We start from the raw sequence: 69,565 nt of genomic DNA, 5'->3' as shown, positions 1-69,565 counted from the left end.
CTGACACTGGTTTTATCCAGGTACAGACCCACCAGCTTTGGAGGGATACTTCCTCTGGCTGATGGGAGTAAGCAGACAGGCATCTGTTTTCAGATGCTGGCTAGTGGAAGATGATAGGCACGATCCCAGGCTTCCCTGCAGAGAAGTAACTTCCAAAGAGTGGAATGTGGAAGGTCCTCTGATATATCAGCTTGTTTTCTGCAATGCTTAATTGTCATTCCAAATGTAAAAGTCATCAACAGTGCTGTCCAGGAAGATTGGTTCACAGAACCCAATAATCTATCTGAGCTACTGTGGAGTAAGAATCTACTTCTTTCTTTATATGATCCTGGCTTTTTAAAGAAGCCTTACAGCAAACTGAAGTCATATCCACTTCCTGTCACCCCAGTTTTGGCAGAAGAGTGTAAAGGGCCTTTAAGCCTCAGTAGTCCCAGCGATTCGATAACTTGCCCAGTGATTGCTGGAAAGGGAAGGAAGGGAAGACCAGAGCCCAGTTGCTTGTCCTTGCTCTGGCTGGTCTGCTAATGTGAATGAAAAGTGACTGAAGGAACTAAAACAGTTAATGAAATAAAACAAACTTACTGATGACATCCAAAGGGGAACAAATCTGAAGTAAGGAAATCTGACAGCAAAACACTTACCACATGCAGCTGCAGTGCACAACTGATTTGAAGGGCTCCAGAATTACGACTGCAGTGTGCTGTGTTGATCAGCACATGACATCGAGGACACTAGCAATGTTTTTGCATGTGCACTTGCTTTCTGGTAATAATCATGTTTCACACAGTAAGGGCAAAGCCTCTGGTCTTTCGCAGTGCACTGATGTGGTTTGTGCTTGCTTTGGCACTGCACGTCTGCATTTCTTGTGTCACACTGAAGTACAGCAAAACACTCAGGAGTATCTGTCTAAGAACAAAGCCAGTCAGAACCAAATTTGGACACAGGCATACGCATCTTTTTGAGTCAGGTGGACACGTATGCAATTTAGCGATGCGGTCATTCCCTCTGCTTTGTCTGATGCCATGAAGCTGCCTGCTTAATCCAGCACTTTTACAAACAGTATTTTTCAGCTCCACTTGATACTGCTGTGCCGGATGCTACCTGGTAATTCACAGGGTAAAAATAATCCATGACCAAAACAGCTGACCACCATATTTGGCAAGACAGTCAACAGAAGGTGTTTTACCTGAGGGGATGTTAATAGCTGTATTCTGCATATAGAGGAACTGAGGTAGAGGAGGGGTGAAGATGACTAGTGCAGAGAAGACATCTCTGACAGAATGGTTGAACCGTCTCAGGCTACCCCATTAAGCAGTTATGCCTGTAGTTTCAGAAGTATCTTGGCCTGGCATGAAAATTAAGAAAACTGCTGTCTTGAATAAGAAAAACATTTCCCACCCTTAGTTCATTGCACCTCTATGTCCAGTTTGTACAGCACATTTTGGACTCCTTGGGAACCAAATCTTGGTGGTGGTGGTTATTGGTATGAAAGGGTGCTTTCTGTGATAAATGCCAAGGCTGCTTCTAGCAGGAAAAGCCTGATGTGCCATCCCATACACCACTGGCAAATCTCCTACTGACTTGGCCAGCAGGATCTGACCTAAGCCATCTTTACAAAGCACAGCATCTGGCAATGAGCTGAAGCTAGTTGATTACTTTTTTTTTTTTAGCCAGTTTCCCAGTACAGAGTGTAAAAAGGCCAACCCCATCAGAATCGGCAGAGGACAAGGGGATGGGTCTTGGCAAAGAACAAATGGGCAAAAGTGAAGATACTGACACGTGACCTACTTCTTGCAAGGAAAATTGATTCTGTACCTTCCCAGAGCACTCCCAGATGGAATGCCAGGGAGAGGAATAGCAGTGGTTCTGGCTATGAGTTGCAGTCAGGACTAGAATAAGTTGAGGAAGGACTGGCATGATTTGAAAAGCACATGTTTACTTTGTCAGAGGAATATAAACAGTAATGTTCTTCCATTGCATATCCAATGCAGACTTGCTGCAAAATTGGTTGGCTCATGAACAAACTGCCCCTATATAGCAGTTACATAGCCGTAACCTCTTACTTGTCAGTATGAAGTGCATACCCATGCAGACGCTTGGTTTAAACATTAGAGAAACCTTTTGCTAAGAGCTGATTGCCAGAAGGGACAGAATTTGTGACATACTTTCTCTGGACTTAAACTCTTAAACAATAAACACTCATGCAGTAAGCCTTTCTGTGGGAGTCTGCTCCAAAAGAAGGCATTTTGCAGGTCACTGTGAAATGGAGAGTCAGCAGGAGGATGAGCAGATGCCTGTTGGGATAAAAAGTCTGCCACGTTTTTCCTCTGAAATGTTCAAGTGTTCCAGTGTGCTTGCCACCTGGCTGTGTTTGAAGGTCATCTGTTTGCAGAAAGCTTATTCTGTGGAAATCGGGTACATGCCGTCTCCTCTGTGAGCTTCTCCATTTGCCAGCCTTTGTCAGGCCACCGTTTGCCAAGGTGAAATGTCTGCATCTGCAAAACTCAGTTGTTAATGTTGCAGAAGTAGGAGCCCTGAACCTCTCTTTGAGGTCAGCCACTGTGCTTCTGCTCTGCCCTAGAAATGGTAGGAAAGTAACGATTCAAAAATACTCTGTGGAGTTTCCTCACCAGAGGGAGACAACACAGGCTGACCTGTCAGTCTGTGCAGAAAATCCGAAGCCAGCTTTACCTTCAGCTTTTTGCTATAGTCCTTCCTTGGAAAGCGGAATAAGGCACAGTCTGAGAAGTGGTTAAGCATCTGTGGGCACCACTAAATTTTTCTCACAGTCCAATTTAAGAGTAAGTGGGGGTAGATGGGGTGGACCCATGTGTACTGAAACTCCAGGTGCTTATACAGCACCACACATCACATGCATTTATTCCTCATCCTACTGCCTGCTCTTCAGTGCTTCATTTTAGCTTCTGTTCTCACCTATTTACTCCTTTGTTGCTTTCAGTACTGAGACCCTGAGGATCCTGCTTTATTCTCACTGCTCTTTTGTGGTGGCAGCAGAAGGATACAGTCTTAGTCTCTTTACGAGCAGAATTTTAGCTGGCAGTAGTGTAGAGGTTTCCAGTACCAAGACTATCCAGCATCTGTCACAGCAAGCCCTTTAGCCTTTTGATGGCAGAGAACAAGGTCTTTGGTTAATTTATAGAATTTAAGGTATGGTTTTCAAGCTGTTGAGAACAGGGAGAGGCAGGCGCAGACTCAGTCTGGGAAGCAACATACCACAGGAGATAAATGGCTCCTGCTCCAGCCAGATAAAGGGAGCAAGTAACTGTGTTAGAACAAAAGATAAAAAGAGACATGGAAAAGATGAGTGTTACCAGGGCTGGTGACAGCACTGTTCTCTGACACCTTGCTGAAAGCAGCATTCCCACAGAGAAAACATTTTCCACCCCAGTGGGTAGCTGTCAGAGAATACAGCGGTTGTGTCCCACTGCCTTTCTGGAAGGAAAGCATCTCTTCCTTCATAATTTTTTTTTTTTTTACAAGGCAGGGACAGCTTCCCTGCTGGCATCAGTCCCTGCCACCTTATTGGTTTATGAAGCTTTGCCAGCATGGAGAGAGCTGTGTCTGCCATTGGAAGTTACTGGGCAATGAGGTATGGTACAGATTTGCTGTGCGCTAATTAATCAGCATGCTTTCTGCACAGTGAGGCTGAGGAATTGACTCCGTTCAGGGGCAAACTGCATGCTAAGAACCAGGCTAGCTGCTCACTGCTGCCCAGTGGAAGTGGTCTTCTTCCTTCCCTGATTGCTGCTCTGAGTGCTACCCAGTTCTTTCCTTCTTCTTCCTTTGGCTCCCGGGCTCTTCAGACTCTGTTCTGGGCTGACTCAGCTTACTATACCCCAAAAGAGAGCAAATCCATTTCTTTTTTACTTAGACTGGTTTTCTGCTGTGTTGAATGACTGAATTGGCTCATAAAGTATTCTGATAAACCCAGAGCTGGTGTGGCACAAACGGTGGGAGATGTAAACAGGGACTTGACTTTCCATCTCAGCCACAGTGTACCATTAGATCGGATCAACCGTATCATTTCTCTTAACCCCGTGAGTGTATATATAAGGAGTAGGTGTAGAATACACCATACACTGCCCATTTGTGACCTCCCTCACTCTGAATGAACTTTCTTTTAGATGGGAGTTCCTTCCTTTGAGAAGCGTGTGCTTTTCTGGTCAAATTGTAGAGAAGAATCTTTTTTGATTATTCATAGGTGTGTTCACATCCAATTTCTGTCTTTTTCACTGTCTCCTCTGTGTTGTCGTGTACTTCAAAGGGGATGGAGGAGAAAGACTGCTATATTGTGTCTGTTCTACAGAGGAATAAAATCCATCTATCCTCTTCTCACCTGTGTTGGCAACTGCCCAGAGTCTTAAGTCTCCTGAAAACATAGGAGTTTTATGTGAGTTTTATGTTGGTCCCTAAAGGCCAAGGGAATGTGCCCTTTAGAGGACTGCTCTTGACAAACCTGTAAGCAGAGGAGTTTGACTTTGTGGACTGTAATAGGGTCATCAGCAGAGATAAAGCTCAGACAGGAAATGCTGACTATGACTGTGACCTCGGAGAACTTTCAGTTGATCCAGAGTTTGTCAAGGCCTCAAGTCTTAACCTGCATGTCACCAGTTTTAGCCCTGTGAAGGCAAAGGAAAAAAAAAAAAAAAAAAGGCTGGTTTTACACTGGAATGGGAGAAACAAGTGGAACTGTATTGCCTTGTGTGTGTGATGCCAGTAAATGATGAGGAAATTATCAGTATGTATCTTTTCACTGAGGAAAGAGAGTTTACACTCTTACAGTATGGCTTTCCAAGTCTTGTAGCCCCATCTTTCCATTTCACGTATCTCACATGGCCTCCTTCCTCATGCCTGAGAGCATTGCTCTAACTTTCTCCTTTTTTCAAAGGCATTTTGTTGACCAAAAAGGATGGAATTTGCATATGGACCAGGAGCACTTGGAATCCTTGCATAAATATATCATGTCTCAATTGTTTTCATTACTGTCTCAACTTTGCTTTTCTAATTGGGAAGGAAGCCAAAACAGAAAGGTAAAAATAGAATGTGTGTTGGGAAAGGGAGATGTTGATCCTATGGGTTACTCAGAATGCACAGCTTTGCCCTATCCCTGCATGTTATCTGGTCCACAGGCCAAACATTTGTCTGATACAAATCTGCATAGTTCCAGAATGCTATGTTAATTTATGTGCTTTATTACAATACCAGTGAATAAGACAGTGAATTGCTCTTTAGTAAACATCTGATAGTATGATAAATACAGTTGTATTTTCAGAGAAGCCACCCTAGGTCCAGCCATGATATTTATCAGAGCAAGCAAAAACAGTCACACAGTTTTGCATGTCTAGCTTTCTTGTTGAGCCTGTCTCCTATTTGAGTCAAATCACATTATACCCAGGACGGTTTGGGTGGATACCAAAAAATAACCCAGTATTGGGGTAGTAATTTCAATTTAGTATCCTCTGACAAATAAGGGGGAAGAAATGAACAGTTCCACAGTTGTTTTCAGTACTCATCTATTTTTGCAAGGTTTTACCCAATTTCCTAGTCACTTTGACCTTAAAGAACTTAAAACATTAGACAATCCCTTGCCCTTCAAAGATCAATCCAACTGCTTAAGCTCATGCACTTTCGTGTTCATTGAGTTCAGTGAGTTTACTTATTCTCTGTTGATAAGCATATACATTTTTCATAGCAACTGAGGCACTCAAGTATGGAGGTGGTAAAAACAGGGGTTATCAGGAGAGTATTGAATTTGAAAATGGAAGAAGTCACTCCTTCCCTCCCTGGGGCTAGCTGGGAGGGAGTAGACACAGTGTCAGGAGAGATCGCCCCTACCAGGAACACTTTCTGTTGTTCTAGCTTCACTGCATTTTTATCTCAATGCTTGTCTCCTGGAACTGATGAATTCTAATGCAACTGGATTCACTTCTGGCACAACAAAGACCCAGTTTTGTCCTTAGAGGCTGTGGCGTGATCCTGGGCTTTTTATTCTACTTCTGGTTTGCTCGTCTTGGGTCACTCTTTATTCATGGAATGAGCTTTCTTGTTAGCCTCGAATATGGCTCTGCACCATCCTCAGTCCCAGCAACTCTGAAAACAAACTTGCCCAGTAGAAGATGGGATTAGTAGGAACAGCATGTTGATGTCAGGCAGTCATGGCATATTAGTGAGGAGTGAATAAATGATGCTGTTATTTCCTGGGGAATGACAATGCTCCAGTGATGTGATGTATTACAGCCCACAAAATTGGCAGTCTGGCTTCTGTCTCTCCTGGAAAACTCTACTGTCCTTAAGGTGCTGCTGTGTCTAACAATGAGGAAGGCCCAGGGCTCAATTGGCTTAGTTTAAGTTTGCAGGGTTTTCAAGTCTAACAAAGCTAGTGACCTCACTGTTTTCATAATTACTCTCTCATATAGGTAAACATGTTGTAAAATGCAAAGTCACACAGTAGTGTAAGTAATTAGTTGTCATTGTCTGCAGTGATTTGAGCCTTGTCAAAAAAATGGCAAAGGGCTCATTAGAAAAGCCTGGAATATCTGACTGTAATTGTGTATGCCTCGATAAATTCCGAGCAGTTGCTTGCTGTGGTAATAACTGATTGAAGTCAATTCTGCAATGGCAGCTTTATGCTCTTACTTACAAGGTCTTTCAGAAGCTACTCAGGGAGGGAAACCGAAACTTAGAAATAATCTTTTCTTTGGGCCCAATAGTCTGCTGCAAGTCCAGATCTGGAAATGGTTTATTTCAGTGTTTAAAGAAGGTCTGATGTGGGGATTGGTTTAAGCCCCTCTTAGATTCTCTTCCTGGATGAGACTGTGTCAGGTGATCCACTCAATGGTGTAAAGACTCTTCTGACCATGTTGTAAGATGGTAGAAACTAAGATTCACTTTGTCTTGCCATGATTTTTTTAAAGCTTGGTTGTGAATTTGAGGCTGGGGAAAGGTGTCTAGTTACCAGCTTCAGACACATGGGTCTTCTAGACACAAACCAGCTACAACATGAACAGTGTAGCCTCGAAGCCGGCAGGCTGTGGCTTTCCTACCTTAAAAAGTTGCACCATTTTATGTGTAGTGGCATATGGCACACTCTGGGGGTGCTATCTGAACTCAAAAAAAGCAACAGAAACCTATTACATTGTTATACTTCACTCCAAATCATAAAGCAGTTCTGAGAGGAGTGTATTGCAGGAGTAAAAACTAGAAAGACAAAACAGCCAATGAGGATGTTCTTCCATTTCAAACTTTCTCTGATTAAGGAGCATGCAAGATGTCACATTTCTGTTCCATGCTTCACTGAATAAGCAAGGAATAAATTCTTTGCTGTGAGTACCAGACGGGCTGATTGTTTCTTAAGTTCAGAGCACTGATTTTGAAAAATAAAGATCTAATATGGAAAAGCAGCAGCATGTGCTTTTGCCCTTTTGTGTCTTGCTGCAGGAACCAGTTGACACAGACCGGCACAGTGACCTGCTCTGGGGACTAATCTTTTGAAGACGGCATCGGGACTTCATGTGCCAGAGGCACTTGTGAAACAGGCTATGCCATTTGCAAACTAGACACTTTTCAGAAATTCAGAAGGTACCATGCAAGCAGATATTTATCAGGAATGCAGAACTTTCCACCAGCTGGTCAAGGAGGAAGTGGCCTCTTTAGTACTGGAAATAACTGAAAGTTCCGAGCATAAGGATACTGCAGTAGTTTGTAGGATGCTACCTCCCATGAACTGAGCTGGCCTGGAAAGAATGTTAAATGTGCCTGACAAGAAGCTCTGCTCAGTTATCCTGAACTTCAGGGTGAGACGAGCCTCCTAGCAACTGCTACTGTCATTTATCAGTGGGCCCTACTCAAGCCAGTGGAAAATGATGCCGCTGTGCCAAGTTGGAGAAGTGAAAGGCAGAGAAGCATCTTAGCTGCAGTGGTGGTGCCTGGAGTAGAATTCGCATGATCTTGCAGATCTGTGACAGCAGTGGACACCTTTTACTGGCCCTGTGCAGACCATGCTTATCATCTGAATGAATGACTCTTCATATTGTGTATCGTAACATTTTTGACACAAAGTTTGTCAGTGTTGAGGTCACAGACCAATGCTATTTGTCTTCATGGCCAGGAATCCCTTTCAGTTGGGCTCCTTGGAATTAAAGAGCTACTTAAAAGGCTTGCTCTCTCTGGCTATTGCTCAGCACAGATGCAGTTACACCTGTGTCCCTTGCCTTTGGGCAACAATGCTAAGCATGTAACTCACTGCAGGCCACCACTGTTCTCTCCTCAGTTGGCCTGGGCGTTAACTGTAGAATGTCGTGTGGAAGGAGTAATCTCAGAAGATCCCATAGAGCAGACATTGTCTGCAAGGTGGGGATTGAAGACTATGGCTTAACACTGACAACTGCTGAGGGTGCCACAGAACTAAAACTGGAAAGGACTGCAGCAAATGTTGTTTCTGGAGGTTAAAAGGAAGGAGCGGAGGAAGGCTCCGTGTGGAGCCTCTGCCTGTTCCAAGGGAGATAAGTAATGTGATGTCATTGCTCACACCAATGTAAATCTTGTGAGAGAAAACAGACCCATGCCCTGAAAAGGTCTGTGAGGAGCTGAAAGCCTCATTTTCAACTCTTCATCATCCTGCTCTGCTCACAATGAAAACAAAGACAGCAGTTGCTGAGTCTGAGCTTTTATTCTGTTCCCAGCCCTGTGCCTTGCAGGGGAGAACTGAAAGGAAATTCCCTTACATCCCACTGAGCTTCCCAGTTCCTGAAAACAGTAACAGGGAGATGGGTAGGAGGTGGAGGCTAACAAGAGGGGAAGGATGTCAGATTTTAAAAACCTTAAAACTTCAAAAACCTTTAAAGAGATAGCTGGATACTCTTCTCACACCAACATGAAATGGAAGTATCTTCCAGATGTTTACCCCAAGTGAATGTCTAGATGAAATCCCAAGTGTTAAAAATTTCCCTCAGTGATTTACAGAGATGTAGTGAGACCCTCATCCAATGTAGCTCATCCTTCTTCCACTGAATTCTGTGGAGCTTTACCACTGCATGCATATTTAAGTGACCCATTAAATCTCCAAAGAAAGCAGCCCAGTGTACGTGGCCATTATATTCTTGTCACCATTTGCGATTGAAATATGTGTTTCAGCATACTCCTTAAATGTATTCTGGCAAAATGATACTATAATTAAACGTGTAACACCACAGTGCTATTAAAATATCATGAAAAGCCGTTCACCATGCAGTGGAAGTAATCTGTGAACACCCAAGACTAAAAGAAAACAACTTTTTCACAAATCTGAAGCTTGAATGTACACATTAAAGGGATCCTCTGGATCATGCAGAATTTGCCAGTCAATATTGACTTAGATTTATTTTATGTCCCTTTTATGCCAGTGATTGAGTAGCCACCTGTTTTATCGTCTTTTATATATTCTAGCAGATAATCCAAGATGATATAAATCCAAATGCTTGGATATAAATGTGTTTGCTGTGTTTACAGGAGTGGGTTCAATTTTTTGGATGAAGTTTAATTTGGATGATCTTGTGGCCTGTTTCATGTGCCAAATTTTCACTCTCAGACTACAGGGAAAACAATTTAGAGCTTAGTACTGCAAATTAAACTATTTTAGTCTGGTATCGTTGTACTAGAGCACTGTGTTGATGTCAGAGATTTGAACCACTGGGGAAAAAAAAGAACTATGGCAACAGATCAGTGCAAATCTGCCAGATCTTTTTTACAGAAACACACACGTATATAAAACCATTGGCACTGAACTTTAATGTGAAATAAAGCTTGAAACATTTAATAGATTACGTAATACAGTGTTATTTCCTGTCCCCCAGACAAATGAGACAGACTTCTTTCTTTTCTTTCTCCTTTTTCCCATCTTTTTAGGAATCTTAATAGACTCGTGAAAGTGCTTCTATTCATTGCTTGGAAATGCAAATATGATGAATTTCCCTGAATAACACTGTAAAACGATCATGCAACTGTTGCATACCCTAGCTGTTCTACTTGGTGCAGATCAGTTTTCAAAAGGATTATTCGTACTCGCATGAGGATCAGTGAATCATATTGCTCTAATCCATAGCTCCTGAGCAGGACCACTGAAGGCACTGGATTTACACAGAAGACAAAACGGACAAACGGACAGCTTGTAGCCTGTTGTACGTTATCACTCCTGGTGGGACACGAGATGGAAAGAACTCAAACTTGTTTATCAAAGCCCATGGTGAGCATGTTGGACTGGCCTTTATTTAGAGACAAACTCAAAACTCCACTGTATGTAAATTGAGCATATTTTGTTTTGGACTGAAACTTTTTTTTTTCTTAGTTTGGTGCCTGGCCTACCATTTTTCAACGGGTCTCCAAGCAGAACCTTGCCTGAAGACGGCTAAACTGGGTATCTGAGATGGGCTGTGGAATGTGGTGTGTTCCATGGATGCTGGTTTGCTCACAGGGTAGATTAGATACTCTCAAAATGCCCTAAGGCCCTTACAAAAAACATGATATTGCTACAGAAGTTGTTCAAACTATTGCATTACTCTAGGCTGTAGTATTCAGACCATTGCTAACAATATTGACAGGGTTGGCTTAAGTCAGGTTTCCCTGGGTGTTTCCTCTTCCCTGCTGGGAGATTTTGCCGAATGAGATTTTGAGGATTTTATAGTCCTTGTCTAGGCCTCCCATATGCCAAATATCTTCAGTTGGGATATCCTTTCTCTGAAAATCCTGGATGTAACCACAGCACACTTTTAACATTATTTGTTCATCCTCCCCATGATGTCCAGCCAAGCTGCGTTACCAGCTATTTTAGCTGGAACTGTATGTTCTCCAAGGTTCTAAATCATGTTTGAAGACATGATAACCAGGATCTCTTTCCTGCTGGCAGAAGAGAGCTTATTTCATCATAGCAGACAAATGTCAAGAAGCCTTGTTTAGAGAAATGGAGGAAAGCAGACAGAGTTTGGTTTAACAAAACTTGTTGCTGCTGTTCCAGGACAGTTTTTCTTTCTTTCTAGTACACCAGACTGATTCTAGAAAGCTCTTAGGGAACTATTGAGACCCCATGAACACAAAACCACCCATTGATCTGGGTCTTTGGGCTGTGGCTCATACCTGAAAAGAGGTTCTTAATTGCTTGTACTTCAAAAGAAACCTTATTTCCTCATAGGATTTTACTGAAGAAAAAGAGTACCCAATACTGAGAGAGAGAGAGAAGGAGGGCTGAACATCAAATTCCTAGTGCAATTTGGGCATCAAAATCTCTTAGGTAAATTTAAGCTCTGAGAATCTGAGTGTTGTCTTTCCATCTTTAAATTGTATCATTTGGTTTGGGCTTCGCTTCTGCTGTTTAGTTACAATACTATCTGTTTGGAGAGGCTTTTGGAGACTAATATATTCCCATGCTGTGTCCAGCTGTGCAAGAGCTCAAAAGGAGGAGATTTCAAGTGGGAACAGAAAGGGGGTGTGTGGTTTTAGACTACCCAAGAATGACGCCAGTTCCTCATTTGTGGCAGGGCAGACAGAGTTAAAGTTGTACTTAAATTTGCTGTGAGATTAGGAAGTATCTGAACTGTTGTTATCCTAACCTGTACTGTAAATTGTTCTAAATGCACGAACGAGAGGCAGTTTTAAAAATACTAGGGGTTTATGTATGATTATTCTGTAGTTGCTGAGTCTGGAAACAGCAAATTATTTGTTTTTCTTGGCTCTGATAGACCATGCTGAGAGTGGGTTGAAAATCTTCCTTCAAAACATCTTTTGTCAGAACACTGAACTTTCAACCAGATTAACAATCTGTGAAAAAGTATAGGCTTTCCTTAGTAATTAAAAAATACTGTAAAAATGGAAATCTTTACCATGGAGAGAGGAATATTTTCTAAAGAATTGCAGTATTAGTAGGTGATAGCTGTCAACTTTAATATTCACACACACATACATATATAATATTGTTAGATAAGGTTATATATGTTAAGAAATTACCTATAAGCAAGTGGTAATTAACTTCTGTTATTATTGCTCTAGGGTTTTACACATATACTGACTTAAACCCTTCACAACCTGGAGGTGGGGTTAAAAGTCAAATGGAAGTTCTCCAACTTTTCCAGCTTATTTTAGATTTATAGCTTCAGCTATTTGCTGCTGCATGTTAAGAGAATGACTGTTGACAGCTGTTAAAATGATGACTCCTTTCTGCAAGGAAGCAGTCATTATCTTGTAAGACACTGATATTTTTCTATAGGAGTGTTTCAATGCTGTAAAATAGGTCCCACAAAGAGTTTGGGGTGGGAGAAGGGGAGGGCAAGGGAAACGGATGCATACAGTGGTACTGGGAAAAAGGAGGAGGTCAAGTGGTATTTAAAGTTACCAGCAGCTTAGGTAAATATCTAAGTATTACATACAAATACACACACATACAGATGTCCGCAGAGGAGTGTAAGTGTGTGCATACGAAAAACAGCAAATGCAAAAGCAGGAGGTTGCAGTGTGCATCTTTGTCCAGCTTAAATCCTGGAGGGTCCTGACCTGCAGGGATTATTTCTGTAGTGTTCTGCAAACCTCGGGAAGTCCAGACATGCTTGTAAATGTGTGTGTAAGGAATCAGTGTTGTACGTGCACTTCCCGAGAGAAAGAGGCAACGATTCAGTAATACGGCAAGTACCTTATTGTACCCAAAGAGTTGTAGCTACCTGACGTAAAGTGCTGAAGACCTGCAGAGTGACTGACGGTGTAAATTTACTTGAAACGTCACGCGGATCTCCTTCTCCTGGGAGGCCTTAACGCCCGAGGTGCTGCCCTGTGCCGCAGGAGGCACCGAGGCCCGAGCGCTGGTTCGGCACCGCCGTCCCGGCCCCGGCCCCGGCCCCGGCCCGCCCATGTTGCCGCGGCGGAAAACGCCCGCGCGCGGCGGCCGCGTGCACCCGTCTGTGCGCGAGGGGCCGCGCGGGGTCCCGCACCCGCCTGCGCGTCTGTCTCTGCCGCCCCGGAGAGGGGAGCCGCGCTCGCCGCGGCCCCGGGAAGGGCCGGACCCCGCCGCTCCGCCCGGCCCGAGCAGCCGCGAACGAGGCAGTGCCTCTGCCCCTCCCTCTTCCACCGCCGCCTCCTGGAATTACATCCCCCACGCCTTGGGGGAGCGTAAACCGAGCGGGGCCGCCCCGCTCCCGCCGAGCCTCTCCCCGGCTCCCCCCGGCACGGCCCAGCCCCGCCCCGTCGGGCGCGGCGCAGGCGCTGCGCGTCTCCCCCTCCGCATCGTGAGCGGGGGCCGGGCGTGGGGCCGGGTTTAGGGTCGCCCGGAGGCCGCGGGCGCCCGCCGAGGGGAGAAGCGGCGGCGAGGGGAGACCAGCCAGGCGGGCGCCAGCGGCCGCCGAGCCCCCCACCGCCGCGGCCGCCGAGCCCCCCACCGCCGCGGCCGCCGAGCCCCCCCCCGCCGTGGCCGCCGAGCCCCCCGCTGCCATGGCCGGCGAGGTGGAGGAGGGGAGCGGCCGCGAGGCGCAGAGCGTCTGCCAGGCGCTGGGGCGCTACGAGGAGGCGCTGCGGGGCGCGGTGCGGGAGCTGCAGGCCGACGTGCGGGTGTTCAAGCAGGGCGTGGGGCAGCAGGTGGAGGAGGTGCTGCGTCTCGCCAGCCCGCTGGCGCAGACCGTCACCGAGCTGCAGCAGGAGAACCGGCGGCTGCGGGCGCAGCTGGAGCGCTTGTCGCGGCAGGTGGAGGCCCTGGGCCGGTCGGCGGGGCTGTCGCGGGAGTGGGCGGCCGAGGCGGCGGGGAGCCCCCCGGCCGCGGGACCCGGCGCTGCGGGGCAGGGCGCGGCCGGCGGCGGGTTCTCCAGCCACGCCAGGCTGGCGGTCACCGGCCGGAGCCAGGTAAGCGCTGGCCGGGGGCGGAGGGGTGCGCGGGGGAGCGCCTGGGGTCGCGGGGCTTCTGTGCAGGGCCGGGTCAGCGGGCGTTTGGGAGGGACGCTGAGAAACGGCCCTGGCCCTCGGCACCGCCGCGAGGTGGCCCTGGTGACGGCGTTGCTGGCCGAGCCGGGACCGTGGTCAGAGCTGCAGCGAGCTTTCAGTTCAGGGTGGTTAAAAGCGAGAAGAGAAGCTGAGGCAGTCTCAGCCGTCAATATGCACATGTACGTGAACATCTGTGTATCCTTTCTGGACTCGATTCAGGGAGATGTGTGCGCCGGCAACGCGGTTTGCCAGTTGGCAAGCTCACAAAGGAGAACAGCTCGGCATATAGTAGGCAGTAACATGTTTTCCTAAGATAGTGACTTAGCATCCTATGGTGAGACAGTTTTGCTGCACAACCGCTGTCCTGCACTGCTGCAGCTTGTACCTGAGAAGTGGGCCTTGGACAAGCTGTCATGGTCTCCATGGCCTACACGAGCACAAACACACATATTCCTCCTAGTGCTAAAACTCTTTCTGCAGCATAGTGGAGCCTTGTAACTTGGTGCATGGGAACTGCAGTTAGCAGGAAGCTCATCTGGCACTGAGAAGTTTTGTGTAATGCTTTTTCTATGTGTTCGTCTCTGTGGACAGAGTTGAGAGCTCCTGTACAGTTCTTGACACCAGAAGGTGACAGCCAGACAGTACACTGTGATTCAGTCACATCAAACTGAGATACTAGAGACATGGTTTTTGCAGATGACAGCCTATTTCATCTAATCTTGATTAAGCCATGTTTTAAGGGGTCTTTAAGACTGCTTGAGCATGAAAAGCTGGTCTGTGGTCTATCCAAGCTTTAGGGATGGGAAAATATGATGAAAGCTTGGAAATGAAATTCACTCAAAGGTGAACTGTTGGGAGTAAGCAGAGAGCCTGTATTGCATTCCAGCCCTTTTCATTCCTACTGACTCAAGAATGGGGCCATAAGGGCTTCCCACAGCTGGGCAGGTGCAAAGGTAAAGCTGCTGCTTGAAGCATTGTTCCAACATAGTCATGACAACTGATGTCTTTTCCCCCACGTTACAAAGGTTAAACGCAACCTCCACATCCGTTCCTTTTTGTTCTGTGGAGCCATCCAGACTTGTTTGTATTGCAAGGAAGAGAAGTGAGCTGAGCAACATGGAAGGGATGAGGGGGTGTGGTCCCTCACATCATCGCACCTGCTCCGTCACCACTGCCTACACTGAACTGTGTAGTTCACGCTCTGTGAAAAGTTTTGCATCAAGGTTATGGCAATACCCAGCTTTAGGTATCGCTTTGTGTTAAAGCACAGAATGAACTTTTGTCTGGATTTAAACTTTCTTGCTTTGCTTTGAGGGTTCAGGGAAGATCATTTAAGTACTCATAGTTCTTCAGTGCCCTCCCAGCAGTTTTCCCCAGAAGGCTGGACAACTTCCCGAGTGAACATAGATGACCAAGAAGGAATTTCAGTGTTGAGAATCCTGGGAGATGCAGCTAGAGCTACATGCACCAAACACATGCAGCGAAAACATGATTTTGTGGGTAAGACCCTGATGTGCCTGTGCTCAGATGGCTACAGAGCAAGTCTTTGTCACTGTGCTGGTCTCCCATGTTCTCTGTAACGAATAAAGTGTTCCCTCAGTTGCTTGCAATTTCTGGTTTTATGACCAAAGCGCTTGAAACAGATATCATAAATGACACTGTGTATATTTTCCAGTAAACAAGTTCCTGTGGTAAAACTGGTGACACTTCTAGCCTTAGTAAATACTTCTGTAGGTATGAGATACGAGGAGTAAATAGTACTGACCTGGAAATAGTAGCAAATCAAGATGTGCTGTATTGCCCCTGAAAAGATTTATTGATTGAGTTCCTTTTTACTGTGCAGTCAAGGCAGCTTTTATCCCAGCAAAAGTCAGGATTCTGTTGCTTTCAACATTTCTAGCAAAATACTTGGGATAAGAGTTAAGACTACCTTCTGCAGATTGCAGGTTGGATACTGGAGATTCTGAGCATTTTCAGTGTCTGAACCATTATTTTCTAATATTGCTAGATTATTTTTTGAGGTAATTTGAAAAAAGTTAGCCAGGGGGTTCCAAGGACAATTCAGAAGTAAGGACACAAATCTCCTTTTAATTCTAATTTTCAGGCAACCTCTGCTATGCTGTCCTTGAATTTTGGTATACAACAGTCTAAATGCTGATTTAGGTGAAATCTTGAACAGCCATTAGCCACTGTGATTTGGAAATGAGTCCATCTCGTATGTTGATGCCAAACTTTGACTCCCTGACCAGGCCACAATCCGAGAGCTGTTTTTGCAGAGGTGGAAAATAGGGTATGTCTGAAGAATTAGTTTTAAAGGGGAATCCTGGAGCCAGAGCTGCACTACTGAGGAGGTTGGTGCTGTTTGTCATCCTCTGCAGTCACTGAGGTCTCCCTCCTACCTGCCTGTGATTGTTAGAAAGGAAGAGTTGTGACCTTTTTTGTTGATCAGATCTTACATTTTGGCAGGAGCTTTATCACTTATGATCTTTCTGCAGTGTTTGTGGTTGAGCATGATGCCTTTGTGGACAGGGAGGACTAAAAATACTGTAAGGGTATTCTCTTTTTAAACTGTCAGAAGAGTTTCTATACAGTGTGGACAGAGTGCTGGACAGACCTCTGCAGAGAACTTGCCTGCAGTGATCAAAGCAGCAGAGACACAAATAGCTGGCTGTGACCACCGGGGAAGATCTAAATAAATATTACCCACTGGTATCTGTGGTAACCTGATACCACCCAACAGTTAGTCAGCCTGGGAGTGACTGCATGAGACATAATGACCTGGAGTATACAGGCAGGGAGATTAAGTGATAACAGCAGTCACCTGGAATTACATATTACGATTCTAAACCATCTCAACTCCTGTATTTGATAAAAGGAAGTCTCATAGTTCCATTTCCTTCTTATTATTCCCTTACACTTCCTGCAAGTGTCCTTTTAGAATGATGGCATTCCAAGGTTGCCTTGATCCTTACCTAGATCATTTTTGTTGTTTGTTTTGTTTTAATTCACTGTGACATAACCATGAGCACCTGCTGAAGCTGCCAAGGTAGAATTATTCCTTGCTGTGCATTTCTATCTAGCCTTGCTCCAAAAAGGTTCTGTGAAAAGTGCTTCTATTATTTTTATTCAGAGATTACTCCATATGCAAAAACTTTCCTCATGGCATTCAAGGCCTTTTCTTCAAGCTGCAGGGCCAGTTACAGATAGAGAATATTTGTATTATCTGATGGACAGTGGCTTTCTAGTAAAAGAATTAAGGGGTAAATGTGGTGCAGTTCTTGCTGGCATCTAGCAGTCTTTTCTCACACATTTCATCATTCTCCATTTCTGATGTGTCAGTGATCTCTTTATATGCAAGGAACAGATTGTCAAGTCTTGCCTTGCAGAAGTCAGTGGTGTTTTGGTGTTCACCAAAGTGAAGCATCGATTTCATCCAGCATGTGTAACAAGAGAGGGAGGTACCTCTCACATTTAAATGGCATTTCTAGATCCAGTGATTTTTATCATGATCCTTTTGATAATTGGTGCTTTTATGAAAGACTTTGGGTGACTGAGATCTCTCATTTGAGAGAGAGGAATCTTGTCTGTCGTCATTCTTCTACAGTTTCACCTTGTTGCAGGCAAAAGCTTGAAGACGTAACAGATGTGCACTTTGGAGGCTCAGAGAGGAAATAAAATTGCATTTTCTTTCTTTCCAGTCTTGTGATCTGTTGCTTACTTTTTCTGAATGAGTGGGATTTTCACTCCTGGGTTACGATATTTGCCTGTTTTATAGCAGCATCCAGTTATGGATCTCCAAGGTCTAACTTCTTTGCAGTGAAGTAGGAATTCGAGCAGCCCTACAACTGTGGAAAGTATTATCACCCTACATTACATTGAGACTTCTGAGCTACAGAGAGATTAGTTATAAGAGCAAGCCTGAGTAAGACATGCAAAATATTAGCATCAACTTCCTTTTCTTCAACATCTTCACCAGTTATTCATCATGTTGTTGTTACATGAGTTGTACAAATGAGTACTTCTCATTATTAAGTGCAGATACAGGTACCTGTCCCTCTATTTATAAGCTATGTAGCCAGCATTGACAGAGGAAGTATTGTTACACACATGGGTTTGTCAGAAGCTTAGCATCTCCAAAGTGGATTTTAAAGTACTTCAGCCTGACACTGCTAAATGTATGGTAGAATCTGATCCCAGATTCTCCCTGTGTTTTATCAGCACATGGGCCTTCCCCGTCCTCCTACCTGATAGCAGTTTCTTCCCTGGCACTGCTAGCATGGTAATCCAGTTTGCATAAAATAAATCAATGCAGCACCTGTCACTGCATTAGGAAGCCAGTTCAGTGTGTAGGATACTATATGATCTTTGCAATGACCACCTCATTTGGCTGTTTTGCTTGTCCCCACCCCCCCCAGCTTAGGAAGTAGATTTATGTTTACAGTCTCCACAGACATTTGTCACATTCAGGTCATAATGGCTGACATGAATGGCTAAACAGCTCTAACTGTGTGCCACGGATAAGTTTTAGGGAGCTGCATTAGCTGTGCTTTACATTTCAGTTCTGGATATGGGCAGTAATTGTTGACTAGGATCTCAATTACACTAAATACAGCAATAAAAGTTCTGAACCCCTGGTTCTCCATGGTTTGTGTAATTAACATTTGGTGTACTTTTGACAAATTAATCCTGATAGCTAGTGATAACTGAATTTACTCATGCATAGTACCTTCTTGTTGACAGATTGAAAAGTTTCAAAATAATTTATTTTTCCAAATTAAAAGATCTGCATACAGTGACAGATCCAGTTTAGCAGCAGTAAGACAGACTGTGCGCGTATGGAAGCATGTGAGGATAGCAGATGGTATAGAAATGAAGAATATTTTTGATTATTAGTACACATGTTATTTTAAAGAAGTTGTGAAAATGTGTTGTGAAAAGGTTTGCAGTCTAGCTGTGCAAAAGAACTCATCACTCCTTTTGGACCTAAGATGAGTAACTATCTGAAGAGTGCAGCATTTTTGAATGTGAGCTCTTCTGAAAACCTGTCTGTAATGAAGCCTCTAAATAAGAGAGATACCACAAAAACCAGTGGAGCCTAGAGAGCTGCATTGTAGTGCTTTTACTTGTAAGAAAGTTTTAGATGCTGGGAAGGAGTCAGAAGTTTTGAACATTCCAACTTGCCCAGTCTGGTTGATTTTCCTTTCTTTTAAAATGAGGGGAAAATTAAAATGAAGCAAAAGTTCTACTTGTTTGGATTGATACTGAACTTTGTTATAGATTTGATTTGTAGACCTTGCAATGTATCTTAAGGCACGCTTAATCTAGTTGTGGAATGGACATTCTAAGTCCCAGCTATCTTGAGTGCACCTGAAGTCTTCATTTGGCAGCAGTGGAAATCTTTTAGTCTTCTTAATGGGGCTATAAGCAATATTGTCCTCATATAAGGTGGTGTGCATGGTTGGTTGGTTGTGTGGTTTTTGTTGTTGTTGGTTTTTCTTTTTTTAGAAGCAACCTCTTATTGCATCTTCATGGTAAACACTTGACTCATCATGTAACCTCTGTGCTGTTATCTAGTGGAGCATGTGAATGCATATATAACCCCAGGGAGATCATTAAGAAACTAGGCAAGAGAATTAAATGAAAGTTCCTGGCTGAGGACCCTTTAAAAGTCATCTTTTCTGAGAGTACGTTTTCCACGTTTTCAGGAAGTCTCCAGTCCTCTTCTGCACTCTGTGGTGTTATGCTTGAAAATCACATTCAGGTGATCCTAGCTCTTTTCCTCCCTGGCATATAGAAAGTTCACATGAGAGTATGACCCCAGGTTAGAAAATAGTATACAACCCAATATACTAAAATACACCACCCAAGCTGAGCCTTAAAGATATTTCACGGTATCTCATGTCTTGCCGCCATTCCTCTCTGTGTTTTATCATAATATATCTTTGTAAGACACTTGCTTCAAGGTCCTCATCTTGAAGTCAGGTTAATGGTGTTTTTCCACACTTTAATGGTTTCTCCAAATTATGCTGTAGTCTTGAAAAGCCTGGATACCGACTGTGATCTGAGAGTGTAGGTCCCAACCTTAATGTTCGTTCCTTAAAGAAGGATTTTTCCCAACTTTAGTAGTGCAGGTGTGTAGCTCAGATTCTGCTACGTACACCTGTGTTCCATTGAAATCAGTTGGAGGTTGACACTTAAATATCTAGGGGGATCAGTATCTAAGCCCACAACTGTATACTCTATGACCAAATTGTGTTTAGGCTGCCTTACTGTAATCTAATACTTGTTAACAAATTCTTAGCAAGATCTCAGACCATAGTTACTAGGAGTTGAGTGGGATTTTTACTTGAGGTAACGAAAGTTCTAGTATCTCAGATAATGGATATTAAACCAGTCTGTGCACTCTGCAGCATCTAACAAGATCAAACGCTTTCAATAAATCTCCTAAGGTGCATTAATGTTGTCTGGTGTTCTTAGTTTGGATGAGCATAAACAGATGCATGGTAAGCAGCAGACAAGTATCAAGAAAGTATTTTTGTTGATTTATCTTGATCATATGCTTTCTGTATTTTAAATAATATACTTTTTTCCACCCTATAAATAAATTATTCTAATAATCTGTGGTGAAGTTGTGGAATAAATAAGGCAATTCAAACCATCATTTTGCTCCATACTTCCTGTGTACAGAAAGCAGAGACAAACTAAGTTATTACATCTGTACAGTCTGCCTCTTTCCTTTTCTGTTTTGTTCTGTTGTTTTTATAATAAGTATGCTTAATATAAGTATATACTTAATATATTTTAAGTATAAAATCTTCTTCAGTATCTCTTCAGTCTTTCTGTTTCTAAAAAATCAAAAAATTGCTTGGATTGAGTTCATAAGAATTTTTTATTATGTTTATAATGGCACATTACAGATTTTTTTATTTTTTATTAAAATTTTTGGCCAATCTAGTAGTTGGGTATCTGTCTAGAATCAACTAAAACTTTTTCATGGACTTTGTGTTGGCAAATTTCACTCTACTGCTTGTATATACTGCTTCTTGGAAGCTACATTTTTTAGTTGAAGTAATAGTGTCTATGAAGCAGTTTCTTCTTTCTTTAGTTCCTGCAAGCCAAAAATCACATAGTTCCTCATGATTTTTTGCATGCCCTCTGCCACGAAACAACAACAAAAAAAAGAACCACCAAAAAAAATTCTTGGCTGATTTTTCTGGAGTTATATTGGCAAACACTATGGGAGAAATTGGTGCTTTTCCCAGAAGGAAAATATCCTTACAGAAGTTTCAGAGTATAATGCAGGTGTAAAGTTCTAGGATTATACTTATTTTATGTAATACTTTTACAGTACGTTATCAGAACGTCATTTTTTCTGCAGCATGCAGAAAAAAAATACAGAGTATTAAGCATTTTAAGCAACCTCAATCTCTATGTTACTGTGTGGAGTCTTCTGTTTATCACCTTCACAGTGGGTGGTGATATCTAACACACCTGGAAGAGCCCTCCTAGGTGCATGGGGTCTGTGAGGACAAGTATGTGAAGATTGGTACAAGTCCTGCATTGCCATTGCTCAGTTTCCAGGTTTGGCTCTTATGGTTAGATAGTTATTCCCTTCTTGTATTGTCATTAGCACAAGGAAGAACCTGTTCTTGGTAGGCGGTTCTGGATATTCTTCCACCTTTTTCTGCTATTTGAAATTTAGCTGTCATGTCTCTTGTCTGTTCTGACAGAGTGTAGACCTGGATGACCACCACAAACCTGAGTTTAGAAGAGTTTTTAGTTCTTCCATCATTGAAAATGGGCATCAGTCTTCATCAGGTAGGAACAGGGCATGAGATGAAGTAGTACTATTTGTAAAATACCTGATCCTGGCAGTCATAGAGCAGCTCTCACATGTTGGAAGCATTAGAATCTGCTATGTTTTCGGCATGGATAACGTACTGTGGCACTGATACCGTTTACTTACTAATTTAATTAGGAGTTCAACTTTTAAACTTTATTGTTAAGCATGCACTATGGTGTTTTATAAATTAAAAACTCTTACTGTCATGTTATCTTGGGGCACTAGTGATAATAAGGCCTGCTATTCTTGGTGATATTGTAGCCTTGCATCCCAAAACATTTTGCAGATTACCTGTCTGCTTCCATAATTCAGTGGAGGAAGGACTTCCTGTCTCCATTTTAGAAAAAACTGAGGCATGCAGCGTTTCATAAAACTGAAAAGAATGCTAACTCCTAACCATGGCAGGAGATTGGAGGCAGGGGCTGCACAGAGGAAGAGGAGGAGCTTACCAAATGCAGATGCTAGTGGATATAGTGCTCTGAAGAAGTTCTTGCTGAGATTTATGTAGAACAGGTGTGATCACTGCAAGGATCACTTACACTAGGGTTCTTTCTGCAGCGTCCTGTAAATGGCATAACGTCCCACAGGGAGAACTAGGTGGAATAATTCCAGTGACTTGTAAAATAAAGTCATTGCATGGAAATTGGTTTGTAACTTCGTTAGAAATCTGCAAATAAATTTACTTCCTCCCTCCTCTTCTTTTGTTCACTAGTTCAGGAAAAAGTCTCCCATGAACACTCTTCTGTTAACGTGTCAGACTCTTCCCCTGAAGCCCATGCCCCTGCAGTCACCTTACAGATGCCCCACCTTCCTGTTACTGCAGTAACCAGGATATCAGAGAAGTTTCCAGGAGAGACCACCTGTTCAACAGGAACAACTAATACATCTGCTGGCCTGCTGGGACAGAGCAAGAGCAAAAATGCAATGGCAGTGAAAACTTCCAACCAGTCAGGTAAAAAGAGACAAAAATAATTTGTTTGCTGAGGCAGTGTCCCATTTCTTTACTTAAAGAAACTGGTGCTGTGGGTATTGTCCTGTGACCTAGTGCTAATGATGAAACCTCACTTCTATGGCTATATATCCCATGGCGGGACACATATTTAGAATACTGCATGTCCTACGTGGAACTTTAGGCTGTAATGTCACATCTACTGAGAATTTTTGCTGGCTAATATAGTTGAGTTCATAGTGCAGCAGTTATAGCACAGTTACTGAATAAGTATCTCTTCAATGTGACCAGCCATTTTAATGAAATTTGCAGGAGTTTTTAATGCTTTAAGACCTGAGGCCCCTTGAGAAGTTAGGCAGATATTTGGCTAAGGAGTTCAACGTCGTTTGAAGGGAGGAATGACCCAACAGCAGACTGACACATATATACAAGTCAGAGTGATTGCAGAGTTCTATTTATATCTAAATTGAGTTTTAAAAAAATAAAATCTCATTTAGTCCATATTAAAGTTATTCATCTTTGAGCTGTATTTCATGTACATTTAGCGATAGTGACACTTACAGATCAGGCTATATATATATGGGTCAGAAGTTACAGAGAGAGACCAGATGGAATTGCCATCAAGAAATAGGGATAATTTGCAGAATATTCTTCACATTTTTATCTTATCAAAGCTAAGAATGTAGCAAAGCCTTCCTTGGTCTTTTCTGCTGTTTCAGTGAAGGCCTGGAATTCAAGTACAGTGAGAACAGTGGCTCATCTGCCACTGGAGGTGGGCGTTCCTATCAATGTACCCTTACACAACACAAATTGAGACAAAATGCTCCATGTCTGGGGGATTCAGAACTGAGCATGTGGTTCCCATTAGTAGGTACATGGCAATCTTAAAACTACTGACAAAACTGCGTGAAGATTTAGTTTCCCAGGCATCATTGAAACTTGTTCCACTGTATCAGATTCTCAGTCGATTCAAAGCAAGGGCTACTTATTTGCCCAGCAATATACGTGTGTATAGACAGTCTCTGCAGTGGAAACAGTAGGTGCCAGATAATTGTGGCAGAACAGACAGTTTGAGTGGTGAAGGTTTCAGCTGACTGAGTGAACTGACCAAGTGAAGACTGTGTCTGAATGCAAGGCAATGGCAATTGGAAAGTGGTGGGCTCACCCTGTGGATGTTGAAGCAAATTCCTTTGAACAGAATAGCAGTAAATAGTCTCCTTGATACATTAATGTGTCAAAGGACAAAATGCCTTAAGGATTTTTGATTTCAGTTGAAGTAGATGAGTTGAGCTCTATCCAAAAGTACTTCTGATTGATGTCATCAAGTTGTTACTAGCTACACAATGTACTGGCTACACAGTGGTCTCAAGTGTCAGTTTAGCAAAGATGTAGCTTTTCCAGAATTAGGGGTCACACTCCTCAACTTAAAACCTCTGAGATTTGCATAAATATCTGGCAATTGATTGTGGTCCCAAATTTGTCACATCTGTATGCTGGCATTTACCAGGGTGTTTTGTGTGAGAAGTCTATTTGATCTGTATCCCTTCTATAAGCAGTGGGGAAAGTTTAGCATTTTCAGAGAGTAATTTGGACAGTGACCAGGTTGGGTTGCTTCTAAGATGCCAGTCATTCTTCTTTGTGTATAGAAGGAGCCTTCAATAAATGAGTTGATGACTTGTGCAACAGCTTTTGGCTTTAGTGTGTTAAAACTTGGCAAGTTACTCCCATTATTCTGCGTTTACAGAGAGTAGCTGGGAGTGCAGAGCTGGGCTCTTAAAAGGCAAAGCACAAAAGGTGGGGAGAGGAAGATGCAGAGGTGGTTTTAAGCTGCTTTTGCAACCTTTGGAGTGTGTTCTACTTTACAAACTAAAATGTTTCCTGTTATAAACTAGGTAATTTAAATTACACTCCCAATTGCGGCAGACTTCTCAGAACTCTTTATGTCTGCCAGAATGACTGTTGCAAGATGAGCTGTAGCACCATTTCTTCCTTTCACTGAAATGTCTGTGACAGTGCACCCTCCTCTGAGGTCTGCACAAGGGCCTGAAATGATCTGACCTTCCCAGTGCAGTCTTATCAAAGACATCCTCTCACAGCCCTTTCTGCTATGTTTACACCATCCTTGCTGCAGTGCAACAATTTTGCAGTGGGATTGGACCCCTGGGGAAAATCGTTCCCCCAGCTTGTTAGTTCATACTGGAAGTTAGAGATCTACAGCTTTTCACTGTGGTGAGTACAAATCAGTGCATGGCTATCTATCAGGAAATGGCTTGAAAATGTATGAGGAAGGGAGATAAAAGAAGTTTCTGCCCTGATGCATCTTTTTTTCCTGCTTTCATACAGAGAATACCACTTCTGTCACTAAGTCTGTCTCAACTGTGAGCTATGGGATGAGTAGTGGAACCAAAACTAGCGAAAGGTATGCATTTTTCTTGACATTTTGTTAGGCCATTGTGGTCAGTACAGTCTCAAGGGACAGGTGTTCTACTGGCTTGGAGAACAGGAGAGTCCCAGTTGCTGTATTTTAAGCCCATTAAAGACTGTGAGCTTTCCTGAGAGCTAAGTGGAACAGAGATGGGAAGGGATAAAAATCTTTTGTGGGCATTTTAAAGCTGGCATAACTGCAGATTTCAGCATTGTTCAATGTTAGTAAGTAAAATTCTCAGTGCCAGTGGTGGGTTTTTGTTAGGAGGAGCAAGTTGTCAGACCCTTTGAAAACTCTTTTAAAAATACTCAGCTGTGTTGAAATTTGTATTTTGGGCTTATTTTTGGAAACCAACATGCAACTGCCATCAAATATCCTCAGGTTGGCTAGCCTGCAGTTTACTTTGTAGATAAATGCCTTGCTGAGGACTACTACACATCCTTCATTAACTTGGAGTCACAGTTGCTTAGTATAGGATTACATGGTATCACAATTACTACGGGCATATCCAGACGTCCTCAGCATGCAAAATGTCCATCAAGAAAAATGGGAGGGCAGCCAGTTTAAATCTCTTAAATTGGTCTTGCATCTGCCTTAGCAATTATCCCAGATTAGGCATTACGTTTCTTCTGAGTTAGTTCCAACATCAGCATGTCAGTATTTGAGTCATCATACACTGAGCACCCTAGAGAACTTGCTGTCAGATCTGACCTCCATCTGTACCAGAAATTACTGTGTGACACTGATGTCATTGCTCTTTGCCTCAGTTTCCTCATCTCTGTTATGGGGAACATTTCCAAATGCAATGTGTGGCTACATTAATGCTGATGAAGTGGTTTATGGCTCAGATAAAAGCAAATTAACATATAATGCTGTATTTCTTGATCAAATTACCAGCTTGTGGTCAGTGAAGCAACACTGACATGGGCTCAGGATCCTGGGTACTGTAAGTAAAAATTTCAAAAGTACTTCCTGAATTACTCTTCCAAGTTCCATATTTAAAAGGTGACTTACCCTCCAGGAACCCCAAAGTTGGAAATTAAATGGGTTTAGTGCTCCTGTGTGGCCATGACTTCGTTCCCCTTTCCCCCTTTTTATCGTTCCCCTTTCCCCCTTTTTTCTGTTCCCCTTTTCCCTGTCCCCCTCTTCTTTTCCCCTTTTCCCTGTCCCCCTCTTCTTTTCCCCTTTTCCCTGTCCCCCTCTTCTTTTCCCCTTTTCCCTGTCCCCCTCTTCTTTTCCCCTTTTCCCTGTCCCCCTCTTCTTTTTCCCTTTCCATTTCATTGTTGTTCTACTCAGTGCTATAAATCATTTATGACTTGTCCAGCTGTGTCTCATTCATAAAAGTACCTTAGATTCCTCTATACTCAAGTGCTGTTTTCTATCAATAAAACTTTGACTTCAATTGCTTTTGACTTATTGAGGTCCTCTTGAAACAGCTCTTTTGTGAGGTTTAGCATACTCAACAGTTGGACCTTTATGCTGACTCCTGACACTGCAAGGAGTTACGTTTTTCTTTAACCGCATACTTCTCATGTTATGTTTCTCTAGTGCCACTGACAGTTACTGTGATGTGACCCCCAGTTCTCACTCCTCACCTATCACTGTACATCGCCAAGTTGAAAGGAGGCGAGAACTGGTGAGGTCTCAGACGCTCCCACGGACCTCAGGAACACAGGCCAGGAAAGCACTTCTCGAGAAATATGAACACAGTGGTGGAAAGTATGTCACACTCCTTGTCGCCAGAATGGGTTTGTTAATGGGAAAGTAATTTGTCAGTTATTACCAGCACAGGACATCTGGGTGGGAGGAATCTTCAAGCTAAGGGACAGTATGAGGTCATGGACAGCTTTTCTGACTTCACAGACTGAGCCCTGGAAATTCACAGCTGCAGATTCCCTCTGACTCTAGAGTTGTTCAGCTGAAGCAGCAGGTGCCTTTTATCTGGAAAGAGTGCTGTGAAAGCTGCCTTCATCATCATAAGAGACTGGGAATCTAGCGACTTTCTGTTGCTATTCATTAAGGGCCAAAAGCATGTACTGTTCTTTATGATGGGGCTGTGATTTAAATAGAAGAGGTCTTGGAATCCTAGCTGTAGTGAAATGAAAATTAAGTTTTTCTTGAACAACCAACAAGTTGAAGTTTCAGCAGTGTGTTTCTCAAATATCACCTGAACAGGGGCTGACCTGGGCAAGGTTGCACAGATGTTGCTGAGAAGTTTTTCTAGAATGTAACTTAATCTGGTCTCTGTTAATTTTTCAGAGGAAAAGGAGAATCTAGAGTGAAGCTGAAGAGGTCGCAGAGTTTTGCGGTTGCCAGCGCTAGCAGCATTAAACAAATTCTGTTAGACTGGTGTCGCTCAAAAACCATAGGATACAAGGTGAAGACATGCAAGCACTTTCAGCTCTTTTTCAGATCAATTTGCCAAAAAAGCATACTCAAAAAGTGAACGTAAAACATGCTAGACTATGAGTTAGCTTCCTCAAGGTCATCAAGTTTTGTGTGGGTAACACAAACATCATTGTTTGCATGAGCAGCACTTCAAGACAGTCAGAAATTGCATGAGTGAGATTCTGTATGTCAAAGCAGTGCATTAGTGTTTGTCTGAAAGCCTACATTTTTGTGCTTCTGGGTATAGACTTCAGTATACGCTCACACTTTTTTGTCTTAGTTGCAGGCGTCATTTTGGCATTCTCATTATATTTGGGAAGATCTGAGTAACATTTTGCCAGTATGTGAAGACTATGGCCCTTTTGCTACACAGCAGACCAAAGTACTCTCTACACAAGTGAATTTGTAGTAAATGGTTGAGGTTGAATCACGTGGTGTTAGTAAGCAAATTTCTATGAGGTAACATCAGCATAGCTAAAAGAATTCAGCAGTTGAGATTTTAGTAGTTTTACCTGGCCTTAAACTGCAATTGCTACAGCAATTTCTAGGAGAAATATTTTTTTTCCTTTTTAAAAAATGTTTTTCAACATTATTGTAAAATGTTCATTATTATTGCTGAACTCTAAAGTATATATAAGCAGAACTAGTGAAAATTGCTTTTCAGAAAATATGGGGCTTGAATTTTATATGATGGGAAAGTAGCATGAGACAAGAACCTAAATATGCTTGTTTTCAGTGTGGCAGTTGAAAGTAACAGTAAGCATTTGTTCTCAGAATCAAGTTTTGTGGTAGGTGTAATTCTTCCTATATTTCTACCTGTCTGTGTGTAAACAGGCATTGAAATCGGCCTTACTGGGAAGCAAAGCAAGCAAGTATAGTCTTTATCTAGCATTACTGACAGTCACAAAACGAACTGTTCTTCACTTATAAATACTTCACGGGGATAAGCGGTGTCCATGGTTTCCACAGATACTGAGGTGGTGCATTGGGCCTCCTCCAGAGCCAACTGATGTTGACAAAAATTTTTCCCAGTATTTTCAGTGGGCTTTGGATCAGGGACCGTGAATGTATGTCTGCTTTGCATCTGGGCATTTCAGGCAAAAGGCTTTCATTGCTGAGAGTGCTGTTTTTTTCTCAGAATACAAATAATGTAACAGATAAAGAGGGGAAGAAAACCATAGAGCCTGTGCTCTGTTGCTTTGGTTAGTGGGAGAAAAGGACAGAAATCTGCAGTGAACAAAAGCACCTGCTCTTCCCTGTTCCCCCATGCTGCATTAACATGCATGTTTTTTTCATCATGACAGCACATTGATCTCCAGAACTTCTCCTCAAGTTGGAATGATGGGATGGCATTCTGTGCTCTTGTGCATTCTTTCTTTCCTGAAGCTTTTGATTATAGTAAGCTTGACCCAGCTAATCGCAAACGGAACTTTGAGCTGGCCTTCACCATGGCAGAGTGAGTATGACATTAGATCTCTGAAGTGCTTCCAGTTCAAGTCTAACATGGCTGGGCAGTAGTAAAGAGTTTAATCATTCTTCATGTGTCGTGCCACAAAAGATGATAAGCTCTGCATAGAGAATGCATAGAACAGGAGACTCAGCAGTTTAAAATCAGAGGTCACAGTCTTAGGCAATACTTGAATTCTGCTTTCTCACCTCTGTGATTCTCACCAGCCTTAGCACTGACACACTAAACTTGAGAAATCAGCCTCATGAGTTATGTTTGGATGGAAGAGGAAGAAACCTCTCTGTTCATTTTTTATTATTATTTTGTTCTCAAAGTAATGAACGGTTCTTAATGAATTTGCCAATATCAATCTTAAAAAAAAATAAATTGAGTTGATAGAGCACAAGGCATCCAGTATTTACTGACAGTCCATAGGAACTGAACATACAACTTGTAGTTTCTTAGCCAGTCCCACCTGCTTGATACCTGATTTGAATTTGAGGCATGTTAATATATCCATCTAGCCTCTCTGGAAAAATTGTGACCCCTGAACAGCAGGGAGCAAGTAGGTTAACTTTTGGAATTGGGTTTTGTGGGAGGGTTTACCTCTGTACGTTGCTTTGGTTGAACAAATAAATAAAGCAATAAATTACAGAACTGGATCTGCTGTTTGTCATTCCAGAGAAAAGCTCTGAAACGCTTAGCATAATGTTAGCTCTCCTTATTACACCCCTTACTCAAGGAATTCATTTGGGAATTTAAGGTCTTTATACACACACGTACATACGTATATATAAAAAATTTTGTTGCTTGTCAGTGAGTTGAAGGAGATTCTATGATACTTTTAGGTGGTTGTACTGGGTCTGTCTGAACTGGAATTGGTTTTCCCCTATAGCAGCCCTCACGGTGCTGTGGTTTATGCTGGGAGCTGGCAGGGTGTTGATAGCACCCTGGTGTTGTGGCTGCTGCTGAGCAGTGCTTACACAGCACCAAGGCTCTTTCTGACATTTCCCCCAGTGGGATGGGGTGGGCAAGATCTTGGGAGGGGACACAGCCAGGACAGCTGATCTGAACCGACCAAAGGGATATTCCATACCATATGACATCTGCTCAGTATAAAGCTGGGAGAAAGGAGGAAGGGGGTGGGGTCACCCTTGCTCCTCCAAGGCAACCACTACGTGTGTTGGAGCCCTGCTTCCGGAGAAGGCCCCACAGCGCCTGTCCATGGGAAGGAGAGAATAAATCTGTTTGCTTTTGCTTCCGCACGTGGACCTTTGCTTCGTTTTGCTTATATTAAAACTGCTTTTGTTTCACCCACAAGGGTTAGTTTATCTTCTTTCCCCTCTTTACCCTGTTGAGAAAACAAGGGGGAAGGGGGGGAGGGGCAGGGGGGAAGTGATAGAGCGACTTGGTGGATACCTGACATTTAGCCAGAGTCAAACCATCACAGTGGTTGATCTCTAAAGTAAAACTACAACTCTCAAAGGAAGGTCGCAGTGTTCTTCTATCTCAGTTTATGTATGATAGTAAAAGGGAGAACAAAAGACAGCATGCACACAACAGTAAGAAAAACGTCAGGTAAGAGGTATCTACAGAAATTACTACTTCAGAGCGGTGATTGTCTTTAAACTAACTGTTTTCTTCTGGTGCCAGAAAAGGCTCTTCTCTCAGTTACTGTTACTCACCTCAGTACCAGCTCTGCTGATCAGATTTCTTCCTGCCCTTGTGATTGTGATTTTTCATCTTACGCCTCAGCAGCTCTGTTCTTTCTGCTGGTCCAGATGTCAGGCTTCTGCTCTCCAACCTGACCATTCGATGTCATTGTCCAGGTCACTCACACCTTGAAGATATGGGCATGGTGGAGAATAAACAATCCACAGCCACATGGGCCTTCATCAGCACATCTCATCCCTTCTCATGTTTTCCCATTCTTTTGGAGCTTCCTATATAATAACCAGAAAAACTCATGATTTGCAAACTCACATGACCCTGCTTACTGGGCAGAGGAATGTGAGATTGGGCTATATGCTACAGATATGAGGGAAGTGAACAGCAGTCGGTGGAAAACAACCAACCATCCAAACAATTCTACAGGGCTTCGGATCATATCCCAGTATGGAGAAAGAGAGGGAAAGAACAGGAGTATTACATGGTCACAAAAATAACAGTCTCTAACCTGAGCCTGACCATTTCATTTTGAAATGAAAAGTTGCTGATAAACCTCAGGATTTCTTAAATGCCCGAGTGATTCTCAAATCAGAGCAGCAAATGAATCCTGGAATTAGTTACAGGCATTAGATTTAATGTGCTGTATCTGTTTTATTACTACTACAGGAAAATGGCTCATTGCGATCGTCTGATAGAAGTGGATGACATGATGATGATGGGTCACAAGCCAGATCCCATGTGTGTCTTCACCTATGTCCAGTCTCTATACAATCATCTACGACGCTTTGAATAAAACCATTGACACCTCTCCAGCCGGAAGGGCCAAATACAGCATGCTGATTGCAAGAGTGACATTTTGCAAATGGAACACAGTATTATTTCTTGCTTTTTTACTGTCCCTTTGCTTACATTCAACTGTGTGGCTGGCTGACTGAAGTGTTGCTGAGCAGCGCCCCGAAGTGTTGATCACGTCAGCATGTCGGTAATACAGCAAAATGTTTGGAAAGGACAAACATAGGCAAAGGCAAATGCTGTCATTCTGGTGCTAGTAGTAGGTTGGATTTTTTAATATTCTTTTTTTTATAGATCACAGGAAGCTAATTTGCTGCTCCTATCTCTATTAGGCTGGGGACACAGTTTTATACAGTGACAGGTAACTGCTATGAAGGTGTTCCCACGTCAAATGCAGGTAAAACTCGAGAAGATAGCACCTTCAGTTCAGTTCTCTGTTGAGCATAGCACAAAATAGCAGATGGACAAGGAAAATTCCGTTTAGCAAATAATAACCTAGAGTAATCCACCATAAAGGCAATATTGCTTCTCCAGCCCTACACCCTCCAGCATACATGCACGTGCACACACACACCAAACAGGCATTGTTCTTTTCTCTTAAAGCGTAAAGAGCATAGCCTCTTACCTGCTTACTAGGACAACAGATAACTACCATGTTACTCAACAGTGTTTGTCTGTAATGGTCATATCTAAAGTGATTTGCTAAAGCCTCTGCTGGCAGTCTTGGATTAATTTCTTGATCATGAAGAATAGCAACAGCTGGAGATGTTCCTGTGTGAGATTGTGTATTTGCATGATTTAGGATTACGGGAAGGGGAGGAGCTAGCAAGGTACAAAATCCTCTGAACAGTTGTAATATAAGCAAGACTGTGTGCTTTGATCTGGACTTGGGGACAGCACCTCCCCAGTGGGGACAGGAATGAAGTCTTTACGACTTGCTTAGTCCTCGCACTGACTCTGAGGTGGACAGGCAATATGCCAAAGAAGTACAAAAGATGTGGGAGTTCTGAAATGCCTTGGACTAGTTTCCATTTTCAGTTAAATTAGCGTTAAAACCACAATATAGTGGGATTATTCCAGTAAATTTCTCTTTGGTAAATCAACAGAGCTTTGTTTTCACAGTGAATGTTAAAAGCACTGAAAAAGCATACTTTAGAAAAAAACCCCACCTTTTGAAATTATTTCTTCCTTAAGAACAGGCCCATAGAAAGTCAAAAGTGAAAGCCATGACCTCTCTGTGCATGCTAGAGAAGGTTTTTTTAACCTGCATTTGTGCTTTTTGTAGATATTTGTAAAGATGACTTTTGTTCTGTATTCATGACCATTTATAATAAAATATGTCAAACGCTCTTCAGATTTATTGCTTTTCTTTAGAATGAAGTGACAGATAACAGTAAAATCAGTGAGAAGAACACAGAGATTTTGCTTAGAAGAGTTTTGATCTAGTCATAATGCTGTGCTCTGAATTTCAGTTTAAAAAAATATAGTTCGGTGGCGTTTGGAATAGGATTTTAGTTCAGCCTCCCTTTCAAGTGAAGATTATTTAAGAAGTCATGAGTAAAGCAACCACTTTGTTAGTAGTCTCAGAAAATAAAAAAACAAACCAACAACCCACAAAAAATATATGAAAGGTAAAGTATAAGGTAACTGCTGAAGCTCCAGATCAGGTTCTTTTTGAAGTGTAGCTAGGCTGTTACTATGACACTATGGAAACAGTTTGAAAGACTTTTAAATAAACAGTACAAGTATCTGAAGGATACTTGGTCAAACTAGCAACATCTTTGGTATTGGTGATCTCACAGCTTTAATGCAAGCGAGTAGAGGTTGGGTGTGCTGTTCGTATTTGTCATGTGACTGCCACTGTCTTCAGTTTTTGACTGTCTTGAATCACTATAATTCTGAGGAGTAAGTGTGCACTTGTTGCTTCACCAAATGCACTGTAAGTATAAACACACCGTACTTGTGTTTTGGAGAAGTGGTTAGAGTAAGCATGATGAGAAATGTGTCCACAACTGACACATGCAATACGCGTATTTGCATTCTTACTAGCAGAGCCAAGTTCCATCATAGCTACGAGAGGGGCAATACTGGCTTTGTACATCTCATTCCTTCACAGTCCCACATCATACATGATTTTCCTGTGTGACATAAGGGTAAGTGCTTGGCCAATTTATGTCTAGTAGCAAATAATTATATAATGGAAGTTGTAGAGAGTGAAATTGCTGATTCACCAGGGGGAATTTACAGTCTTTCTGTAATTTAGCTTGTTTTCACAACAACCCAAAAGCTATTTGTGCAGGTTCTCTAAAGTCTTCCCACTTCAGAGAGGTGATGGTAAAGATGCCTAGTACTTGCCCGCAAACTGATTGCAGGGGAGCGGAAGACTGTAAGCTGATTTTAACTGCTTGTGGTTCACATATAAGAAGATGAGGGAGATGGTGCTGTTACATAATTTTAGAAAAACCTACAGCTTTGTGCATTAAAAGAAGTAGTCTGATCTATATATGAATAACGACTATTAGGTTATATGATTAAACTGAAATGAATGTATGCCCCCTACTGGTTTTTTATAATTTCTCATTTAAAAAAAAATGCAGGTTGTGTGTGTATATGTGACAGTAAACGTATTTAGCATGAGTGATAAAGAGAACAATATATTAAATCGGCATAATACATGTTTTACACAGATGGACTGTTTCCTGGCTTTTCTAATGTTTCTGTGCTGTATCCAAAATTCAGTACTATTTAAGGTGGTTTATTGGCCGCTTGATCCTACTTCTAAAGGGCGTATTAATCTATTCTATGCAAGATTTTCAAAATAATTTCAGCAGAGACATCACCTACTTTTTAGAATTATGACTGCATATGTCACCGAAGAGCTGGGATAAAAACTTATCGACACCAATTTGATGCAGATAAGCAGACACTTCTTTATTGACGGCCGGGTGCGCAGGTGAGTGCTCTCACCAACAACACACACCAGTCACAAGAATCATACAGTTCATATATTATTCAACCATACATATTCATTAGGTATTCATACATAAACACAAGAATTCCTGGAAATCATTATCGTACTTACCTCCTACTTCTGATTCTGCGTACTAAAGCTTAGAAATCTCTAGAAATGAGTCTGGGGTGTGATTTGGGTCGGAGGTCCATGAGTCCGTGGTCGCGATCTCCCCCTGCCGGAATTACCCATTACCTAGTTTCACTGTCCTTGGCAGAGATCTGTAAGCTGTTACAGTTCATTCTCCCCAGTTCTCATTAATTTCAGGTTGTGGTACATCTAAGACCTTATCCAATGTATTCTAGGTATTAAATTACTTCTGTGTCTAGACATCTCTAACAACTTCAAACAGAATTATTTTCAATTATAAATCTAATTACCTAAGCAGTATCTAGGTGTACCTAGTAAATGATTACTGACCAATTCTTCGGCCTTGGTACAGGGCTATACAAAGGAATTCATAGTAGCATTGGTTTCTGGTTAGATGTGCAAAATGCAAGATAAATGTAAACATGTAACCCTACTAAATTCTGATTGGTGGCAAATCAGTGACACATATAGCTTCCCACAGTAGGGAAGTCACCCTTGAAAGTATAGGAACTGGATGGATGCCTTTCATCACTTCTCCCTTTGTGTGACATTTCCAATCAAGTGTTTAAACATATGCTCAAACCAGTGCAAACTCTTCAATACATGTAATTAGGTATAAAACTAACCCACATCGTTCAATTTGCATCATGAATTTAAACCCAGCCTGTCTTACAGAGATAGTTGTGTCCAAAATAGAAGTTGGCACTGCTTTATGTAAGGTGCATTTAAAATCCACTTTTGGTTATGCTAAAATAGCTCTATGTCTAGATAAAGCCTCAGTGAAGTTAACACAGAATCAAGAGTTTGGGTTGGAAGGGACCTTTAAAGGTCATCTAGTCCAACTCCCCCTGCAATGAGTAGGGACATCTTCAACTAGATCAGGTCCCTCAAGACCCCATCCAAGCTGACTGTGAATGTTTCCAGGGATGAGGCATCTGCCATCTCTCTAGGCAACCTGTGTCAGTGTTTTACCATCCTCAGTGTAAAAAATTTCCTTATACCTAATCTAAATCCATCCTCTTTCAGTTTAAATATATTACCCCTCATCCTATCCCTCCCTCCTTTCCTGCAGCCCCTTTCAGCCCTGGGAGGCTGCTCTAAGGTCTCCCCAGAGCCTTCTCTTCTCCAGCTGAACCCCCCCCCCCAACTCTCAGCCTTTCTTCATAGGATGTCATTCTGGACATTCAGACCTGTTATGATAGACTGCTTTGCAATTTTTGGAAAACTGGAAGAAGCAGTTAATGATGCTGTGGTAGCAGCTCAACCTAGAGAATGAGTCTACCTATGGTATTTTTCATGCACCTAATAAAGAACATGGCAACACATTTAATTTAGTTCTATTCTTATTAATGCTGGTTATTTAGACTCCTCCCCAGAAAACAGAAGATATTTTTCAGACTCTGAGGACTTTGGCCACTTCTTCATAATGAACCTGGTTCCCATGTCCAGGTACAACTCACCAGGGTGAGGAACTGTTCCTTTGGAAAGTCTCTTAGGAAGGCCTTAGCATGGGACATGTGTTGTGAGCAAAGGGGGGAAGATAACAGGGGCTGTATATGGGGGAGGGTTATATGTGGGAGATATGGAGGGGAGAGGGGCAGGGGGGGCTGATGCAGGCGTGGTGCTGCTGGCGGGACATGGCCGGGGTGTGCTCAGCGCGGCAGGGCCCTCAGGGGCGGTGGCAGCCCGGGTCTGCCTCGGGGTCATTCTCTCCCCTTCTAAATTGCTCAAGGTTTTCAGGAATTAAGACTTTTCACTTTAATTTCTTTCTAGCTTGTCCTGATTGCCGAGTTGATTCCACCTCTGTTATTTGACTAAACGACGCATGGTTGTCAGCTTCAGAAAGTCTACAATGATTTAACCCCCGAAAACCACCTGAGGTAAAAATAAAATTTTTCTATGTTGTATAATTCCTATTGAAGGATCAATTGTACATTTTGTATTAACAGTTTAAAAAGAAATTATTTTTTATGGAAAGCTAACAATGAAAAACAGATTTAGAGATGGTAGCTAATTACGCTGTGATGGTGTCGCTCACAAGTTGGGTCAGGAGAGCATCAGATACTAGGTTTTCAGAACAGAACTGCATGAAGTGCACAGGTCTCATAATAATGTCTTGGAGAGCTATCACTTGGGGACTCCTCAGCTTTCAAAGTGACTGAGTGTATTTTCAGAAACATAAGATGTTAATTGTTCTCAGCCACCATTCAGATATCACAGCATATTAGTTCATTTTGTCATCCCTCTTTAATTTGCTCATATTTCTAAAAGCTTTGGAATGTTACTAAGAGTACAGATAATAGACTTTTGTGGAAGATGAGTAATATGTAGCCTGATGCATATTCTGTGACTCACGCTGGCCAAAGCCTCTGTTGAAACTAGCTCTGAATTCAGATCTACTTAGGTCATTGGAAATCTTTCAGTTATGGGAATGGCTCCAGCTGCTGCTCCAGCTGTTCATGTGACAAAATTTACCTCTTTCAGCTAACTTATTTTAGCATGTTATGTTAAGAATCTGTTAAAAAAATATTCATTAGGGGAAAAAAAAAGGTATGTCTAGACAAAGAGGCATCAGAATGTACACATCAAGGGATAGCCCACAGAAGCATTGCTCTATGTACAAATAGTTGCAGACTTCATGTGTGCAGTACCATATCAATTGAGTTACAGGTCTGCCTCAGTAGTGGTCTGTGTAATTGATTCTGGTCAATGTTCAGTCTAGTCATAGTTTTGCTTTGCCTCGTGTATCAAGAACATGCAGAGTGTCTGTGTCCACAGCTTTCTACCCTCCTGCATCAGTTAACAGACATTGTTCATTTTCCTTGCTTGCCTTGCAACCCGTTCTCTGCTGCTTCTTGAATCTCTAGCTCCTCCTCTTAGGCTAATGGCCTCAGTCCTAATGTTAGCGCTTTCTTCTGAAGCCTGTATTTTTCTTTGGCTAACTGTGAAATACCTGCATTTTTCGGTAAGACAGTTTCCTCAGCAGAAACTCCTCCGGAGTACACACAGATTTCTGTTTATATCGTAGCTGTCATGACAGGCACTGTATTTACCAGTTTTAATGATCGTTCATGAATTTAGCTACTGTTTGAAATTAAAGATCCTTAGCAGCTTTCTAGCTGTCACTGCACTGTATTTGCAGTCAACAATTGCAGTTGCTTCCTATTTTCTGTCTTGGACCAGTTCAGTTTCTTTTGACCAGTGCTACTTACTTCCTTATCACTTTGTAATCCACTCAAACCTTGTTGGGAACTCTGAGAAACCCTGCTCTGGTCTAAACTATATCAGGGCTGTACAGAGGGGACAAAAGTGCCATCTGAGGTAATGCTCTTTTGTCACTTTCTTCTGACTGGTTCACAATCTCTTTTATCTCGAGGAAGAATATAGTTGCCACTGAGATGGAGCATACTGCTAAGGATAGTTTATGACTGACGTTTTGAATAGCTAGGTACTTAACATGCCTTTCATTTGCTTTCACAATATTTATGCATTTCTGCAATAAATTGATCAAAAATTACTGTCCAAAGCTGTGGGAACTATCTCAAGTAATGTACAAAGAATACGTTTCTATTTCCAGCCAGATCTTAACTGGGAATGGGTGAAAGGAAGTGCCACTGCCTTGTGTGTACAGTGGGTCTTCCACCTGGTGCAATAGCAGAAGGTTGCTAGAGGCAGTGTTGCTGTTCCCTTAGTAACCGCTTTGTTTACATTCCATGCTGTTCGGAGCCACCTCCTGGAATATTTAGTCGAACATTCTTAAAAAGAAACAATGTGCTGCTGCTGCTGTGGAGATTGAGGCTGGAAGACAGTTGGGAGCAAAACCCTCCCAGTGAAGGGGATCAGTGGACGTGGCACAGCCAAAGTTTGACCTTAGGAGCAGAATCAGCCAAGAGGTGTGTGAGGGAGAAGGGGGTTGCTTTAAGGGTACCTGTGCTGGAGTGTGGGCAAAGCTGTGTGTTGCTGAGGAGCAGCTGTGTGCATTTGTGGTGAGGAGTTGTCTCAGGAATACTGGATAAGCATGGTGCAAGAAAGGAAAACTTCGCATGTATTGCTGAGTTTATGCAGTATTTGCATAAACTGCTGCAACTTTGCATGTATTTTGGTCATTGGTTTCACTGTATGTTAAACCAGTGTCCCCAGTATGCTTTGTTCTTTGTTCTGCTTTAGCCCTTCCTGGGCTTTTCCATTTCCTCATATACCTGCTGTATTTCCTCCTTCAGCTTTTCAGGTCGTGGGGTTTTTTTTGAGTAATGACCACTGCATTTCTTTTTTACAACTTAAGAGTTCGTCTGCCTCTCCAGCTGTATTCGTAAAAGGTGTTTACTTCTCTAACCTGTGGGAGACTATTTATCTTTTATATTTGTTCACTTTTTCTCAGTTTTCTGTGATTGTCCATTTAGTAATTCTGTCCTTCCTCACAGGTCTCCTTTTATTTCTCCTCTCCCTCCTATTGCAGACAGCCCATCTTTTCCTCTCAGTTCCACTTTCAAGCCTCTTACCCTCTCTTCTCTTAGCTTCCATTCCCAAATTATTCTGTTTATTCATTCTCCCACTCCAAACTGTCTCCCCCACACCTTAGCAAAGTCTTGGGGAGTCTTGAGCAAGAAGTCTTTCCTTTTCATACCTGTGTCATTTTGCAGGTGAAAGGGGCAAGAATTTTTCTCACCCTCATGGACCTGTCTTCTCCCTTTCTTGCTCTTGCAGCCAAGTATAATGTTGTTCCTGTTCTCAGGTTCCACATGTCAAGAACCTGACCTGCGTTACATCCAGAAACTTTCCAAAAAACCAATGGCCAGACTGTTGCAAGCTCCACCCAAGTTTCATCCCTCAGAATGGGACATTGCAAACAAGATGCAGTGTGCCAGTACAAAGTCCCAGCAATCCAGGTCAGAGTGCGTGATGGCTGAGAGTCGGAGGCTGCTGGATGAAATAGAAAAGACAACTCAGAAAAACCAAAGTGATGTCAACAAGAAAATAGGTAATCCCATGGGTTCTGCAAGTATCAAGATGAGTTATTGAGCTATGTGTTTGAGATGGACTTTTAGAAAATTAGTTGATAATGAATAGGACTCAATGCCATGCTCGCTGATCTCATGGGAAAATTCAAAATATTTTAAAAAATATTTTGAGATAGATTATTTTATAACAAACAAATTACTTCTCCAAAACACACAGAAAGCTATTCCAGCCAAACCTCCTGACACAGGGTTGCAAAACTGTCTCCACACATCATCTTACAGTACTACCTGTGCTCCGTTATGGAAGAAGTCTGTTTTTAGCCATATCTAAGATCTGACCTGCAATACTCTGGCACATAAAATGGGCTTGTATTAATACCTGTTTGCAATTTTCGTTCTGCAGAACAGAGGCAGAAAGAAATAAAATTCTGGAAGCAAGAATTAGATAGCAAACTCGAACAAATTGTTCATGAGACAGATGTACTGTTGACTTTCAAGACCAGGCTGGAGAAATCGTTGGAGAGCTGCAAAGAACCACTGCTCATTGCCCAAAAGTGTCTCCTGAACAGGTGAGATGATTAAGAAAAAAAGCATTCAGAGACAGGAGAAAAAGCTACGTAATGAACCTTTAACAAGTAATAAAAAAGGCTGCAAACTAAGGGCCTGCCTCTTTGCAGTGGAGTAACAGTCTGATTTATAACACTGGGGAGCCAAGGCCATGCGGGAGAGCTGAGCACGCACACGACCAATGTCATCAAGCAATGCCCGTTTATTACAACTAAGAAAGCCCTTTTATAATGTTCTCCCGCACACGTGAGTAACACGCAGTACAAGTCCTCAAGACTGGACAGTTAACTTAGCCCACGATTTAAACCTTCTTATGATTGGATAAAAAGTGCCACATCAGCCTTGCCAGGCTTCCTGCCTTGTGCAACTGCCTCTTCCGTCCCAACCCCTGCCGGGGGTTGTTTGTCTCGTCGAATTTCTCCCCCCTCATTCAGGGTCACATCCTTATCGCATTCTTGCTTGGCTGAGGCTCTTATCACTCTTGTTCTCATGCAGGGTTGCTCACATGTCCATTCTCTTGCAGAAAGCCCTCTAGAATCCCAACAAGGCCATAAAGGAAAAACTTCCCGTGTGGCAAGGAAAAGCCTTCAGTTTGTAAAGCTGGGCTTCATCATCCTTTGTTAGGTGCTGACATTTGAACAATGTGTCTGATGTCTTTTCCTCTTTTTGTTTAGGCAGAGTCGAGCTGGGATTGACTTGGTGCATGACAAAGTGGAACAGGAACTGCTGAAGGAAGCTGAAGTCCTCCAGGGGGTTATTGCTTTGCTTGGGCGTACATTGGAACAAACCAATGAGCAAATCAGGTGCAGAGGCAAAGAGCACAAGTGAACACTGATGAGCTGAGAAGTAGGACAGCCACCATCCTGAGAAGTTGTAGAGCCAGGTTGAGTACAGGTCCAAAGTTACCCTCAGTGCTAAACAGTTACAGGAAAGCAGTCCTAGTTCATACCATTCAATCAATAATGGTGAGAAGTCCTGTTTATTAGAACTCATAGTAGTTGCACATGATCTCTGGTCTTCTCATGATGCATTCCCGTGCCTTTAATTCCAGTGGGAAATGTACCATCAGTTTTTATGGAGGTGGCTTCATGCTCTAGATTTTGGGACTTTGCAGCCAACAGTTCATACATGAAGAATTCCATAACATCATTTGTATTACCTAATGCATCCATGTTAGGGAGACCTGTGAGTGCCTACACTTTGCCTAAGAGTTTGGTTGTTTCTCCTCTAGACTAAACCGTTCAGCAAAATACAACCTGGAAATGGATCTGAAGGACAAGTTCACAGCTTTGGTGATCGATAATTACTGTGCTAGCCTCACAAACAACACTCCTGATATCAGATGTGCTGATAATGCAGTGAAAATAGAAGGAAAGTAAGTGTTTATTTAGTTCAATGAACATATAGTATAAGCATATATATAACATATATATAACATATAGTATAACATATATATATAGCTAGTATAAGCTGTTCCAGTAATAGCAAGAATAATGTAATTTTGTGTAAAATGGACTATATCTGCCCATCATCTGTCTGTTGGTAGATTGTTTTTATACTTCTGTGTATCACTTTAATATCAGTGTAATATGTCTGTAAAATAAGCCACAATAATCATGTTCCCAATGAACAGCAGTTTACTAAAAGTTTTTGGGGCTTACAGTTAGCTAAGAGAAAAATGTCACACATTACTTAAACCCAGAATAGATTTACTAAATTCCTCTCCTCTCTCAGAGTGTCCTAGTGTGAAGAACACTGGTCTGGGACACATGAGGTGTGGAGTCATTAGCATGTCAAATGTTCCCCTTCTGTGTGGGTTATTTAGTGTGAATGATTTAGATGGAGAAATAGCCACCAGAGAAAAACACGTTGAGAACAGGACACGTACCAAGAAAGCAGAGTGTGAGACAGTCTTCCAAGGACACTATTGGCTCTGTGGGAACTGACAAACTTGGAACATCAAGAGACTGACATCTTTTGCTTCTAGTGTGTTAGCATGCATCAGCAACAGGTTGCATGACTCAGACCACACCCAGAATGGTGTTGGCTGATATATGCAAATGACAATTACAGCTTTATATATCCGTGCAATGAAACAAGGAACCCTCTGAGGAACTTTACAGACACCTGCCTGCAAGTCACTGGTGCTGAAGTGTGACCCTCTAATTCTGGGGATGCGGTTGGGGGTTGTCTTCCCAACTGTTGCTCCAGCCAGGTACTATAAGTGACTGTCTTGTAGGTGGTGAACTGCGTGAGAGAATAAATGAATGTTTTATGTTAATAGTTATCTGCTATTAGGAGTAAGAGCTGAATTGTATTAGTAATAACAGCTTAATTAATAAAAGGTATTCCAAGAAATACTGGTTATTATCTGTGTTTCTCCCACAACAACTTAATCCTTTGTCAGGGAAGGAAAAATTATAACTAAGTTGCTCTGTGACATTAGCAAATTCATTTCCATCCTACCCTTGCCAACCTTGTTCTGAAATGTTTGCGACAGAGAGGCTCTTTATTTTGTATCTGTGTGATTTCCAGCACAACTGGCACTCACTGGCATGAGCAGTTAATAATACTGCTTTGTTCTCAGTGGAATCATTATAGATTTATGAAGTCATAGAGGGCCTGATGCTGTCAGTTGATGACCTTTTATTTTGATTCTCTTTCAGTTTCGTTAGCCCTGAAGACTGGATACATTTCTCAAACATAAATATTGAAAAGGCTGACAAGGAGAGAAACAATTCTATGGCACTGAGGGTGCTGATTGATGGCATCCTCTCGCAGGCAGCGAGTGACATGCACAAGCAATGTGAGATGGTGAATGTCGCTTTTAGAAAGAGGGTGAAGGAAGTCAAGGATGCCAAGCACAAGCTAGAGACACTTCTTGCAATGGTAAGTGGTAGGGGACAGTCAGCCAAAACGTGGAAACAGTGGGCTCGGGTTATTTACCAGTTTTCTCAATCCAATGGCTTGAGCTACTTCGCTTTAAGAATTTTACCTTTACAATATTGGCAACCAACCCTTGCCACATTTTGCCTCCTCACTGCCACCCCCCTCCCCCCCTCCCCATCCCAAGTCATCTTAGATTTTATGTTCTCAGCTCTGTGTGCACCACAACAGAGGTGAATTTCTGGAATCACTTGCTTGGTGTAAGTGTTGCTGTAGACATCAGTAAGTCAGGATTTCCCTTGTGATTTTTAGTTACATGGGGCTTCTATAGAATTTTCACAATTGTAATATAAGAGCCTAATAACTTATAAAATCATGGTCAATGTGCTTGAAATTTGATACATAAAAACTGAGTGTTAGTAGTAAAAATCAGTTGCTGAGAGTAAATCTCCAGTTTCACTCAGAGGAGTGTCACCTGCTTTCCAATGAAGGAATCAGAATCCTAGCTGACCTTTGTAAGATATCCTTTGATGAAATAACATCTTAACATAATGACTGTTGCTGTGATTGTTTTACTGTAACTGTTAAAGAGATGTTGATGATTGTAAGAGACAGTGTGCAGCACTTCATTCTGTTGGCTTTGTTAAGGTGCTGGATGAGACTGCCTCACAGGAGGTGAACATTGCAGCCTTAAAGAAAGCAATCGCTGATAAAGAAGGACCTGTTAAAGTGGCTCAAACCCGCTTGGAAGCAAGAAGCCATCGCCCCAATGTGGAATTGTGTTATGACACAGTGCAAGACAGGCTGATTAATGAAGTTCAGGAGATTACAAAAAATATTCAAAGGTAAGTGGAAATAATGAAAGAGGGGAAAATTTGTGGTATAGATTACTGAGTTAATTTAATGAGTCAGAGTGACATGGGTTCCACTTATTCTCCCTAAAAGGTTGGGAATTGCTTTTGCCTTAAGGGCAGGACACTTTAAGGGAAGCTGCATGGATATTGTCACTGTAAATCCCCTTTAATCTTTTTTTCTTTTTCCTCAGAATTCTTAACCTGTATGAAAAAAACCCCTATCCATGTGTTTTCAACTAATGTGTCTCTATTTTCCTTGTTAGATTAAAGGACACACTGGCACAGGCTGAGGCAGAGCTGAAAGGTCTGAGCTGCCGACAGCTTTCCTTGGAGGAGGAGATCCAGATTAAGGAGAATACGTTGTATATTGATGAAGTGCTCTGCCTGCAAATGAGAGAGTCTGTTTACATTAACAACTTCTGAAGCCATCATACTGGGAGGTTGTGTGTGCTCCAAAGAGCCTGCTCCTGCTGAAATTTGATTGACAAACCTCCAGATTTACTGGTTGGGCTCAATGCTGTCCTGGTTCTAGTTGTGCAGGGTAATTAATACAGACCTAGGACTTCCAGCTATCTGTTTCATATCTATCTATGCTCAAGAGCACTTGATACAGTCTCCCACTTGGCAATAAAATTCCAGAATAAGAAGAAATGTCCCTCTTCCATGTTATTTATCTCGTGTGCAACAAATTATATCTCTTGCTATTGGAAGGTCTAGAAGCTGTGGAAGCTAGAGCAGGAGTCTCCTTACAAGTCACTTGTTGGAAAGCTGGGCCAGTGGGAGGGGCTGACTCTCAGGACTAGGCATATTATGTTTTGTTCTTAATGTCTGCTGTTAAGAACTAGGCACAGATTGTGTATCAAACTGTGCTGGGTCTGTGTGTGGTGGGATTTTTGGTAGCAGGGGAGGGAGCTACAGAGGTGGCTCTTGTGAGAAGCTTCTGGAAGCTCCTCCAGCTCCAAGTTGGACCTGCCTCTGGGCAAGGCCGAGACAATTAGCAACGGTGGCTTGGCCTCTGCAATAACGTATTTAAGAAGGGGAACCTGAGAGGAGGATGAGTAGTGAGTGAGACATCTCTGCAGACACCAAGGTCAGTGGAAGAAAAGGGGTGGGCTGGGGCGGGGAGGCACACCAGAGCAGAGACTCCCTACAGCCTGTGGGGAGAGGGCAGGCTGTGCCCTGCGTCCAGGGAGGGCATCATGGGAGCAGATGCTGACCTGCAGCCCGTGGAGGACCCCACACTAGAGCAGGGGGCTGCACCCAGAGAAGGCTGGGACTGTGAGGGCAGCCTGTTGTTTGGAGGGCTGCAGCCCATGGCAGGGACCCATGCTGGAGCAGTTCAGGAAGAGCTGCAGCCTGTGGGAAGGACTCATGTCAGAGAAAGTTCAAGGAGGACTGTCTCCCACGAGAGGGACCCCATGCTGGAGCAAGGCAAGAGTGCAAGGAGTCCTCCCACTGAGGAGGAAGGAGCAGAAGAAACAAAGGGTGATGAACTGACGGCAACCCCCATCCCTGCCCCCCTGTGGGTGAGGAAGTAGAGAAATCAGGAGCAAAGCTGAGCCAAGGAGTAAGGGAGGGGTGGGGGAAGGGTTAGGGTGTCATTAGGGTTAGGGTTAGGGTTAAGGTTAAATTTAGGGTTAGGGCACAATTAGGGTTAGGGTTAGGGCGCCATTAGGGTTGGGGTTAGGGCGTCATTAAGATTAGGGTTAGGGTTAGGGCCTAGGGTTAGGGATAGGATTAGGTTTAGGATTAGGGCGTCATTAGAATTAGGGTGCAATTAGGGTTAGGGTTAGGGCACCATTAGGGATAGGGTTAAGGTTTGGGCACAATTAGCATTAAGGTTAGGGTTAGAATTAGGGTTAGGTTTAAGGTTAGGGTTAGGGCCTAGGTTTAGGGTTAGGTCCTAGAGTTAGGGTTAGGGTTAGGGCAATGTTTAGTGTTAGGGTGAAATTATTGTTAGGTTTAGGATTAGGGTTTGGGTTAGTGCCTAGTTTTAGGGTTAGGGTTAGGGTGCAATTAGGGTTAGGGTTAGGGTTAGGGCCTAGGGTTAGGGTTATTATTAGGGTTAGGTTTAGGATTAGGGTGCCATTAGTGTTAGGTTTAGGGTTAGGATTAGGTTTAGGGTTAGGGTTAGTGTGCAATTAGTGTCAGGTTTAGGGTTAGGATTAGGGATAGGACCTAGCGTTAGGGTGAAATTAGTGTTAGGGTTTAGATTAGGGTTAGGGTTAGGACCTAGGTTTAGGGTTAGGGTGCATTTAGGATTAGGCTTAGGGTTAGATTTAGGGTTAGGATCCAGTGTTAGGGTTAGTGTTAGGGTAAGGTTTAGGATTAGGTTAAAATTAGTGTTAGGATTAGGGTTAGGCCTAGGGCCTATGTTTACGGTTAGTTTTAGGGTTAGGGTTAGGTTTAGGGTGCAATTAGGGTTAGGGTTAGAGTTAGGGTTAGGGTTTGGGTTAGGGTAAGTTTTAGGGTTATAGTGAAATTAGTGTTAGGGTTAGGATTAGGGTTAGGCCTAGGGCCTATGTTTACGGATCAGGTTTAGTGTTAGGGTTAGGGTGCAATTAGGTTTAGGGTTAGATTTAGGGTAAGGTTTAGGGTTAGGGTGAAATTAGTGTTAGGGTTAGGATTAGGGTTAAGTTTAGGTCCTAAATTTACCGTTAGTTTTAGGTTTAGGGTTAATTTTAGCGTGCAATTATGGTTAGGGTTATGGTTAGGGTTAGGGTTAAGGTTAGGTTTAAGGTTAGGGTTAGGGTTAGGTTTAGGATTAGGGTTAGGCTTAGGGCCTATATTTACGGTTAGGTTTAGTGTTAGGGTTAGGGTGCAACTAGGGTTATGGTTAGGGTTAGTGTTAGGGTTAGGTTTAGGCTAAGGTTTAGGGTTAGGTTGAAATTAGTGTTAGGGTTAGGATTAGGGTTAGGTTTAGGGCCTATGTTTTTCGTTAGTTTTAGGGTTAGGGTTAGGTTTAGGGTGCAATTACAGGTAGGGTTAGGTTTAGGGTTAGGATTAGGTTAGGGGTTAGGGTTTGTGTGCATTTAGGGTTAGGTTTAGTCTTAGGGTAAGGGTTATGTCCTAGGGTTATAGTTAGTTTTAGGGTTAGGGATAAGGTTAGTGTGAAATTAGGGGTAGGGTTAGGTTTAGTGTTTAGTTTAGGGCTTAGGTTTAGTGTTAGGGTTAGGGCCTAGGGTTATGGTTAAGTTTAGGGTTAGGATTAGGTTTAGGGTTAAATTAGGGTTAGTTTTAGTGTTCCTTTTAGGGTTAGGTTTAGGACCTAGGGTTACGTTTAGGCTTAGGGTTAGGGTTAGTGTTAGGGCTCCATTAGGGTTAGGTTTAGGATTTGGTTTTATGGTTAAATTAGGGTTAGTGTTAGTGTTAAGTTTAGGATTAGGTTTAGGGCCTAGGGTTAAGTTTAGGGTTAGGGTTGGGGTTAGGTTTAGGTTGTAATTAGGTTTAGGGTTAGGGTTACGGTTAGGGTTAGGGTGCAATTAGGTTTAGGGCTTGGGTTAGGGTTAAGGTTAGGTTTAGGGTTAGTGTTAGAGTTAAGGTGCCGTTAGGGTTAGTGTGCAATTAGGATTAGTGTTAGGGTTAGGGCCTAGGGTTAGGATTAGTGTTAGGTTTAGGGTTATGATTAGGGTTAGGTTTAGGGCGCCATTAGGGTTAGGGTTAGGGTCAGGTTATGATTAGGATTAGGGTTAGGTTTACGGTTACGATTAGGGGTTAGGGATTAGGGTTAGGGTCATTAGGTTTACCATTACAGTTAGGGTTATTAGCTTTTGGGTTTTGGTCAGGGTTATGGTTAGGTTAGGGCCATTATGATTAGGGTTACGGCCATTAAGGTTAGGGTTAGCTTTAGGGTTAGGGGTTAGGGCCATTAGGGTTAGGCTTAGTGTAAAGGTTAAGTTTAGGGTTAAGACCATTAGCTTTAGGCTTAGGGCCATTAGCATTATGGTTAGTGTTGGTTTTCTAGAGGACTTCCTGCGAGAGAATGGACATGTGAGCAATCCTGCGTGAGAACAAGAGTGATAAGAGCCTCAGCTGAACAAGAATGCGATAAGGATGTGACCCTGAATGAGGGGGGAGAAACTCGACGAGACAAACAACCCCCGGCAGGGGTTGGGACGGAAGAGGAGGTTACACAAGGCAGGAAGCCTGGCATGGCTGATGTGGCACTTTTTATCCAATCATAAGAAGGTTTAAAGCGCGGGCTAAGTTAACTGTCCAGTCTTGAGGGCTTGTACTGAATGTTACTCACGTGTGTGGGAGAACATTATAAAAGGGCTTTGTTAGTTGTAATAAAGGGGCATTTCTTGATGACATCGGTCGTGTGCGTGCTCAGCTCTCCCGCAGAACCAGAACAAGTATGTGCAAAAGCTGAAGTTTGCCCCTTTCTCCGTCAAGTGCAGGTGAGCTGTCAGTTGCAAAAATAATCTGTAGAAGTTCTTGAGAGAAAGGAAAATGTCTCAGTGGCTTTGAGAAAAAATTGTTATACTGGTCTTGGGCCAGCAGGACGACTCTCCTGGTACAGACTGCTGGTTCAGGAGCAAAACTGACCTAAGCTTTTAGTAAAAGAAGTTAGAAAAGCAGTTGTGGAGGCGCGTTTGCTAGCCCCATTTACACAGTCGTTGTTAGAAAATCTGCTGTGTGGACAACTTGTGACACCATTTGATTGTCATCAATTAGCAGCTATGATACTAAAAATCAAAACCTAGATTGTTGGCTAAATTTGACTGCTGTACAGTACTCCCATAAAGTTATGTGTGGTAAAAATAACCTCTCTTTGGCTCTCAGCTGTATCCAGGCCCAAATACGGATGCAGTCAGTAGCTGCCTCAATTGTAAGAGAAGGTGAAGGAGGCACTCTCCCTACTGAAATTCGGAAAATAATTTGGGACAGTGCCACTGATTTTGAAAAGAAACTCCAATCCTGGTGGAACCTGGTGAACTTTACCTATGACCCTGTCGCGGATGAAAGTATTGACACGGTAATGATTTAGAAAAATAATCTAGATTTATTAATAACTAACAACTATTTGTCAATACAAAATAACTCAGAAACAAAAGCGACTTATTCAGGTTCTAAAATGACAATATTCACTCTAACTTACTTAATGTACCTTAATTTATACACATATGTACATGCGTACACACAAACCAGACATATACATACAGAAACAAAGGGGTTTGGGTTCGGTAAAATGAACACAAAAGGGACAAGCACACAGGAACAAGGGTAAGGGTACGTACCCACACACACACATCCCCACCAATAAACAGGTGAAATAGAAGCTAGCTCAAAGAAAATTTCCCTCTCGAGTTTAGAGCAAATACTCACAATGCCTTGGCATTCCTCAACGGGCGATAATTGAGACTCGAGCGGGGGGACTTTGCCCTGGCCTTCCACCTGGAGCAGACGACACCTTAAGGGTTTTGGTACCTGAGAGGCGTCCCAACTCAGGGGAGATGCTGGTCACAGGCCCGCTGGGATCCAGGAGAGCTCAAAGGGCCTCTCTGGTGGTCGCAGTTTAAAGGATCCAAGATAATTGACTTTTGTCAAATACTATCTGGTGCCTTCCGGCAGTTGCACAAGAATTTGAATAACATGCAACCCTGTTATTGTTCCATCTGATCACATCCCAGGCACAGGTGTGTCAGGTCATCAGGAGATGATGGGCCATTATAACCTTTTCCAAGCAATCGGGAGGGGCAGGAGCCAGACTCCTCAAGGTTACCAGTCCTTATCTCCACAGACTGGTGTGTGGCTTGGGGGAATGTGGATGGAATCACACCTGGCTCCAAGCAGCCCAACAAGGACGGGAGGGAGGGGTAAGAATTGCACCACTACAGACCCCATCACAAACACAGCTACAACTTTGTGCTTACTATATATAATGCCACCATACAGCAAATTTATCCTGTCGTTAAATTAGGGTTGAACCACAATGGAACTGTACTCCATCCTTTTGACCATAGAGTATGGGCCCGAAAGGTGAATGAAAAATGGCAAACTGTCAATCTGGCATCTTGCATTGTACGAGAACAACAAGGATTTATCTGTGAAGGCAATGCAATTGAGGCACAAGATATTTGTTTAGATATTGAACAAAACATTTGTCATTGAGATTCATCCTAATGAAAACCCTGAAACAGTACTCATATATATTGTCAAAGGCTGTGTATGTTTGAGGACTCTTTGTGATTTTTTTGTCTGTGGATAAGGTAATTGTAGGGACTAATTCAAATTTCTGTGTTTGTAATTTTAATAAGATTATTGGATGTGACTTTTCCTATTCGGCCCCGGTCATATCTCACCAACTTTTGCAATCTAATTACATGTTGATGCATGAATTGCTGCCTACACCCATTGGAATGAATCTCGCTTTAGTAAAGCAGTTACTCCAACACAAGGATTTGGTTGAGATTTTGGAAAAAATTACAGAAAACGGACAGAAAACCTTAATAACTGTTCAACACAATGTGGAAGAAATACATTGAGTTTTGGAAAGAGAGCAAAAGGATGCAGAACATAGATGGGACACACTTTTCGGATGGTCGTCTACTGCTACAGGCATCCTGAATAGGTTGTGTCACCCCATTGTGGTTCTCTTGATATTGGTTTTGGTCAGTTTGGCTTTATCAGCAGTATTGTACGTCATAACCTGGAGAGTGATGAAGCAGTTAACATGTTTGATGTCTGTCTTGAACACACACACACTATGTTTGATGTCCCATTCAATGTGTATAACCCCAAATCAATTGATGTTTTAAAACCTCATTAATTCTTCTTTTATATAAAGGGCTTTGATAGTAATTGTTACGTAAATCTAACTTTGTAAATAGTTGATCACTGTAGTTTCCTTTCTATTTTCTCTCTCTCTCTCTTTTCCTTTTCTTCTTCCTCTTCTTTACTAGGATACCACCAACGGTCGTGACATCCTGATGACCATGATGAGCCACGGGGCGGTGTAAGAGTCGGTCAGAAGATCAGCATTGTCTCAACATTGTCATCAGGGACATGGACAGCGAGGTACCTGACAACAGCCTGCTTGGCCTTGCCGATCCCTGGAGAGGAATGTGGTGCCAAGGCTCCTGAATGCAGAGCTGTGTGGCACAGCGAGTGCTGTGCTGTTCTCCTGAGCACTGGCCCGTGTGGTGCAGGCAGTGCCGGGCTGTTCTGCAGTGCCGGAGCCGTGCACTACAAAGAGTGCTGCGCTATTATTTGGTACCTGGGCCTAGCCAGAGCTGTTAGAGATAATCGCATAGCCACTGTCAAAAAAGATGGATCGCAACTGTTACCATAACATCGATGAAGAAATCCTAAACCTTAGACGAACTTTGATTCATTATAATACCAAAACACACCTACTGGTGGAAGGCTGCCCGCTTCTACCTGACTGGTGGGTGGTGGGTGACAGGCGGCTGCTCCCCCTGCTGCTGCACCAGCACCCGGTACGGGCGGGGGCCATGTGTGGCACGGGGGGTGCCATGTGCCGGGCGCTGTGGGTCACAGTTAGGTGCCCTGGGGTGGGTGCTGTGGGTCACTGTGAGTCCCTGGGGTGGGTGCTGTGGGTCTCCGTGGGTCACTGTTAGCCACTGTGGGTCCCTGGGGCGTGTGCTGTGGGTCGCTGTGGGTCTCCATGGGTCACTGTGGGAGGCTGAAAAGACGTGGGAGGCCAGAGGGCAGTAGAGCCCAGAAAAAAATGGAGGCCAAAAAAAGGGTGGGAGTATGAAACAGGGTGGGAGGCCGGGGGGGGGGGGGGGGTAGAGGCCAGAGAAAAGTGGAGGCTGCTAGAGTCAGGGAGGTTTGGGGAAATTTGAGGGCAGGAAAATATGGAGGCCAAAAGGTGTGGAAGGACCAAAATGGGGGGGGCAGGCCGCAGGAAAGTCAACCTTAGAATAAAGGAGAGTGTATTGTGTGGGAACCGTTTGGGGGCAGACTGTTTCAGGGGGACTAACTATTGCAGGGGGGGATCGTTTCAGGGGGAAGCGATACGGGATCATCGATTTCAGGGCGTATTTTGGAGGCAGTATTTTGGTGGGAGTATTTCAGAGGGATCTTTAAGGGAGGACTATTTCACGGGGGAGTATTTTAAGGGCGGAGCATCACAGGGGGATTATTTCCAGGGGGACTCTTTCAAGGGATCTATTACTGAGGGAGTGTTTCAGGGGAGAGCATTTGACGGGAGACTATTCCAGGAGAGAGGATTTGGGGAGGACCGTTTCTGGGGGAACATTTTGGGGGGGATTAAGGGTGGGGAGCACATTTTCCAGGGTGAGTATTTTGTGGGAGAGTTAGGGACACCCTCCGTCCTCCGGGGTCACCCCTGTCCGCACAGGACACCCCCCAGGTGCTGCTGGGCTGGTGACAGCATTTTGGGGGCAATCCCGCCTGTTTTGGGACTCAACCCAAGGAGACAACAAGGCGAGGTTGAGGGAAAAGTTTATTGTTGTCGTGAACTGGGAGCGCCAGCACCCTACTGGGTGTACGGGGGGGCCTGTACTGGGAATGCTGGGACGGACAGTGGGCGCGCTGCGGGTGCACTGGTGCTGTACTGGGAGGCCTGGGGCCTCTACTGGAACCCTGAGCCCCTACTGGGGTCATGTGCAGGCGGCTCCAGCCCAGGCTGGCCTTGTACTGGAAGCACTGGGCCTATACTGGGAACACTGAGGCTCCTACTGGGTATCTTACTTTAACTGTAGCTCAGGCTGGCATCATACTGGGAGCACTGGTGCTATAGTGGAAGCACTGGGGTCCATACTGGGATCTGACTCTCACAGCTGTGGCTCAGGCTAGCATTGTACTTGGGCACACTGGTGCTATACTGGGAGCACTGGGCCCACGCTGGGAGTGTGGCAGCCCATACTAGGATCGTGCTTGAAGAGCTGTGGCTCAGGCAGGCATCATACTGGGAGCACTGGTGCTATACTGGGAGCATTTGATCCTATACTGGGAATCACACTTGGAGAGCTGTTCATCCAGACCGGCAGCATACAGGGAGTGTTGGGGCCCATACTGGGAGCATTGGGCCCATACTGGCACGGTGCTTGAAGAGCTGCAGCTCAGGCATCGTACTGGGAGCGCCAGGCCCGTACTGGGCCATACTGGTGCGCTCAGAGGTGGGGGGGGGTCCCCGTCGCCCCCCCGCACCAGCAGCGCCGGCCCCAGCCCCTCCGTCAGCACCGTCAGGAACTCCAGGTCTGACCCACGTCAAAGGCCTGACCCACGGCGACCCACAGCACCTGCCCCAGGGGCACACAGTGACCCACAGCACCCACACAAGGAAAACACAGTGACCCGTGGAGACCAACAGAGACCCAGAGCACCTGCCCCAGGCACCCACAGTGACCCACAGCACCCACCCCAGGGACACACAGTGACTAATAGCGACCCATGGCGATCCACAGCACGCGCCCCAAGGACACAGAGTGACCCATGGCGACCCACAGTGACCAACAGCACCCGCCCCAGGGACCCACAGTGACTAACAGTGACCCACGGAGACCCACCCCAGGGACCCACAGCAACCCATCCCAGGGCACCTAACAGTGACCCACAGCGCCTGGCACATGGCACCCCCCGTGCCCCACATGACCCCAGCCAGCACCAGGTGCTGGTGCAGCAGCAGGGGCAGGAAGGTGAGCAGCCGCGCGTCACCCACCACCCACCAGTCAGGTAGAAGCGGGCAGCGTTCCACCAGTAGGTGTGTTTTGGTATTATAATGAATCAAAGTTCGTCTAAGGTTCAGGATTTCTTCATTGATGTTATGGCAACAGTTGCAATACATCTTTTTTGACAGTGGCTATGCGATTATCTCTAACAGCTCTGGCTAGGCCCAGGTACCAAATAATAGCGCAGCACTCTTCGTAGTGCACGGCTCCGGCACTGCAGAACAGCCCGGCACTGCATGCACCGCACGGGTCAGTGCTCAGGAGAACAGCACAGCACTCGCTGTGCCACACAGCTCTGCATTCAGGATTTTTCGGGAGACTCTTTTGGGGGTAGTATTTCAGGGGGCCTTGAAATGTGGTGGGAAGCCACAGGAAAGAAGAGGCCACGGGGCAAACATAGGCCAGAAAAAGTAGATGCCGAAAGGGGGTGCGAGTTCTGATGGGCATTAGAGTTTGAAAGGGGCTGGGAAGCCAGAAAGGAGTGAGAGGCCATGGGGGAATTAGGGATGGAGAAATCACTAGAAAACCAAGGAGGAGAACTGTCAGAGCATGGGGAAAGAAAATCAGAGTCAGGGAGCAAGAAGGAGAAAGAGTGATAGTGATAGGTGGAGACTAGAAAGAGAGAAAGAGAGAAATTAAACGTGGGGTGAAAGGAAGGTGGGCAGGAGGAAGAGCAGGAGATGGTCAAGAAGGGAGAGGGATTGAAGGGGTGAGAGAGCGAGAGAGGGAGAAAGGGAGAGGGATCGGGATGGGCTACAAGCTGAAAGGGAAAAGGCCCCAGAGCAGGAGAGAACGGCACAGGGAAATGCGCACTGGTTTATACCGGGAAAGAACACCACAGAGAGAGGTATGGCTCTCCACAGGCAAAATGTTTGGGAGAAGATGGAGGACTGAGAAGAAGAGAAACGGGACAGGCAGCGAGGCAGAGATGGACAAAGAAACAGTAGTAACTGAGAGATAAGAAGGACAGGTCCGAGGCAGAGAGGTGGAGAAAGGCAATCAAGTCAGCGATGGGAAGAGGCCAGAAGGCTCAGGAAAGAAAGGAGGCAGCACGGAGGCATCTAGAAGACAGGTGAGCAACAGGGAGCCAGAGAGCGGGTCACAACTGTGGAAGAAAGAGAGACACGGAGTAGGACGCTGGCCTGGAACCAACAAGAGCAACAGACAGAAGTACAGAGAGGTGGAGCCTGAGAAACGACAGGAAGAGTGAAGAAGAGAGAGAGAGATTAAGCCATCAGTAGATTCAAATTCTTCCAGCGATACAATTCTTCAAAGAGAACATCAAGGCACCACTAAAAAGAGTGCAGAAAAGCTGCAAGAGACCTAAAAGAGAGGCTGGAAGGGAAATACAGGCCAGAAAAATGGGGTATCCAAAAAGGGGTGGGAGGCTGAAAAGAGTTAAGAGGCCGGGGGGCAGTAGAGGCCAGAAAAAAGGAGGCCGAAAAGAGGTGGGAGGCTGACAGGCTGTGGGAGGCCGGTGGGTGAGTAGAGGCCAGAAAAAAGTGGAGGCTTCCAGAGGCAGGGAGGGAGGCAGGCAGTCAGGATGGAAGTGGGAGGAAGGAAGTCAGGCAGGATGAAACAGGGAGGGAGGTAGGCAGGCAGGCGTGGCTACAAGAGGGAGGGAGCCCGGCAGAAAGGCTTGGCTACAATAGGGCGGGAGCCCTGCTGGAAGGCATGGCTGCAAGAGGGAGGGAGCGCGGCAGGCAGGCTGCAAGAGGGAGGGAGCCTGGCAGGCATGGCTGCAAGAGGGAGGGAGGGAGCCCGGCAGGCAGGCGTGGCTGCAAGAGGGAGGGAGCGAGCCCGGCAGGAAAACTGGCTGCAAGAGGAAGGGAGGGAGCACCGCAGGAAGAAAAACTGCAAGAGGGAGGGAGCCTGGCTGGAAGGTGTGGCTTGAAGAGGGAGGGAGCCCAGCAGGCAGGCGTGGCTGCAAGAGGGAGGGAGTTTGGCAGGCATGGCTGCAAGAGGGTGGCATTCAGGAAGTCATCTAGAAGACACTTGAGCAACAGGGAGCCAGAGAGCAGGACACAACTGTGGAAGAAAGAGAGACAGGGAGTAGGATGCTGGCCTGGAACCAACAAGAGCAACAGACAGAAGTACAGAGAGGTGGAGCTTGAGAAACAACAGGTAGAGTGAAGAACAGAGAGAGAGATTAAGCCATCAGTAGATTCAAATTCTTCCATCGATTCAGTTCTTCAAAGAGAACATCAAGGCACCACTAAAGAGTGCAGAAAAGCTGCAAAGAACTTAAAAGAGAGGCTGGAAGGGAAATAAAGGCCAGAAAACTGTGGAATCCAAAAAGGGGTGGGAGGCCGAAAAGAGGTGGGAGGCTGGAGAGCAGTAGAGGCCAAAAAAAAGGAGGCCGAAAAGAGGTGGGAGGCTGACAGGTTATGGGAGGCCACGGGGAGGTAGAGGCCAGAAAAAAGTGGAGGTTGCAAGAAGGAGGGAAGTAGGCAGGCAGGCGTTGCTGCAAGAGGGAGGGAGGACGCCGGAGAGGCAGGCATGGCTGCAAGAGGGAGGGAGCCCAGCAGGCAGTGGTGGCTGCAAGAGGGACGGAGCCCGGTAGGCAGGCATGGCTGCAAGAGGGATGGAGCGAGACCGGCAGGAAAACAGGCTGCAAGAGGGAGGGTGGGAGCCCGGCAGGAAGGCGTGGCTGCAAGAGGGAGGGAGCCTGGCAGGAAGGCGTGGCTGCAAGATGGAGGGAGCCCGGCAGGCATGCGTGGCTGCAAGAGGGAGGGAGGGAGCCCGGCAGGCAGGCGTGGCTGCAAGAGGGAGGGAGGCAGCCCGGCAGGCAGGCGTGGCTGCAAGAGGGAGGAAGCCCGGCAGGCAGGCGTGGCTGCAAGAAGGAGGGAGCGAGCCCGGCAGGCAGGCGTGGCTGCAAGATGTAGGGAGCGAGCCCGGGAGGCAGGCGTGGCTGCAAGAGGGTGGGAGCCCGGCAGGCAGTGGTGGCTGCAAGAGGGAGGGAGCCAGGCAGGCAGGCTGCAAGAGGGAGGGACCGAGTCCGGCAGGCAGGCCTGGCTGCAAGAGGGATGGGGCCTGGCAGGCAGGCGTGGCTACAAGAGGGAGGGAGCCCGGCAGAAAGGCGTGGCTACAATAGGGAGGGAGGGAGCCCGGCAGGCAGGCGTGGCTGCAAGAGGGAGGGAGGCAGCCCGTTAGGCAGGCATGGCTGCAAGAGGGAGGGAAGCAGCCCGGCAGGCAGGCATGGCTGCAAGAGGGAGGGAGGCAGACCGGCAGGCAGGCGTGGCGGCAAGAAGGATGGAGGAACCCCGGCATGCAGGTATTGGCTGCAAGAGGGAGGAAGCCCGGCAGGCAGGCGTGGCTGTAAGAAGGAGGGAGCGAGCCCGGCAGGCAGGCGTGGCTGCAAGATGTAGGGAGCGAGCCCGGGAGGCAGGCTGCGAGAGGGAGGGAGCGAGCCCAGCAGGCAGGCCTGGCTGCAAAATGGAGGGAGGGAACCCGGCAGGCAGGAGTGGCGGCAAGAGAGAGGGAGGGAGCCCGGCAGGCAGGCATTGTCTGCAAGAGGGAGGGAGGGAGCCCGGCAGGCAGGCATTGTCTGCTAGAGGGAGGGAGGGAGCCCGGCAGGCAGGCCTGGCTGCAGGAGGGATGGGGCCTGGCAGGCATGGCTGCAAGAGGGAGACAGGCTTGGCGTCAGTGAAAGGAAGGAAAAAATGGAGGATAAAATGGAGTGGAAGGAGCAAAATGACTGGCAGGCTGTAGGAAATTGGAGGCCTAGATGCCACAGGGCAACTATCTGCCAGGGAAAAGGGGATGCTGGAAGGTGGTGCACGTTCTGATGGGCATTAGTCTTTGAAAAAGGCTGGGAAGCCAAAAAGGGATGAGAGGCCGTAGTGGAATTAGATATACTGAAAAAAATAGAAAAGGAAGAGGGAGACCTACAGGCGCATGTTGGAAGAAAAAGAGGGTCAGGGAGCAAGACAGAGGAAGAGAGATAATGATGAGTGGAGACTACAAAGACAGAGAAAAATGAGCTGTGGGAAGAGGGAGTGAAGCAGGCATGGCTGCAAGAGGGTGGCATTCAGGAAGTCATCTAGAAGACACTTGAGCAACAGGGAGCCAGAGAGCAGGACACAACTGTGGAAGAAAGAGAGACAGGGAGTAGGATGCTGGCCTGGAACCAACAAGAGCAACAGACAGAAGTACAGAGAGGTGGAGCTTGAGAAACGACAGGTAGAGTGAAGAACAGAGAGAGAGATTAAGCCATCAGTAGATTCAAATTCTTCCATCGATTCAATTCTTCAAAGAGAACATCAAGGCACCACTAAAAAGAGTGCAGAAAAGCTGCAAAGAACTTAAAAGAGAGGCTGGAAGGGAAATAAAGGCCAGAAAACTGTGGAATCCAAAAAGGGGTGGGAGGCCGAAAAGAGGTGGGAGGCTGGAAGGCAGTAGAGGCCAGAAAAAAAGAGGCCGAAAAGAGGTGGGAGGCTGAAAGGTTGTGGGAGGCCACAGGGAGGTAGAGGCCAGAAAAAAGTGGAGGTTGCAAGAAGGAGGGAAGTAGGCAGGCAGGCGTTGCTGCAAGAGAGAGGGAGGAAGCCGGGCAGGCAGGCATGGCTGCAAGAGGGAGGGAGGCAGCCCGGCAGGCAGGCGTGGCTGCAAGAGGGAGGGAGCGAGCCCGGCAGGCAGGCGTGGCTGCGAGAGGGAGGGAGCGAGCCCGGCAGGCAGGCCTGGCTGCAAAGGACAGGGAGGGAACCCGGCAGGCAGAAGTGGCGGCAAGAGAGAGGGAGGGAGCCCAGCAGGCAGGCATTGGCTGCAAGAGGGAGGGTGCGAGCCCGGCAGGCAGGCGTGGCGGCAAGAGGGAGGGAGCGAGCCCGGCAGGCAGGCGTGGCGGCAAGAGGGAGGGAGGGAGCACGGCAGGAAGAAAGGCTGCAAGAGGGAGGGAGCCCGGCTGGAAGGTGTGGCTTGAAGAGGGAGGGAGCCCGGCAGGCAGGCGTGGCGGCAAGAGGGAGGGAGCGAGCCCGGCAGGCAGGCGTGGCGGCAAGAGGGAGGGAGCGAGCCCGGCAGGCAGGCTGCGAGAGGGAGGGAGCGAGCCCGGGAGGCAGGCCTCGCTACAAAATGGAGGGGAGGGAACCCGGCAGGCAGGAGTGGCGGCAAGAGATAGGGAGGGAGCCCGGCAGGCAGGCATTGGCTGCAAGAGGGCGGGAGAAAGCCCAGCAGGCAGGCTCCAAGAGGGAGGGAGCGAGTCCGGCAGGCAGGCCTGGCTGAAAGAGGGAGGGAGCCTGGCAGGCAGGCGTGGCTACAAGAGGGAGGGAGCCCGGCAGGAAGGCGTGGCTACAAGAGGGAGGGAGCCCGGCAGGAAGGCGTGGCTACAAGAGGGAGGGAGCCGGGCAGGAAGGCGTGGCTACAATAGGGAGGGAGCCCGGCAGGAAGGCGTGGCTACAATAGGGAGGGAGCCCGGCAGGAAGGCGTGGCTGCAAGAGGGATTTAGCCTGGCAGGAAGGCGTGGCTGCAAGAGGGAGGAAGCCCGGCAGGCATACGTGGCTTCAAGAGAGAGGGAGCGAGCCCGGCAGGCAGGCTGCAAGAGGGAGGGAGCGAGCCCGGCAGGCAGGCCTGGCTGCAAAGGGGAGGGAGGGAACCTGGCAGGCAGGCATGGCTTCAAGAGTGAGCGAGCCCGGCAGGCAGGCGTGGCTGCAAGAGAGAGGGAGGGAGTCCGGAAGGCAGGCTGCAAGAGGGAGGGAGAGAGTCTAGCTGGCAGGCTTCAAGAGGGAGGGAGCGAGCCAGGTAGGAAGACAGGCTGCAAGAGGGAGGGAGGGAGCCCGGCAGGAAGGCGTGGCTGCAAGAGGGACGGAGCGCGGCAGGAAGGCGTGGCTGCAAGAGGGAGGGAGGGAGCCCGGCAGGAAGGCGTGGCTGCAAGAGGAAGGGAGGCAGCCCGGCAGGCATGCGATGCTGTAAGAGGGAGGGAGGCAGACCGGCAGGCAGGCGTGGCTGCAAGAGGGAGGGAGGGAGCCCGGCAGGCAGGCATGGCTTCAAGAGTCAGCGAGCCCGGCAGGCAGGCGTGGCTGCAAAAGGGAGGGAGCCCAGCAGGCAGGCGTGGCTGCAATCGGGAGCGAGCGAGCCCGGCAGGCAGGCTGCAAGAGGAAGGGAGCGAGCCCGGTAGGAAGACAGGCTGCAAGAGGGAGGGAGGGAGCCCGGCAGGAAGGCGTGGCTGCAAGAGGGACGGAGCCCGGCAGGAAGGCGTGGCTGCAAGACGGAGGGAGGCAGCCCGTCAGGCAGGCATGGCTGCAAGAGGGAGGGAGGCAGCCCGGCAGGCAGGCGTGGCAGCAAGAAGGACGGAGGAACCCCGGCATGCAGGTATTGGCTGCAAGAGGGAGGAAGCCCGGCAGGCAGGCGTGGCTGCAAGAGGGAGGGAGCGAGCCCGGCAGGCAGGCGTGGCTGCGAGAGGGAGGGAGCGAGCCCGGCAGGCAGGCCTGGCTGCAAAGGACAGGGAGGGAACCCGGCAGGCAGAAGTGGCGGCAAGAGAGAGGGAGGGAGCCCGGCAGGCAGGCATTGTCTGCAAGAGGGAGGGAGGGAGCCCGGCAGGCAGGCTGCAAGAGGGAGGGACCGAGTCCGGCAGGCAGGCCTGGCTGCAAGAGGGATGGGGCCTGGCAGGCAGGCGTGGCTACAAGAGGGAGGGAGCCCGGCAGAAAGGCGTGGCTACAATAGGGAGGGAGCCCGGCAGGAAGGCCTGGCTGCAAGATGGAGGGAGCCCGGCAGGCAGGCGTGGCTGCAAGAGGGAGGGAGGGAGCCCGGCAGGCAGGCGTGGCTGCAAGACGGAGGGAGGCAGCCCGTCAGGCAGGCGTGGCTGCAAGAGGGAGGGAGGCAGCCCGGCAGGCAGGCGTGGCTGCAAGAGGGAGGGAGGCAGCCCGGCAGGCAGGCGTGGCTGCAAGAGGGAGGGAGGCAGCCCGGCAGGCAGGCGTGGCTGCAAGAGGGAGGGAGGAACCCCGGCATGCAGGTATTGGCTGCAAGAGGGAGGAAGCCCGGCAAGCAGGCGTGGCTGCAAGAGGGAGGGAGGCTTCCCGGCAGGCAGGCGTGGCTGCAAGAGGGAGGGAGGCAGCCCGGCATGCAGGTATTGGCTGCAAGAGGGAGGAAGCCCGGCAAGCAGGCGTGGCTGCAAGAGGGAGGGAGGCTTCCCGGCAGGCAGGCGTTGCTGCAAGAGAGAGGGAGGAAGCCGGGCAGGCAGGCATGGCTGCAAGAGGGAGGGAGGCAGCCCGGCAGGCAGGCGTGGCTGCAAGAGGGAGGGAGCGAGCCCGGCAGGCAGGCGTGGCTGCGAGAGGGAGGGAGCGAGCCCGGCAGGCAGGCCTGGCTGCAAAGGACAGGGAGGGAACCCGGCAGGCAGAAGTGGCGGCAAGAGAGAGGGAGGGAGCCCGGCAGGCAGGCATTGGCTGCAAGAGGGAGGGTGCGAGCCCGGCAGGCAGGCGTGGCTGCAAGAGGGAGGGAGCGAGCCCGGCAGGCAGGCGTGGCGGCAAGAGGGAGGGAGGGAGCACGGCAGGAAGAAAGGCTGCAAGAGGGAGGGAGCCCGGCTGGAAGGTGTGGCTTGAAGAGGGAGGGAGCCCGGCAGGCAGGCGTGGCGGCAAGAGGGAGGGAGCGAGCCCGGCAGGCAGGCGTGGCTGCAAGAGAGAGGGAGCGAGCCCGGCAGGCAGGCTGCGAGAGGGAGGGAGCGAGCCCGGGAGGCAGGCCTCGCTGCAAAATGGAGGGGAGGGAACCCGGCAGGCAGGAGTGGCGGCAAGAGATAGGGAGGGAGCCCGGCAGGCAGGCATTGGCTGCAAGAGGGCGGGAGAAAGCCCAGCAGGCAGGCTCCAAGAGGGAGGGAGCGAGTCCGGCAGGCAGGCCTGGCTGAAAGAGGGAGGGAGCCTGGCAGGCAGGCGTGGCTACAAGAGGGAGGGAGCCCGGCAGGAAGGCGTGGCTACAAGAGGGAGGGAGCCGGGCAGGAAGGCGTGGCTACAAGAGGGAGGGAGCCGGGCAGGAAGGCGTGGCTACAAGAGGGAGGGAGCCGGGCAGGAAGGCGTGGCTACAAGAGGGAGGGAGCCGGGCAGGAAGGCGTGGCTACAATAGGGAGGGAGCCCGGCAGGAAGGCGTGGCTGCAAGAGGGATTTAGCCTGGCAGGAAGGCGTGGCTGCAAGAGGGAGGAAGCCCGGCAGGCATACGTGGCTTCAAGAGAGAGGGAGCGAGCCCGGCAGGCAGGCTGCAAGAGGGAGGGAGCGAGCCCGGCAGGCAGGCCTGGCTGCAAAGGGGAGGGAGGGAACCTGGCAGGCAGGCATGGCTTCAAGAGTGAGCGAGCCCGGCAGGCAGGCGTGGCTGCAAGAGAGAGGGAGGGAGTCCGGAAGGCAGGCTGCAAGAGGGAGGGAGAGAGTCTAGCTGGCAGGCTTCAAGAGGGAGGGAGCGAGCCAGGTAGGAAGACAGGCTGCAAGAGGGAGGGAGGGAGCCCGGCAGGAAGGCGTGGCTGCAAGAGGGACGGAGCGCGGCAGGAAGGCGTGGCTGCAAGAGGGAGGGAGGGAGCCCGGCAGGAAGGCGTGGCTGCAAGAGGGAGGGAGGCAGCCCGGCAGGCATGCGATGCTGTAAGAGGGAGGGAGGCAGCCCGGCAGGCAGGCGTGGCTGCAAGAGGGAGGGAGGGAGCCCGGCAGGCAGGCATGGCTTCAAGAGTCAGCGAGCCCGGCAGGCAGGCGTGGCTGCAAAAGGGAGGGAGCCCAGCAGGCAGGCGTGGCTGCAATCGGGAGCGAGCGAGCCCGGCAGGCAGGCTGCAAGAGGAAGGGAGCGAGCCCGGTAGGAAGACAGGCTGCAAGAGGGAGGGAGGGAGCCTGGCAGGAAGGCGTGGCTGCAAGAGGGAGGGAGCCCGGCAGGAAGGCGTGGCTGCAAGACGGAGGGAGGCAGCCCGTCAGGCAGGCATGGCTGCAAGAGGGAGGGAGGCAGCCCGGCAGGCAGGCGTGGCAGCAAGAAGGACGGAGGAACCCCGGCATGCAGGTATTGGCTGCAAGAGGGAGGAAGCCCGGCAGGCAGGCGTGGCTGCAAGAGGGAGGGAGCGAGCCCGGCAGGCAGGCGTGGCTGCGAGAGGGAGGGAGCGAGCCCGGCAGGCAGGCCTGGCTGCAAAGGACAGGGAGGGAACCCGGCAGGCAGAAGTGGCGGCAAGAGAGAGGGAGGGAGCCCGGCAGGCAGGCATTGTCTGCAAGAGGGAGGGAGGGAGCCCGGCAGGCAGGCTGCAAGAGGGAGGGACCGAGTCCGGCAGGCAGGCCTGGCTGCAAGAGGGATGGGGCCTGGCAGGCAGGCGTGGCTACAAGAGGGAGGGAGCCCGGCAGAAAGGCGTGGCTACAATAGGGAGGGAGCCCGGCAGGAAGGCCTGGCTGCAAGATGGAGGGAGCCCGGCAGGCAGGCGTGGCTGCAAGAGGGAGGGAGGGAGCCCGGCAGGCAGGCGTGGCTGCAAGACGGAGGGAGGCAGCCCGTCAGGCAGGCGTGGCTGCAAGAGGGAGGGAGGCAGCCCGGCAGGCAGGCGTGGCTGCAAGAGGGAGGGAGGAACCCCGGCATGCAGGTATTGGCTGCAAGAGGGAGGAAGCCCGGCAAGCAGGCGTGGCTGCAAGAGGGAGGGAGGCTTCCCGGCAGGCAGGCGTGGCTGCAAGAGGGAGGGAGGCAGCCCGGCATGCAGGTATTGGCTGCAAGAGGGAGGAAGCCCGGCAAGCAGGCGTGGCTGCAAGAGGGAGGGAGGCTTCCCGGCAGGCAGGCGTTGCTGCAAGAGAGAGGGAGGAAGCCGGGCAGGCAGGCATGGCTGCAAGAGGGAGGGAGGCAGCCCGGCAGGCAGGCGTGGCTGCAAGAGGGAGGGAGCGAGCCCGGCAGGCAGGCGTGGCTGCGAGAGGGAGGGAGCGAGCCCGGCAGGCAGGCCTGGCTGCAAAGGACAGGGAGGGAACCCGGCAGGCAGAAGTGGCGGCAAGAGAGAGGGAGGGAGCCCGGCAGGCAGCCATTGGCTGCAAGAGGGAGGGTGCGAGCCCGGCAGGCAGGCGTGGCTGCAAGAGGGAGGGAGCGAGCCCGGCAGGCAGGCGTGGCGGCAAGAGGGAGGGAGGAAGCACGGCAGGAAGAAAGGCTGCAAGAGGGAAGGAGCCCGGCTGGAAGGTGTGGCTTGAAGAGGGAGGGAGCCCGGCAGGCAGGCGTGGCGGCAAGAGGGAGGGAGCGAGCCCGGCAGGCAGGCGTGGCTGCAAGAGAGAGGGAGCGAGCCCGGCAGGCAGGCTGCGAGAGGGAGGGAGCGAGCCCGGGAGGCAGGCCTCGCTGCAAAATGGAGGGGAGGGAACCCGGCAGGCAGGAGTGGCGGCAAGAGATAGGGAGGGAGCCCGGCAGGCAGGCATTGGCTGCAAGAGGGCGGGAGAAAGCCCAGCAGGCAGGCTCCAAGAGGGAGGGAGCGAGTCCGGCAGGCAGGCCTGGCTGAAAGAGGGAGGGAGCCTGGCAGGCAGGCGTGGCTACAAGAGGGAGGGAGCCCGGCAGGAAGGCGTGGCTACAAGAGGGAGGGAGCCGGGCAGGAAGGCGTGGCTACAATAGGGAGGGAGCCCGGCAGGAAGGCGTGGCTGCAAGAGGGATTTAGCCTGGCAGGAAGGCGTGGCTGCAAGAGGGATTTAGCCTGGCAGGAAGGCGTGGCTGTAAGAGGGAGGAAGCCCGGCAGGCATACGTGGCTTCAAGAGAGAGGGAGCGAGCCCGGCAGGCAGGCTGCAAGAGGGAGGGAGCGAGCCCGGCAGGCAGGCCTGGCTGCAAAGGGGAGGGAGGGAACCTGGCAGGCAGGCATGGCTTCAAGAGTGAGCGAGCCCGGCAGGCAGGCGTGGCTGCAAGAGAGAGGGAGGGAGTCTGGAAGGCAGGCTGCAAGAGGGAGGGAGAGAGTCTAGCTGGCAGGCTTCAAGAGGGAGGGAGCGAGCCAGGTAGGAAGACAGGCTGCAAGAGGGAGGGAGGGAGCCCGGCAGGAAGGCGTGGCTGCAAGAGGGACGGAGCGCGGCAGGAAGGCGTGGCTGCAAGAGGGAGGGAGGGAGCCCGGCAGGAAGGCGTGGCTGCAAGAGGAAGGGAGGCAGCCCGGCAGGCATGCGATGCTGTAAGAGGGAGGGAGGCAGCCCGGCAGGCAGGCGTGGCTGCAAGAGGGAGGGAGGGAGCCCGGCAGGCAGGCATGGCTTCAAGAGTCAGCGAGCCCGGCAGGCAGGCGTGGCTGCAAAAGGGAGGGAGCCCAGCAGGCAGGCGTGGCTGCAATCGGGAGCGAGCGAGCCCGGCAGGCAGGCTGCAAGAGGAAGGGAGCGAGCCCGGTAGGAAGACAGGCTGCAAGAGGGAGGGAGGGAGCCTGGCAGGAAGGCGTGGCTGCAAGAGGGACGGAGCCCGGCAGGAAGGCGTGGCTGCAAGACGGAGGGAGGCAGCCCGTCAGGCAGTCATGGCTGCAAGAGGGAGGGAGGCAGCCCGGCAGGCAGGCGTGGCAGCAAGAAGGACGGAGGAACCCCGGCATGCAGGTATTGGCTGCAAGAGGGAGGAAGCCCGGCAGGCAGGCGTGGCTGCAAGAAGGAGGGAGCGAGCCCGGCAGGCAGGCGTGGCTGCAAGATGTAGGGAGCGAGCCCGGGAGGCAGGCGTGGCTGCAAGAGGGTGGGAGCCCGGCAGGCAGTGGTGGCTGCAAGAGGGAGGGAGCCAGGCAGGCAGGCATTGTCTGCAAGAGGGAGGGAGGGAGCCCGGCAGGCAGGCTGCAAGAGGGAGGGACCGAGTCCGGCAGGCAGGCCTGGCTGCAAGAGGGATGGGGCCTGGCAGGCAGGCGTGGCTACAAGAGGGAGGGAGCCCGGCAGAAAGGCGTGGCTACAATAGGGAGGGAGCCCGGCAGGAAGGCCTGGCTGCAAGATGGAGGGAGCCCGGAAGGCAGGCGTGGCTGCAAGAGGGAGGGAGGCAGCCCGTCAGGCAGGCGTGGCTGCAAGAGGGAGGGAGGCAGCCCGTCAGGCAGGCGTGGCTGCAAGAGGGAGGGAGGCAGCCCGTCAGGCAGGCGTGGCTGCAAGAGGGAGGGAGGCAGCCCGGCAGGCAGGCGTAGCTGCAAGAGGGAGGGAGGCAGCCCGGCAGGCAGGAGTGGCTGCAAGAGGGAGGGAGGAACCCCGGCATGCAGGTATTGGCTGCAAGAGGGAGGAAGCCCGGCAAGCAGGCGTGGCTGCAAGAGGGAGGGAGGCTTCCCGGCAGGCAGGCGTCGCTGCAAGAGGGAGGGAGGCAGCCCGGCAGGCAGGCATGGCGGCAAGAAGGATGGAGGAACCCCGGCATACAGGTATTGGCTGCAAGAGGGAGGAAGCCCGGCAGGCAGGCGTGGCTGTAAGAAGGAGGGAGCGAGCCCTGCAGGCAGGCGTGGCTGCAAGATGTAGGGAGCGAGCCCGGGAGGCAGGCGTGGCTGCAAGAGGGTGGGAGGCAGCCCGTTAGGCAGGCATGGCTGGAAGAGGGAGGGAGGCAGCCCGGCAGGCAGGCATGGCTGCAAGAGGGAGGGAGGCAGCCCGGCAGGCAGGCGTGGCGGCAAGAAGGATGGAGGAACCCCGGCATGCAGGTATTGGCTGCAAGAGGGAGGAAGCCCGGCAGGCAGACGTGGCTGTAAGAAGGAGGGAGCGAGCCCGGCAGGCAGGCGTGGCTGCAAGATGTAGGGAGCGAGCCCGGGAGGCAGGCTGCGAGAGGGAGGGAGCGAGCCCAGCAGGCAGGCCTGGCTGCAAAATGGAGGGAGGGAACCCGGCAGGCAGGAGTGGCGGCAAGAGAGAGGGAGGGAACCCGGCAGGCAGGAGTGGCGGCAAGAGAGAGGGAGGGAACCCGGCAGGCAGGCATTGTCTGCAAGAGGGAGGGAGGGAGCCCGGCAGGCAGGCATTGTCTTCAAGAGGGAGGGAGGGAGCCCGGCAGGCAGGCCTGGCTGCAGGAGGGATGGGGCCTGGCAGGCATGGCTGCAAGAGGGAGACAGGCTTGGCGTCAGTGAAAGGAAGGAAAAAATGGAGGATAAAATGGAGTGGAAGGAGCAAAATGACTGGCAGGCTGTAGGAAATTGGAGGCCTAGATGCCACAGGGCAACTATCTGCCAGGGAAAAGGGGATGCTGGAAGGTGGTGCACATTCTGATGGGCATTAGTCTTTGAAAAAGGCTGGGAAGCCAAAAAGGGATGAGAGGCCGTAGTGGAATTAGATATACTGAAAAAAATAGAAAAGGAAGAGGGAGACCTACAGGCGCATGTTGGAAGAAAAAGAGGGTCAGGGAGCAAGACAGAGGAAGAGAGATAATGATGAGTGGAGACTACAAAGACAGAGAAAAATGAGCTGTGGGAAGAGGGAGTGAAGCAGGCATGGCTGCAAGAGGGTGGCATTCAGGAAGTCATCTAGAAGACACTTGAGCAACAGGGAGCCAGAGAGCAGGACACAACTGTGGAAGAAAGAGAGACAGGGAGTAGGATGCTGGCCTGGAACCAACAAGAGCAACAGACAGAAGTACAGAGAGGTGGAGCTTGAGAAACGACAGGTAGAGTGAAGAACAGAGAGAGAGGTTAAGCCATCAGTAGATTCAAATTCTTCCATCGATTCAATTCTTCAAAGAGAACATCAAGGCACCACTAAAAAGAGTGCAGAAAAGCTGCAAAGAACTTAAAAGAGAGGCTGGAAGGGAAATAAAGGCCAGAAAACTGTGGAATCCAAAAAGGGGTGGGAGGCCGAAAAGAGGTGGGAGGCTGGAGGGCAGTAGAGGCCAGAAAAAAGGAGGCCGAAAAGAGGTGGGAGGCTGAAAGGTTGTGGGAGGCCACAGGGAGGTAGAGGCCAGAAAAAAGTGGAGGTTGCAAGAAGGAGGGAAGTAGGCAGGCAGGCGTTGCTGCAAGAGAGAGGGAGGAAGCCGGGCAGGCAGGCATGGCTGCAAGAGGGAGGGAGGCAGCCCGGCAGGCAGGCGTGGCTGCAAGAGGGAGGGAGCGAGCCCGGCAGGCAGGCGTGGCTGCGAGAGGGAGGGAGCGAGCCCGGCAGGCAGGCCTGGCTGCAAAGGAGAGGGAGGGAACCCGGCAGGCAGAAGTGGCGGCAAGAGAGAGGGAGGGAGCCCGGCAGGCAGGCATTGGATGCAAGAGGGAGGGTGCGAGTCCGGCAGGCAGGCGTGGCTGCAAGAGGGAGGGAGCGAGCCCGGCAGGCAGGCGTGGCGGCAAGAGGGAGGGAGGGAGCACGGCAGGAAGAAAGGCTGCAAGAGGGAGGGAGCCCGGCTGGAAGGTGTGGCTTGAAGAGGGAGGGAGCCCGGCAGGCAGGCGTGGCGGCAAGAGGGAGGGAGCGAGCCCGACAGGCAGGCGTGGCTGCAAGAGAGAGGGAGCGAGCCCAGCAGGCAGGCTGCGAGAGGGAGGGAGCGAGCCCGGAAGGCAGGCCTCGCTGCAAAATGGAGGGGAGGGAACCCGGCAGGCAGGAGTGGCGGCAAGAGATAGGGAGGGAGCCCGGCAGGCAGGCATTGGCTGCAAGAGGGCGGGAGAAGGCCCAGCAGGCAGGCTCCAAGAGGGAGGGAGCGAGTCCGGCAGGCAGGCCTGGCTGAAAGAGGGAGGGAGCCTGGCAGGCAAGTGTGGCTACAGGACGGAGGGAGCCCGGCAGGAAGGCGTGGCTAAAATAGGGAGGGAGCCTGGCAGGAAGGCGTGGCTACAATAGGTAGGGAGCCCGGCAGGAAGGTGTGACTGCAAGAGGGATGGAGCCTGGCAGGCAGGTGTGGCTGCAAGAGGGAGGAAGCCCGGCAGGCAGGCGTGGCTGCAAGAGGGAGGGAGCATGCCCGGCAGGCAGGCTGCAAGAGGGAGGGAGCGAGCCCGGCAGGAAGACAGGCTGCAAGAGGGAGGGAGTGAGCACGGCAGGAAGAAAGGCTGCAAGAGGGAGGGAGCCCGGCTGGAAGGCGTGGCTGCAAGAGGGAGGGAGCCCAGCAGGCAGGCTGCAAGAAGGAGGGAGTTTGGCAGGCATGGCTGCAAGAGGGATGGGGCCTGGCAGGCAGGCGTGGCTACAAGAGGGAGGGAGCCCGGCAGAAAGGCGTGGCTACAATAGGGAGGGAGCCCGGCAGGAAGGCCTGGCTGCAAGATGGAGGGAGCCCGGAAGGCAGGCGTGGCTGCAAGAGGGAGGGAGGCAGCCCGTCAGGCAGGCGTGGCTGCAAGAGGGAGGGAGGCAGCCCGTCAGGCAGGCGTGGCTGCAAGAGGGAGGGAGGCAGCCCGTCAGGCAGGCGTGGCTGCAAGAGGGAGGGAGGCAGCCCGGCAGGCAGGCGTGGCTGCAAGAGGGAGGGAGGCAGCCCGGCAGGCAGGAGTGGCTGCAAGAGGGAGGGAGGAACCCCGGCATGCAGGTATTGGCTGCAAGAGGGAGGAAGCCCGGCAAGCAGGCGTGGCTGCAAGAGGGAGGGAGGCTTCCCGGCAGGCAGGCGTCGCTGCAAGAGGGAGGGAGGCAGCCCGGCAGGCAGGCATGGCGGCAAGAAGGATGGAGGAACCCCGGCATACAGGTATTGGCTGCAAGAGGGAGGAAGCCCGGCAGGCAGGCGTGGCTGCAAGAAGGAGGGAGCGAGCCCTGCAGGCAGGCGTGGCTGCAAGATGTAGGGAGCGAGCCCTGCAGGCAGGCGTGGCTGCAAGAGGGTGGGAGGCAGCCCGTTAGGCAGGCATGGCTGGAAGAGGGAGGGAGGCAGCCCGGCAGGCAGGCATGGCTGCAAGAGGGAGGGAGGCAGCCCGGCAGGCAGGCGTGGCGGCAAGAAGGATGGAGGAACCCCGGCATGCAGGTATTGGCTGCAAGAGGGAGGAAGCCCGGCAGGCAGACGTGGCTGTAAGAAGGAGGGAGCGAGCCCGGCAGGCAGGCGTGGCTGCAAGATGTAGGGAGCGAGCCCGGGAGGCAGGCTGCGAGAGGGAGGGAGCGAGCCCAGCAGGCAGGCCTGGCTGCAAAATGGAGGGAGGGAACCCGGCAGGCAGGAGTGGCGGCAAGAGAGAGGGAGGGAACCCGGCAGGCAGGAGTGGCGGCAAGAGAGAGGGAGGGAACCCGGCAGGCAGGCATTGTCTGCAAGAGGGAGGGAGGGAGCCCGGCAGGCAGGCATTGTCTTCAAGAGGGAGGGAGGGAGCCCGGCAGGCAGGCCTGGCTGCAGGAGGGATGGGGCCTGGCAGGCATGGCTGCAAGAGGGAGACA

General features: G+C 48.3%; 2 protein-coding genes across 3 annotated transcripts; both read left to right on the top strand.

The window, feature by feature from the left end:
* The first annotated feature begins 13,231 nt into the window (after window positions 1-13,231).
* SMTNL2 (smoothelin like 2) lies at window positions 13,232-32,808 on the top strand. 2 transcript variants are annotated; one of them, XM_074922587.1, is made up of 8 exons: window positions 13,232-13,869; window positions 21,678-21,765; window positions 22,614-22,742; window positions 25,083-25,158; window positions 26,713-26,883; window positions 27,424-27,541; window positions 28,857-29,008; window positions 31,334-32,808. In XM_074922587.1, the coding sequence occupies exons 1-8, from the start codon at window positions 13,465-13,467 to the stop codon at window positions 31,458-31,460; spliced, it is 1,266 nt and encodes a 421-aa protein (XP_074778688.1). In that variant the 5' UTR covers window positions 13,232-13,464; the 3' UTR covers window positions 31,461-32,808. The 2 variants fall into 2 exon arrangements, with proteins under 2 accessions (XP_074778688.1, XP_074778686.1); XM_074922585.1 differs by having other exon boundaries at window positions 13,233-13,869; window positions 22,503-22,742.
* A 5,475-nt stretch (window positions 32,809-38,283) lies between these two features.
* TEKT1 (tektin 1) lies at window positions 38,284-44,394 on the top strand. Its single transcript, XM_074922874.1, has 8 exons — window positions 38,284-38,452; window positions 39,292-39,537; window positions 39,921-40,086; window positions 40,759-40,887; window positions 41,316-41,459; window positions 42,751-42,973; window positions 43,619-43,815; window positions 44,088-44,394. Exons 2-8 carry the CDS (start codon window positions 39,348-39,350, stop codon window positions 44,245-44,247), a joined length of 1,209 nt encoding a protein of 402 aa, XP_074778975.1. The 5' UTR covers window positions 38,284-38,452; window positions 39,292-39,347; the 3' UTR covers window positions 44,248-44,394.
* The last annotated feature ends 25,171 nt before the right edge of the window (window positions 44,395-69,565 follow it).

The sequence above is a fragment of the Athene noctua genome, chromosome 19 (genome assembly GCF_965140245.1).
Source record: "Athene noctua chromosome 19, bAthNoc1.hap1.1, whole genome shotgun sequence".
NCBI classification, from domain to species: Eukaryota; Metazoa; Chordata; class Aves; order Strigiformes; family Strigidae; genus Athene; species Athene noctua.
This window is presented reverse-complemented; position numbering and strand designations above follow the sequence as displayed.

What these genes read in the sequence shown, in the direction of transcription:
- SMTNL2 (XM_074922585.1), top strand. Translation starts at nt 13,465, where the DNA reads ATGGCCGGCGAGGTGGAGGAGGGGAGCGGCCGCGAGGCGCAGAGCGTC. An exon ending in TGGGCATCAGTCTTCATCAG is followed by an intron (nt 21,766 to 22,502) that starts GTAGGAACAGGG and finishes TTTGTTCACTAG; the next exon opens with TTCAGGAAAAAGTCTCCCAT. An exon ending in CAAAAACCATAGGATACAAG is followed by an intron (nt 27,542 to 28,856) that starts GTGAAGACATGC and finishes TCATCATGACAG; the next exon opens with CACATTGATCTCCAGAACTT.
- TEKT1 (XM_074922874.1), top strand. Translation starts at nt 39,348, where the DNA reads ATGGCCAGACTGTTGCAAGCTCCACCCAAGTTTCATCCCTCAGAATGG. An exon ending in CAAACCAATGAGCAAATCAG is followed by an intron (nt 40,888 to 41,315) that starts GTGCAGAGGCAA and finishes TTTCTCCTCTAG; the next exon opens with ACTAAACCGTTCAGCAAAAT. An exon ending in ATTACAAAAAATATTCAAAG is followed by an intron (nt 43,816 to 44,087) that starts GTAAGTGGAAAT and finishes TTTCCTTGTTAG; the next exon opens with ATTAAAGGACACACTGGCAC.